This window comes from Salmo trutta, chromosome 4 (assembly GCF_901001165.1).
Source record: "Salmo trutta chromosome 4, fSalTru1.1, whole genome shotgun sequence".
NCBI classification, from domain to species: domain Eukaryota; kingdom Metazoa; phylum Chordata; class Actinopteri; order Salmoniformes; family Salmonidae; genus Salmo; species Salmo trutta.
This window is the reverse complement of record NC_042960.1, coordinates 56,011,631-56,083,719: the sequence shown is the minus strand read 5'-3', so window position 1 is coordinate 56,083,719 and position 72,089 is coordinate 56,011,631. Positions and strand designations below refer to the sequence as shown.

The following is a 72,089-nucleotide window of genomic DNA, read 5'->3' as shown; positions in this document are numbered from 1 at the left end:
TCAAAACGTGAACACAGGACTAAGATTGAATCATACTACACCGGCTCTGACACTCGTCGGATGTGGCAGGGCTTGCAAACTATCACGGATTACAAAGGGAAACCCAGCAGCGAGCTGCCCAGTGACACGAGCCTACCAGACGAGCTAAATTCCTTCTATGCTTGCTTCGAGGGAAGCAACACTGAACCATTCATGAGAGCACCAGCTGTTACGGACGACTGTGTGATCATGCTCTTCAAAGCAGATGTTAGTAAGACCTTTACACAGGTCAACATTCACAAGGCCGCAGAGCCAGCCGGATTACCAGGACGCATACTCAGAGCATACACTGACCAGTTGGCAGGCGTCTTCACTGACATTTGACCTCTCCCTGACCCAGTCTGTAATACCTACATATTTCAAGCAGACCACCATAGTCCCTGTGCCCAAGAGTGCCAAGCTAACCTGTCTAAATGACTATCGCCCCATAGCACTCACATCTGTAGCCATGAAAAGCTTTGAAAGGCTGGTCATGGCTCACATCAATACCATCAGACACCCTAGACCCCCTCCAATTCATATACCGCCCCAACAGATCCACAGATGACGCAATCTCTATTGCACTCCACACTGCTGGACAAGAGGAACACCTAAGTGAGAATGCTGTTAATTTAATTCTGAGCTAAAGTCAAAACCATAGTGCCCTCCAAGCTCATGACCCTGGGTCTGAACACCTCCCTCTGCAACTGGAACCTGGACTTCCTGATGGGCCGCCCTCAGGTGGTGAGGGTAGGCAACAACACATCCGCCATGCTGAACCTTAACACGGGGGCCCCTCAGGGGTGCGTGCTTAATCCCCTCCTGCATTCCCTGTTCACCCACGACTGAGTGGCTGCGCACGACTCCAACACCATCATTAAGTTTGCTGACGACACGACAGCGATTGGCCTTATCACGGACGATGATACTGTCTATACGGAGGTGGTCAATAGCGCCAGGAAAACATCCTCTCCCTCAACGTCAGCAAGACAAAGGAGCTGATCGTGAACTACAGGAAATGGAGGGCCGAGCACGCCCCCATCCACATCAACGGGGCTGTAGTGGAGTGGGTTAAGAGCTTCAAGTTCCTTGGTGTCCACATCACTAATGAATTATCATGGTCCACACACACCAACACAGTAGTGAAGAAGGCACGACAATGCCTCCTCCCCCTCAGGAGGCTGAAAAGATTTGCCATAGGCCCTCAGATCCTCAATGTTCTACAGCTGTACCATTGAGTGCTCTTGACTGTCTGCATCACTGCTTGGTATGGCAACTGCTTGGCATCTGAGTGCAAGGCGCTACAGAGGGAAGTACATACGGCCCAATACATCACTGGGGCCGAGCTCGCTGCCATCCAGTACATCTATACCAGGCGGTGTCAGAGGAAGGCCCTAAAAATTGTCAAAGACTCCAGTCACCCTAGTCATAGACTGTTCTCTCTGCTACCGCATGGAAAACAGTTTGATGCACCAAGTCTAGAACCAACAGGACCCTGAACAGCTTATACCCCCAAGACATAAGACTGCTAAATAGTTAGTCTGGACAGCTATTGGTTATCTTCATTGACCCTTTTTGCATTAACTCTTTTGACTCATCACATTCACTGCTGCTACAGTCTATTTATCCTGTTGCCTAGTCACTTGCTCCCTACATGTCACTTGCGTAATAGTTTCTCTGGACCCCCGTAATGCTAATGAGTAAATGTTTATTAGTAGGCCTATTTGGTCGTCATTTTCTCATGTTAAGCCTAACATTTCATGAAGCTATTCACTGACATTTCATGAAGCATTGCTGACATTTTTAGACTGCTGGCTGGTGGCAATTATGCAATTACTTGTTCAGTAATTAAAAGTAGGAAATTCAAACATTGTAAAATAAATGTCCAATGCAACATCATACTAATCAGCTGCCAATTGATGGTTTTAATTTATTTTATATATACACTAAACAAAAATATAAAACGCAACATGTAAAGTGTTGGTCCCATGTTTCATGAGATGAAATAAAAGATCCCAGAAATTGTTCATAACCACAAAAAAACATGTCAAATTTTATGGACAAATTTCTATACATCCCTGTTAGTGAGCATTTTTCCTTCGCCAAAATAATCCATCCACCTGACAGGTGTGGCATATCAAGAAGCTGATTAAACAGCATGATCATTACACAGGTGCACCTTGTGCTGGGGACAATAAAAGGCCACTCTAAAATGTGCAGTTGTCACACAATGCCACAGATGTCTCAAGTTTTGAGGGAGCGTGCAATTGGCATGCTGACTGCAGGAATGTCCACCAGAGCTGTAGCCAGAGAATTTAATGTTAATTTCTCTACCATAAGCCGCCTCCGTCATTTTAGAGTATTTGGCAGTATGTCCAACTGGCCTCAACTGTAGACCAGATGTGACCATGCCAGCCCAGGACCTCCACATTCGGCTTCTTCACTTGCGCCACCCGGACAGATGATGAAACTGAGTACTTATGTCTGTAATAAAGCCCTTTTGACGGGAAAAACTAATTCTGATTGGCTGGACCTGGCTCCCAAGTGTGTGATGCCTCCCTCCCAGGCCCACCCATGGCTGTGTCCCTACCCAGTCATGTGAAATCCATAGATTAGGGTCTAATTCATTTATTTCAATTGACTGATTTCCTTACATGAACTGTAACTCAGTAAAATCGTTGAAATTGTTGCAAGTTGCGTTTTATAATTTTGTTCAGTATACAACTGTCCTGTATAGGCTACCTGAACCTGCATGACATGAGCCGCCCTCGTGCTCTCTCCCAACTTGGATAGAAAGTTGTGTGTAAAACCAGTCTTAAGGCCAAATAATAGTCAGTCCACACTCAAAACACTAGCTTACTAGGGATTGTTTCATTATGCAGTATATATATCACACACAACACACACACACAAAAGTATGTGGACACCCCATCAAATTAGTGGAATCAACTATTTCAGTCACACCCGTTGCTGACAGGTGTATAACATTGAGCACACAGCCATGCAATCTCCATAGTCAAATATTTGGCAGTAGAATGGTCTTACTGAAGAGCTCAGTGACTTTCAACGTGGCACCATCATAGGATGCCACCTTTCCAACAAGTCAGTTTGATAAATTTCTGCCCTACTAGAGCTGCACCGGTCAACTGTAAGTGCTGTTATAGTGAAGTGGAAACGTCTAGGAGCAACAACGGCTTAGCAGTGACGTGGTAGGCCATACAACTCACAGAACAGGACCACTGAGTACTGGAATGTGTAGCGAGTAAAATGTTTTGTCCTCAGTTGCAACACTCACTACCAAGTTCCAGACTGCCTCTGGATGCAACGTCAGCACAAAAACTCTTAGTCAGGAGCTTCATGAAATGGGTTTCCATTGCAGAGCAGCCGTACACAAGCCTAAGATCACCACGCGCAATGCCAAGCCTTGGTTGGAGTGGTGTAAAGCTCGCCGCCATTTGACTCTGGAGCAGTGGAAATGCATTTTCTGGAGTGATGAATCACGCTTCACCATCTGGCAGTTCGACAGACAAACTCTGGCGACAGATTTGTGTTCTTTATTAAGACAGTATGCATATTTTCTCTGTTTTCTTGCACCGACGAGCCATTAAATCGTGTTAAGGAGGAAACTGACACCTTTGCAGCCTGAATGGAGGACGGTTTACGACGTACAAAACGGTCACCGGGTAGACACGAGTGTATTACCGGCTGGGCACATTAATCCCAGACGATAGAGGATCAATGGAGGCTCCTCAGAGGAGGAAAGGGAGGACCATCCTCCTCAGTGAATTTCATAAACATAAAAATTGTGAAACATTAAAGTTATCATTTTAATATCAAACTATACAAAAAATATTAACGTCGCCAAATAATTGATTAAAACACAGTTTTACAATGAAGGTCAACAGTAGCCTCAGCAGCACTCTGTAGGGTAGCACCATGGTGTAGCCAGGGGACAGCTAGCTTCTGTCCTCCTGTGGGTACATTGACTTCAATACAAAACCTAGGAGGCTCATGGTTTCTCACCCCCTTCAAAAGACTTACACAGTAATTATGACAACTTGCTAGCTAGCACTGCAATGCATAACATGTGGTGAGTAGTTAACTCAAAGAGAGAAAGACAATAGTTGAACAGTTTTGATTAATTTCTTCCAAAATGAAGAAGCAAGAGAGGGAGCTACTGTTTATTTCGTAGTACATTTTATTTCACTTTCACCTAGCTAGCTTCTGGCTCAAACAGAGAGGGATGCTATGTTAGCTAGCAGAATATGGCTATGCAACACTGGAACTTTTCCAAGTCGAGGTAAGCTTTTGGTCTTATTAATTTTTTGCCACCGGGGCCCACCGGTGTAAATGCTAAACTGCTTGCTGCTGACTGTACTGCATGATTGTAGTGGGTTTATTAACTTGTTTGTTCTAGTAGCTACGTTAACTATGACATGACAACTATATTGTCTGTGTGTGGTTAGCGGTCATGATATGGAAATGTTGTGCACTGAAGTCCACAAGCAAAGGGAAAAGGTGAGAGGAGGAGAGCGAGTAGATAGATGCGAGAAGGAATTATATATATATATATATATATATATATATATATAATTCCTTCTCGCATCTATACACACACACACACACACACACACACACACACAACAAGCTGTTTGTATGTGGCTGCTATGAAAGTGAACTGTGTTTGCGTGTGATGAGGGGTGTATTGATTCTGTTGAAAAACGTTTCTTAAACAGAACGGGATAAACATACCTGAATTTGTCTAATAGAAACTCTCATTTGCAACTGCTGGACTAATGATTACATGCTATATCAGCTAGATTGCAGGCAAGAGTTTGCAAGGCGGTATTGCATGTATCACTGTCTGTCACCTTGATTACTCAATTATCTCGACCTGTGCACCTACATTGTAAACTTTCATTCAGAGGCTAGGTTGTAGCAACCTCATGATGGGTCCAGGGAAAATTCGAGCATCATGTAGTAGCCTAAACCTTTCGATGTTACATTGAGCTGGGTGAATGGAATATGAATGACAGTCATCCGATATGTTGTAATAGAAATTAGGCCACGCTCATAATTATTTTTTTAACATCCTCCCTCATCTTAAACGGCACTGACCGCGAATGGTGAGGATCCAAAGCGCCCACCCAGGCTAGGCTTGTTGAAATTAAAATGGAACAACTGCTGGCATTAGGCCATTTAGGCATACCCGATCATTTTCATATTACACTTCCTCTAAAAAAATAACCAACTTTGGCCTTGCTCCTTTTATTTCGTAAAATTGAGTTTGAGTTAGTTAGAAAAACGTAATGAGTAACAAACCTGCTCTGTGTAGGTTTAACGGTATCTCAGGTTGAAGAACAATGTCGAGCAGCCTCTGTAGACGGACAACTTCCTCCTGATACTCTGCTATCATTTTTTCAACGACCCCGAATATCTCATCAGCAGCAGCTGTTAATCTATCATTGAGAAAAACCCTCAACAACTGTATTTTAGACATATTTAAAGAATACAAATGTATTAGCTAGCTAAGTGGCTGTGCTGTTTTCATCCCATCCATGTCCGTTCAGCAACAACAACATCCGGCATTACTAAGTGAAAAAGGGAATCCACTGTTCGTGCACCTTCAAGTTAACACATTTTGCGCATTCGCCACCTGCTGGACTGGAGTGTAACATGGCCAATGTACTGATGTAGTAGCACGTGTCAAACTCATTCCAATGAGGGCGGAGTGTTTCTGGGTTTTCGCTCCTGCGTCGGTAAATTCACTCTGGCTATCTACTCCGATTTCAGGATCTCCCCTGGTTGTCTAGGGGTGCATTCGTAAATTCACTCTGGCTATCTACTTTGATTTCAGAGCGCACTCGTCTGAGTGTGCCAGAGCGCAGAATAACTGATGAATTTGCAAACGCTCAACAGCCGTTGAATATGGCCGGTGTCAGTAAACGTTGGCAAAAAAAAGCGTAATTAAATTGTTGCCAGCAGCACAGTTACAGTCACTAACATGATCATAGCCTAACCAGCTCTGCTAGGTCGAGTAAAATGGTAAGAGTAGGGGTTCTCTCATTTGTGTCTGTAAGTAGCTAGCAAGCTAGCTTGACTAACATCGTGAGGTCAGAGCCGCTCTGCTCTGCTAGAGCGTCCAGGGTGCGCTCTGAACGCTCCGGGAGCAAAATGCTCTGATGAATTTACAAACGCACAATCTGACAACGCTCTGAATTTAGGAATGACCAGAGCGCACTCTGACATTCCAGATTTAATTTATAAACACCCTAGGTCTTAATTGAAAGTAGAAACCAAAAACCATCAGACCCTCCATGGAATGAGTTTGACACTCCTGTAGCAGCACATGTACTAGTAGTAAATGTATGGCTTATTGACTACCACATAATCATAATATGCATAAAACCTGGCGGTAAAACCCGAAAATGTTTCCAATCGTTTTTTCACCATTCATTTTTGCATTGGGGATTTTAGAACTACTTCATATAAGGTCTGTGTTTCATGTAGGCTTACCCTGGCGTGACATTTTGATAACCGTGCAAATCTCTCTCGGACAAGGTAACTTTTATCAATATATTTGCCTGTAATTACTAATTAGCCGCTAATGTAGCTATCATACGGAACTTCACATCTTGTTGCAAGCTTTAACATCATCACTCAAGGTACATTTCTCAATGCAAACTCGTCGACAGGTAGCATTTTATAGCCTTTTTAGTTTCTTGTGTAAATAATTGATAGTGTTTCTCGTGTGTATTCTTGTTTAGAATTTAGCAAATGACCTAGCTAGCTACCATAACATTTTTAAATTGATAAAACAAAATTCATTACCCTCTCTCCTATGTAGCGAACTAGCTAACCTTAGGTCTCTCTGTCGATCAGAAGCAAGGATGGTTATGTACCGCCGGATTGTAACCACTACTTTGATAAGCACACATGCATTTGATCGTTTTCCAAAGCGTCGCTGGAGCCGTGTGATTAGGTAAGCAATGGTTGCTAGCTGCTAATGAGCAATTTTGGTTAGGTTAACGCTCTGCAGTTAGCTAGGTGCTTATGAATGTTAGCTAGATATCCACCGAATGTGTTACGTGTACAACGCACATTACCGTCCTTACAAGTAAAACTAAAACCAGCATAGGCTACCAGAATGACTGTTGTTACTTTTTTATTAACAAGTATTTAGTGATTTCGCCAGCTACTTTTTCAAGTGGTCACATGCTAGCTAGCGTTAGCCCACCAGGGAAAGGATATTTAGCTTGCTAGTTAACGTTAACTCACTGTTTGTGTAGTCAGACTTGCTAGCTAACGTTATGCTGGCGCCATGGCAATAATAGTTGGTTATCTAGCATGTCACCACTTAGAAAAGTCTGACTGCAAAAACGATAAGCTAATGTTAACTATCTAGCTAGCTAAAGCCTGGTGGACTAGTTAGTTGGCACCTTGGTTGGCTAGTTAGCTACATTAGCTAAAGTTGACTAGTTAGCTGACAACGAACTTATGGGATCAATGTTTTCCCATATAAAACAAACGTTTTTGTTCCACGAGTGCATCTGTTGTACATGACTAATCAAAAATGACTGGCGAATTTAATTATACATGTCAGCAGGGATGTTAATTTAGCTCGCCGGAGTCTAATTCTGACACAGCAGTGAAACTGAATGTAGAAATTGTGGGCTGCTGGCCAGTGCCCAAAATCCTTTGTTACATTACTGCATGTCAGTCCCTTTCAGATGATCCCCCTATCACTGTTGGTCCTCTTCAGTGACCTCACGGCTGAGAGTTTTAACTTTCCTCTTGAGAATTTGAATCAGAAGTACAGTGTCACGTCCTGACCATAGTAAGAGGTTATTTTCTATGGTAGAGTAGGTCAGGGCGTGACAGGGGGTGTTTTGTGTTTTTCTATGTTTTGTATTTCTATGTTTAAGTTCTAGTTTTTCTATTTCTATGTTGTTTTTTGGGTTGATCTCCAATTGGAGGCAGCTAGTCCTCGTTGTCTCTAATTGGAGATCATATTTAAGTAGGGGTTTTTCTTCCTGTTTTTTGTGGGTTATTATATTTTGAGTTGTGTTTGTTTCTCTCTGCGTCACGGTTTGTTGTTTTGTCATTTCAGTTATTTATGTATTGCAAAGTTTCACGGATTTAATAAAATGTGGAACTACAACCACGCTGCACTTTGGTCTGCTCCTTTCGACAGCCGTGACATACAGTCGTATGACTCATCGCAATACTTCACCTCTTCAGGCAAATAGTACCCTAGATTGTCCTGATCATCTAGTTGAGCATTCCAGATATTTCCTCCATTCCAGCAGAAATGTCCCATCCACGTAGTCGGATTTTAGATGTGCAGATAGACCAAAGCCCAATCTATTTTACCAATACTATAATCAAGTCTGAAGAAGCTGTTTATTGGGAAACAAGAACAAACAATGAGGTCTGAGGATTGGTGTTGAGGGACCACTTGTCACATTGTCCCATGGTGGGTTTGTGACATGATAAACAATGCATTTTCTGTCATGATAAAGATGTTGATACAGCATTGAAAAAGACCCACCACTGACCAAATGTCTATTTGTTTTCCAGACCAACAGGAGTGCATCCCTCAGACCATCTGGTGCATGTACATCCTGTGCCAGTGTGATCCAGTTGTGAAGACGACAGCACATCGAGCCTGTGGACGAACAGGTCAGTAACTCATCAAATATGATACAATATTGTGTAAAACATAGAATTTGTATATGCATTGAAAAACGGATTGGAAGAAAACCTCAAAATAGGAACAAAAACTATTTCCAAGTTGGTTACAGATGTTCACTGCTGCAGTGCCAACTTTGGGAGCATGCGGTCCTTGAAAAACTCCTCTAGTCCAGCAATAGGAGTATTCCAGAGGTCGTCACGCTGGATGGGGATGGTGACGGAGGCTTTGGTGGTCCACACAATGAATAAGCAAGTGTCCTTTCCAGTGTTGTGGAGCTGCCCTTAACCTGCTGCCAGTAAGGATGGTATTCACGGAGGCTGTAAGACCCTCTCTTCTGGATATAGAAATCCTTCGACTTCACTGCCTCTTCAATGTTAAGGTCCCTTGCACCATAGGGACACTTAACCTCCACCACTGCTGTGGTGCCCACTCTGGCTATCTACCACCAGACCATCCGGTGAGGCACCCAGGATCCCAGACCCCGTGACCAAAAGCCTTGACTCCTGCCCATCCATCTCTGTAGCCATTTTGAATGCCTTGATGTCCTTTGTTATCTGTGCCCCATTTTTACCCCAGTCAACGTCTCAACACCGTGAAATGTATTCCTTGTAAGAAATGTGCTATATAAATAGTTTTATTTGATAACATTACAGATGTAGAATATTTAATAAACTGTAATATTCATGTGTGGGCAAGTGCAATTTTTCTATAAACTTTTAATTGTTAACTTGGGATTTTATGAGTTGACATAGCATATAGTGGGAAGGATCCTATAAATCAAGACTGTGTGAATGCATGTACCACTCTGAATAAATAAATATTGTGCCTTTTGAAGATTTCTGCCTTTTTGAAGATTTGTCTCTGGTCATGAAAGTACAATACAGACTGGATGTCTAAACAAAGTACATTCTGAATGTGAATAGATTTGTATATTCATTCTCATCAATGACAACATTCTAAAACTGAGTTATCACTCATCGAAGTCTGGTATCTGGAATAATCTGGTTAATGATTGTATAATTGATTAAGTGTCGCTTTCCTTGTAGGATGTTGACAGCCTTTTAGAAAAATGCTTATTGCTAAGATGCTCAAACTTAACTTAAAAATGTTTGCCTAAAATGATATACCCAAATCTAACTGCCTGTAGCTCAGGCCCTGAAGCAAGGATATGCATATTCTTGTTACCATTTGAAAGGAAACACTTTGAAGTTTGTGAAAAGAATGTAGGAGAATATAACACAATAGATCTGGTAAAAGAAAATGCAAAGAAAAAACCAACCGTTCTTTTGTATTTTTTTGTACCATCATCTTTGAAATGCAAGAAAAAGGCCATAATGTATTATTCCAGCCCAGGTGCAATTTCGATTTCGGCCACTAGATGGCGGCAGTGTATGTGCAACGTTTTAGACTGATCCAATGAACCATTGCATTTCTGTTCAAAATGTTGTATCAAAACTGCCCAAATGTGTCTAATTTGTTTATTAATAACTTTTCATGTTCAAAATTGTGCACTCTCCTCAAACAATATCATGGTATTATTTCACTGTAATAGCTACTGTAAATAGGACAGTGCAGTTAGATTAACAAAAATTTAAGATTTCTGCCAATATCAGATATGTTTATGTCCTGGGAAATTTTCTTGTTACTTACAACCTCATGCTAATCGCATTAGCCTACGTTAGCTTAACTGTCCCGTGGACGGGACACCGATCCCGAAGAAGTTTAGCTACGCTCATGACACAGGATCAATTTTATACCTCATGCTGGACCTGACCAAACTGGTAAGTTTCCCCTCACTATACCTGCACTCCTCCACATTGCCAGACTTACAGTTGAAGTCGGAAATTTACATACACTTAGGTTGGAGTCATTAAAACTCGTTTTTCAACCACTCCACCAATTTCTTGTTAACAAACTATAGTTTTGGCGAGTCGGTTAGGACATCTACTTTGCGCATGACACAAGTAATCTTTCCAACAATTGTTTACAGACAGATTATTTCACTTATAATTCACTGTATCACAATTCCAGTGAGTCAGAAGTTTACATACACTGAGTTGACTGTGCCATTAAACAGCATGGAAAATTTCAGAAAATTATGTCATGGCTTTAGAAGCTTCTGATAGGCTTATTGACATCATTTGAGTCAATTGGAGGTGTACCTGGGGATGTATTTCAAGCCCTACCTTCACACTCAGTGCCATCATGGGAAAATCAAAAGAAATCAGAGAAAAGAATTGTAGAACTCCACAAGTCTGGTTCATCCTTGGGAAGAATTTCCAAACGCCTGAAGATACCACACTCATCTGTACTAACAATAGTACACAAGTATAAACACCATGGGACCACGCAGCCGTCATACCGCTCAGGAAGGAGACGCCTTCTGTCTCCTTGAGATGAACGTACTTCGGTGCGAAAAGTGCAAATCAATCCCAGAACAACAGCAAAGGACCTTGTGAAGATGCTGGCGGAAACAGGTACAAAAGTATCTATATCCACAGTAAAACGAGTCCTATATCAACATAACCTGAAAGGCCAACCAGCAAGGAAGAAGCAACTGCTCCAAAACTGCCATACCGGGGTCTCCACTACTCGCCCCCCCCCCCCCCCCCCGGCACCCGGTCCCAGTGGGATTTGTCTCGCCCTTCCCCGGGAGTACTATGGGATGGCTGCACGCTGCCAGGGTTTCCTGTTGCAGCTGGATCTCTACCTGGAAACCATCCACCCGGCTCCATCGGGCCATGAGAAGGTGTCCGCCCTCATCTCGTGCCTGTCGGGGAAAGCCCTGGAGTGGGCCAACGCCGTGTGGGGAGAAGGAGATGCGGCGCTGGACCATTTCGAGGATTTCACTAATGTTTCTTCCATCTGAGGCAGAGGACGAGGAGCGCCCAGGAGTTCGTGATGGACTTTCGGACCCTGGCTGCCGGCGCGGGATGGAATGACAGGGCCCTGATCGACCACTATCGCTGCAATTTGCGCGAGGACGTCCGTCGGGAGTTGGCCAGCAGGGACACCACTCTCACCTTCGACCAGCTGGTGGACCTGTCCATTTGGCTGGATAACCTGCTGGCTACCCGCGGACGTCCAGAAAGGGGTCTGTCGGTTCCATCCCCCAGCACCACCGCTACGATGCCCATGGAGCTGGGAGGTGCTGCACTCAGGGAGACCAGAGGAGTTTCCGTCTCGTGCACCATCTGTGGCCGCAGAGGTCACACTGCCGGTCGGTGCCGGGTTGGTTCCTCTGGGGGTCGAGGCAGCAGGCAGGGCACCCTGGCGTCACCCCAGGTGAGCCGGCACCATACTCACGCAGAGCCCTCTGTTGCACACATGTTTTTGTATGTTACTTTTCCTGAGTTTTCCCCGCATTCCCAGCATAAGGCGCTCGTTGATTCAGGCGCGGCTGGGAATTTTATAGACAGATCATTCGCGCATAGTTTAGGGATCCCCATTGTTCCAGTGGCTATGCCCTTCCCAGTTCACGCCTTAGACACTCGACCATTAGGGTCAGGGTTGATTAGGGAGGCCACCGCTCCTCTGGGCATGGTGACGCAGGGGGGTCACAAGGAGAGAATCAGTCTCTTCCTCATTGACTCTCCTGCGTTTCCCGTGGTGCTAGGCCTACCCTGGTTAGCTTGTCATGACCCCACTGTTTCATGGCAACGGAGGGCTCTCACGGGGTGGTCGCGAGAGTGCTCGGGGAGGTGTTTAGGGGTTTCCGTTGGTGCTACTACGGTGGAAAGTCCCGACCAGGTCTCCACCGTGCGCATTCCCCCCGAATATTCCGACTTGGCTCAAGCCTTCTCCAAAAAGAGGGCGACTCAATTACCACCTCATCGTCGGGTGGATTGGGCGATAAATCTCCTGTTAGACGCCGCACTTCCCAGGAGTCACGTGTATCCCCTGTCACAGGCGGAGACGGCGGCTATGGAAACATATGTCTCCGAATCCCTGCGTCAGGGGTTCATTCAGTCCTCTACTTCACCCGCCTCCTCAAGTTTATTTTTTGTGAAGAAGAAAGAGGGAGGTCTGTGTCCGTGTATTGACTATCGAGGCCTAAACCAGATCACTGTGAGGTACAGTTACCCCCTACCTCTCATAGCCACAGCGATTGAGTCAATGCACGGGGCGCGCTTCTTCACCAAACTAGATCTCAGGAGCGCTTACAACCTGGTGCGAATCTGGGAGGGAGACGAGTGGAAGACAGCATTCAATACTACCTCAGGGCATTATGGGTACCTCGTCATGCGGTACGGGTTGATGAATGCTCCATCAGTCTTCCAAGCCTTTGTAGACAAGATTTTCAGGGACCTGCACGGGCAGGGTGTAGTGGTGTATATTGATGACATTCTGATATACTCCGCTGCACGCGCCGAGCATGTGTCCCTGGTGCGCAGGGTGCTTGGTCGACTGTTGGAGCATGACCTGTACGTCAAGGCTGAGAAATGTCTGTTCTTCCAGCAGGCCGTCTCCTTCCTAGGGTACCGCATTTCCACATCAGGGGTGGAGATGGAGAGTGACCGCATTTCAGCCGTGCGTAATTGGCCGACACCCACCACGGTAAAGGAGGTGCAGCGGTTTCTAGGGTTTGCCAATTACTACCTGAGGCTTATCCGGGGTTTTGGTCAGGTAGCGGCTCCCATTACCTCACTGCTGAAGGGGGGCCCGGTCCGTTTGCAGTGGTCGGCTGAGGCGGACAGGGCTTTTGGTCACCTGAGGGCTCTGTTTACCTCAGCTCCCGTGCTGGCCCATCCGAATCCCTCTTTGGCCTTCATAGTGGAGGTGGATGCGTCCGAGGCTGGGATAGGAGCCGTGCTCTCTCAGCGCTCAGGTACACCACCGAAGCTCCGCTCCTGTGCCTTCTTCTCGAGGAAGCTCAGCCCGGCGGAGCGAAACTATGACCTGGGGAACCGGGAGCTGTTGGCTGTCGTCAAGGCTTTGAAGGCATGGAGACAATGGCTTGAGGGGGCTAAACACCCTTTTCTCATCTGGACTGACCACCGCGATCTGGAGTACATCCGGGCAGCGAGGAGACTGAACCCTCGCCAGGCAAGGTGGGCCATGTTTTTCACCCGTTTTGTTTTCACCCTTTCTTACAGACCAGGTTCCCAGAACATGAAGGCAGACGCACTGTCCCGGCTGTATGACACAGAGGAGCAGCCCATGGATCCCACCCCCATACTCCCGGCCTCCTGCCTGGTGGCGCCGGTAGTGTAGGAGCTGGACGCGGACATTGAGCAGGCGTTATGTGCAGAGCCCGCTCCCCTCCAGTGTCCCGCTGGGCGTCTGTACGTTCCGTCTGCTGTCCGTGACCGGCTGATCTATTGGGCCCACACGTCACCCTCCTCTGGTCATCGAGGCATCGGTCGGACGGTGTGCTGTCTGAGTGGGAAGTACTGGTGGCCCACTTTGGCTAAGGACGTGAGGTTTTATGTTTCCTCATGCTCGGTGTGTGCCCCCATGTCTGTGTGTGAAATTGTTTGTTGTAAAGTGTTTGTGCACTCTGACTGGTTCGCGATGGGTTATTTTGTACCCATATTTTGTTGTTCTGAGTGCCGTTGGTTTTTTGCATATTAAACTGCTCTGGTTTTTACCCAGTTCTGCTCTCCTGTGCCTGACTTCCCTGCAGCCAGTCACGCACACCTTACAGGGGTGCAACATCGTGTTGTGGGGGTGCTTTGCTGCAGGAGGGACTGGTGCACTTCACAAAATAGATGGCATCACGAGGGAGGAAAATTATGTGGATATATTGAAGCAACATCTCAAGACATCAGTCAGGAAGTTAAAGCTTGGTCACAAATGGGTCTTCCAAATGGACAATGACCCCAAGCAAACTTCCAAAATTGTGGCAAAATGACTTAAGGACTACAAAGTCAAGGTATTGGAGTGGCCATCACAAAGCCCTGACCTCAATCCTATAGAAGATTTTTGGGCAGAACTGAAAAAGCGTGTGCGAGCAAGGAGGCCTATAAACCTGACTCAGTTGCACCAGCTCTGTCAGGAGGAATGGGCCAAAATTCACCCAACCTATTGTGGGAAGCTTGTGGAAGGCTACCCGAAACGTTCGACCCCAGTTAAAACATTTAAAGGCAATGCTACCAAATTCTAATTGAGTGTATGTGAACTTCTGACCCACTGTGAATATGATGAAAGAAATAAAAGCTGAAATAAATAATTCTCTCTATTATTATTCTGACATTTTACATTCTTAAAATAAGTGGTGATCCTAAATGATCTAAGACAGGGATTCTTATTCTGATTAAATGTCAGTAATTGCGAAAAACTGAGTTTAAATGTATTTGGCTAAGGTATATGTAAACTTCTGACTTCAACTGTATAGTGGTCTTATCCCTTTTACTGCTCATATGCTCATCCTTGAAAATTGACATAAGGTCTGAAATAGACACCAAAGTCAACATACTGTACAAACAATTATCTAGGCTATGTAAAACAAAATGATTGTTTGATCTACTGCTCTGCTAACTAGCTAGCTAAAGTGTAGTCTTTTGCTAGCTAAAACCGAGAAAGGAGACGTAAGTTCATGGGTTGGGCACAAAGGTCTCTGAAGGCGCTTGTGAACTGTAGCTGACATTGTCGGCTAGAGATGGTGTGCAGGAGCTTCCTGTCTCAACGTCAACAGTGAAGAGGCGACTCCAGGATGCTGGCCTTCTAGGCAGAGTTCCTCTGTCCAGTGTCTGTGTTCTTTTGCCCATCTTAATCTTTTCTTTTTATTGGTCAGTCTGAGATATGGCTTTTTCTTTGCAACTCTGCCTAGAACGCCAGCATCCCGGAGTCGCCTCTTCACTGTTGACGTTGAGACTGGTGTTTTGCAGGTACTATTTAATGAAGCTGTCAGTTGAGGACTTGTGAGGCGTCTGTTTCTCAAATTAGACACTCTAATGTACTTGTCTTCTTGCTCAGTTGTGCACCGGGCCTCCCACTCCTCTTTCTATTCTGGTAAGAGCCAGTTTGTTCTGTTCTGTGAAGGGAGTAGTATATAGCGTTGTACGAGATCTTCAGTTTCTTGGCAATTTCTTGGATGGAATTGCCTTAATTTCTCAGAACAAGAATAGACTGACGAGTTTCAGAAGAAAGTGCTTTGTTTCTGGCCATTTTGAGCCTGTAATCAAACCCACAAACGCTGATGCTCCAGATACTCAACTAGTTTAACCTCTTACATCTAAATGTTCCACTAGCGGAACGTCTGCTCCAATATCCAATGATGGGCGTGGCGCGAAATACAAATTCCTCTAAAATCCGAAAACTTCCATTTTTCAAACATATGACTATTTTACAGCTATTTAAAGACAAGACTCTCGTTAATCTAACCACACTGTCCGATTTCAAAAAGGCTTTACAGCGAAAGCAAAACATTAGATTATGTCAGCAGAGTACCCAGCCAGAAATAATCAGACACCCATTTTTCAAGCTAGCATATAATGTCACAAAAACCCAGAAGACAGCTAAATGCAGCACTAACCTTTGATGATCTTCATCAGATGACACACCTAGGACATTATGTTATACAATACATGCATGTCTGTTCAATCAAGTTCATATTTATATCAAAAAACAGCTTTTTACATTAGCATGTGACGTTCAGAACTAGCATACCCCCCGCAAACTTCCGGGGAATTTACTAACAATTTACTAAATTACTCACGATAAACGTTCACAAAAAGCATAACAATTATTTGAAGAATTATACATACAGAACTCCTCTATGCACTCGATATGTCCGATTTTAAAATAGCTTTTCGGATGAAGCACATTTTGCAATATTCTAAGTACATAGCCCAGCCATCACGGGCTAGCTATTTAGACACCCACCCAGTTTAGCCTTCACCAAAATCACATTTCCTATAAGAAAAATGGTCTTACCTTTCCTGTTCTTCGTCAGAATGCACTCCCAGGACTTCTACTTCAATAACAAATGTTGGTTTGGTCCCAAATAATCCATCGTTATGTTCCATCAGCGACGTTTTGTTCGTGAGTTCTAGACACTATCCGAATGGTAAATCACGGTCGTGCGCATGGCGCATAACGTGACAAAAAAATTCTAAATATTCCATTACCGTACTTCGAAGCATGTCAACCGCTGTTTAAAATCAATTTTTATGCAATTTATCTCGTAGAAAAGCGATAATAATCCGACCGGGAATCTGCGTGTCTGTAACCAGAGGGAAAAACCGAAAGGCAGGGGCGGGCAGGTCACGCGCCTAAGCCTTTGTCCTCTGATAGACCACTTAGCAAAAGCGCTCCTGTGTTTCAGCCAGGGCTTTGAATTATGTCATTCAGGTTTTTCCCGGGCTCTGAGAGCACATTGGAGACGTGGGAAGTGTCACGTAACAGCAGAGATCCCTTGTAATAGATAGAGAGAATCAACAAGGGGAAGAAATGGTCAGACAGGGTACTTCCTGAACAGAATCTTCTCATGTTTTGGCCTGCCAAATGAGTTCTGTTATACTCACAGACACCATTCAAACAGTTTTAGAAACTTTGGAGTGTTTTCTATCCAAAGCTAATAATTATATGCATATTCTAGTTTCTGGGCAGGACTAATAATCAAATTAAATCGGGTACGTTTTTTATCCAGCCGTGAAAATACTGCCCCCTAGCCATAAGAGGTTAAAGAAGGCCAGTTTTATTGCTTCTTTAATCAGAACAACAGTTTTCAGCTGTGCTAACACAACGTGCCATTGGAACACAGGAGTGATGGTTGCTGATAATGGGCCTCTGTATGCCAATGTAGATATTCCATAAAATAATCTGCCGTTTCCAGCTACAATAGTCATTTACAACAACGTCTACACTGTATTTCTGATCAATTTGATGTTATGTGTGCTTTTCTTTTCTTTCTTTCAAAAACAAGGACATTTCTAAGTGACCCCAAACTTTTGAACGGTAGTGTAGGTGTTCCTTTTCTCCAGGTGGGAAATGGCAGTGTGGAGTACAATAGAGATTGCATCATCTATGGATCTGTTGGGGCGGTATGCAAATTGGAGTGGGTCTAGGGTTTGGGATAATGTTGTTAATGTGAGCCATGACCAGCCTTTCAAAGCACTTCATGGCTACAGACTTGAGTGTTACGGGTCAGTAGTCATTTAGGCAGGTTACCTTAGTGTTCTTGGGCACAGGGACTATGTTGGTCTGCTTGAAACTTGTTGGTATTACAGACTCAGTCAGGGACAGGTTGAAAATGTCAGTGAAGACACTTGCCAGTTGGTCAGCTCATGCTCGGAGTACACGTTCTGGTAATACGTCTGGCCCTGCGGTCTTGTGAATGTTGATCTGTTTAAAGGTCTTAATCACATCGGCTGCGGAGAGCGTGATCACAGTCACCCGGAACAGCTGATGCTCTCATGCATGTTTCAGTGTTACTTGCCTCGAAGCGAGTGTAACCGATGTGAAATGGCTAACTTGTTAGCGAGGTGCGCGTTAATAGCGTTTCAATCGGTAACGTCACTCGCTCTGAGACCTTGAAGTAGTTGTTCCCCTTGCTCGGCAAGGGCCGCGGCTTTTGTGGCGCGATGGGTAACGATGCTTCGAGGGTGGCTGTTGTTGATGTGTGCAGAGGGTCCCTGGTTCGAGGCGAGGAGAGGGACGGAAGCTATACTGTTACACGAGTATAGAAGTAATTTAGCTTGTCTGGTAGGCTCGTGTTACTGGGCAGCTCGCGACTGTCCTTCCCTTTGTAGTCTGCAATAGTTAGCAACCCCTGCCACATCCAACGAGCATCGGAGCTGGTGCAGTACGATTCAATCTTGGTCCTGTATTGATGCTTTGCCTGTTTGATGCTTCGTCGGAGGGCATAGCAGGATTTCTTATAAGCTTCTGGGTTAGAGTCCCGCTCCTTGAAAGAGGCAGCTCTAGCCTTTAGCTGAGTGCGGATGTTAACTGTAATCCATGGCTTCTGGTTGGGGTATGTACGTACAGTCACTGTGGGGACGACGTCATTGACGCACTTATTGATGAAGCCAGTGACTGATGTGGTGTACTCCTCAATGCCATCGGAAGAATCCCTGAACATATTCCAGTCTGTGTTTGCAAAACCGTCCTGTTGCTTAGCATCTGCTTCATCTGACCACTTTTTTATAGCCCGAGTCATTGGTGCTTCCTGCTTTAGTTTTTGCTTGTAAGCAGGAATCAGGAGGATAGAATTATGTTCAGATTTGCCAAATGGAGGGCAGGAGAGAGAGGTTTGTAGGCGTCTCTGTGTGTGAAGTAAAGGTGGTGTAGAGTTTTTTCCCCCTCTGGTTGCACATTTAACATGCTGGTAGAAATTAGGTTAGCATTATTAGCGTTTAAAATTTTTGAGAGTAAACTGAGGCAAATGTATTGAAAACTCACCTTGTTCGAGAGAGAATTACATGACTATCAAAACGTCAAGCCAGGGTAAGCCTACACAAAACACAGACCTTATATGAAGTAGTTATAAAATTCAAGATGCATAAATTATTTGGGAAAAAACAATTGGAACCATTACCGGGTTTTACCGCTAGGTTTTATTGGTATTATGACGCGTACAATGTGCCCGACTATAGAGATCAATAGTAATGGAATCTTTTTGTAGGCACTAACTCCGATATAGTTCGTTGTACAAAGCCTATGGGGAAATTAATTGAATTTTTGTAGTGTTTTTGGTTAAATCTAGAAAATAAGGGATGTGCTAAACACAGGCTTAGGAGATCTTATACATTTTGTTCTTTGTGAATTTTAAAGTATTTATGTAATACGAAAAAACACAAAGCACATAAAGACTTCATAATAGAACAAAATAATAGAACAAGATATCCTAAGTATGTGTAAACGTCAGACCGAATTTTCAGCGTTTATCCCTAAACCCTATAATTTTCCTCATAGGAATGGCTGAATGAACCAGGGGTAACTAATTTCCATTATTTTGGACTACAAGCTGGCGAGCTCTATAGCTAGTGGGAAATTGATGAAAAAGCGCGTCGTCCTGTTTCCTTGAACTTCCTTCCTTTCTTTCTTGAGGTAATAACTGATCGGTATGTAATGAATACGAGAAAGGTTGTACTGCTATCATCAATCCAACGCTCTCAGGTCTGATAGCTTTAAGGAAGAGGAAAGGGGGATACATTTCACAGAAAGGCAGTGAAGTATGATAGGGCGCATGAGAAAATTAGATCAATGAAATGCCTCTTGATGGGCGTTTAGAGTCCTTTAGACATACATTGTTTTACATATCAATTGTTAGATTTTACATATCAATTGTACGGATCGCTAATTAGACCAACCATTTAGATATTTGCAATGTTTAATTGTGCTTTGTTATTTCTCATCCGACGTTTTGTTCAATGGAACTTTTTAGCATCACAAGATAGAAGTCTGTGATCATGGAACACTGTCAAAATAGAGAGAGAAGAGAGCAGGTAGAGACACCTTAATGAACAAGGTTATCAACATGTATTCTGTTGTGGATAAAATGTACATGATGTAAACGAATGATCTTTTCACTCAGTGCAAACTCCTTTCGTTTTGGAACCGGGCTGCCTCCCGAGTGTGAGCCAGGTGCCCTGTTCAAAACCCACCGCGAAGTCGGCTCAAAACAAAGGTGACGTAGCCTAGGCTAGATTAAGCACGTGGAGTAATTGGCAATCTGTGTTCACATGAAAGTGACTGCTTTATCTGCCGTTACAATGAAAACTAGTTCGAACATTTTTACATACACTGAGTGTACAAAACATGAATTACACCTTCCTAAAATTGAGTTGTACCCCTTCCTTTTCCCGTCAGAATAGCCTCAATTTGTCGGGGCTTGGACTCAACAAGATGTCGAAAGCGTCCTTTGGGGCGTGGACCATTCTTGATACACAAGCCAAACTGTCGAGCGTGAAAAACCCATCAGCGTTGCAGTTCTTGACACAGACCGGTGTACCATACCCCATTCAAAGACACTTAAATCTTTTGTCTTGCTCATTCAACTTCCGAATGGCACACATACACCATCCATGTCTCAATTGTCTCAAGGCCTAAAAATCCTTCCCATCATCTACAGGGATTGACATGGATTTAACAAATGACATCAGTAAGGGATCATAGCTTTCACCTGGTCAATCTATGTCATGGAAAGAGCAGGTGTTCTTAATGTTTTGTACACATTGTATATTTTCTTGAAAAGAGATGTATGTTTCTGGATGATTTGCTATGCTGCCTTGTTGACAAAATGACTGAATGGCGCAGTTTACGGGCACTCCTCCCTCAACACTTTTGCCAGTTCATGTTACAGGTCACAGACCGGTGCACCACTGCTCAGGTTAATAGAACTCTCACTGTTTCTCCCGTGTGAGTCCTCATGTGTATCATTTGATGTCCAATCGGATTGAAGCCTGGCCACAATCAGGGCAATAACATAGCCTGATTTCTCCTCTGTGTGAACCCAAATGTGCATTTTCAAATAGTGCCTGTAGCTTTTGCCACAATAACTGCAATGTTATTTCTCCCCTGTGTGGATCATTCTGGGATATTTCAGAGTTCCATTCTGATTGAATGTTTTGCCACAATCGGGCAGGGATATGATTTCTCCTCTGTGTGGCTCCTCATGTGCACTGTAAGTTCATTGTTTAAGGTGAACCATTTACTACAAATATGACAACAAAACCTGCAAAAAATCCACAATGTGAGCAGGCTCAGGGTATGGAAGAGGTCGGTAATCCAGAGAGGGGCAAAGGTACAGGTCGTCAGGCAGGCGGGCTCAGAGTCAGGACAGGTAAAGGTCAAAACCAGGAGGGCGAGAAAAGAGAGACCGGAAAAAGCCGGCGCTGAGACACAGAACACTGGTTGACTTGAACAAACAAGACGAACTGGCAATAGACAAACAGAGAACACAGGTATAAATACACAGAGGATAATGGGGAAGATGGGCGACACCCTGGAGGGGGTGGAGACAATCACAAAGACAGGTGAAACAGATCAGGGTGTGACAGCTATGGAAGACTGCCAATATAATTTTAAACAATGTGTATTCCCATTTAAGACAACATTCTCTGATGGGTGGACAACCTTCTTTGTGGTACCATTTGTAAGTTTACATTTCAATTTTAGTCAAATTTATCAGCCAAACATGACACCCACCGTGTATTCAAGATTATGATGTGTCTCAACCATAGCAGGCACAACACATACTCCTCAGATGATGTGACATCTGTATGGTTTCATACACAAATCATTAGGGCTGTATGCATTTTTAGATATTGGCCTATTGTAAATGTGTATTATTGAAGCATCAACATCTTTATTGCAAACATAAATACAAATGCACACCACTTTAAGCTACATATTCATTTGAAAGAGGTAATGCATTTCCTATTGATCAGCACAACAATTGATAAAACCATTTATTTTATCTAGTGATCCAACAATGATTTGGTTATTTATTAGCCATAATAAAACCAACTATTCGTTCTAAATGTAAAGTGGTAATCTGATCTTTTATTCAAACTCAGCTTGCAAGCTTCTCATGATGTTTGCACCTACTCATAATTACTTGTCTTAACCCAAAATTGGTTTAGGCCTACTCTAATAGCTGCATTGTACACAAACAAATTGACACAGCTTGATTTTAGATTTTTATTTTCAAAATCCACAAGTAAAACGTACAGTTTCACAGAAATGTTCTCCAAAATGTTTATTTTTGAAATTGGAAGATTTTTGGCAGATTTAATATAAACGGTTTGGCTGACTTAAGAAACTGATTTAAAATAACTACTTTATTTGGCACTTAGGAACTTACTATGGGCATTTATTTATTTAACTTATTTAACATATTGAGATGAGAAAACGTTTTAATTGGAATTGGGCTGCCTGAGTAAACGCAGCCTTAGACTTTGACCAACAGTAGGTTGATATACTTTACCTTAAAACCAGGAACACAGATAACGTGGGCAGTGTTTATTATAGCCTTGAAGTCCACCTTTTTGGTCTTTTTTTTTACCAGTTTCTGTCTTTGTACAGCAAAACATGTAATAACTTTTGATTGGACTTACATGCCACTGTTCTAGAAACGCAAAGCTCTTTACAGTGTAAGTGGGAAACACCACCCTAATCCCACTTAGCCTACATACTCTTGAAATAAGTGCACCCATTTCAAGTCCCATCTTCTTCAACTTCATTAAGAAACATTCCATTGTTAGTTAGTACTTCAACATTAATGAACTGAAATGATCTGTCTTTGAACATACTGCCTTCTAGTTCATTCCAGCAGCATATTTCTCTTTGGCTTTTGTTTGTCTTTCCAATGGTGGCATTCATTCATCTTTGTGCCCACAACTTGGGAACACCATTGAATTGAAAACTTTTACTCACCCAACTGAGTTTTTTTTTCCTGTCTAAGGTTATGCATCTGTTGTAGATCAAGAGTGTGACATATTACTATTAGAATGAAAGGGTTGTAGGGAAACAAACAACTTTGCTCTATCAAATAGAATAACTCTGTGCTTGGAATGGAATCCCTTAGCTAGCTCATTTTAGATGAGAGTAGCTAAAGTTAGCTATTAGTTATCTCGAAAAGTAAAGACCACTCATCCTTTTGCGCCAAACTTTTGTCCTTTTTCAATGTTAGGAACTTTAGTGACGTTGCCAATTCTTGTTCCCAAATGTATTTAGTTACTTGGTCCTCAAACGAACTCGAGAGATATAGTGCCTTCAGAAAGAATTCACACCCCTTTACTTTTTACACATGTTGTTGTGTTACAGCCTGAATTAAACATTTATTACATTTAGATGTTTGGTCACTGGCCTACACATAGTACCCCATAATGTCAAAGTGGAATTATGTTTTATAAATGTTTTACAAATTCATTTAAAGTTGAAATGTCTAGAGTCAATAAGTGTTCAACCCCTTTGTTATGGTCAGCCTAAATAAGTTCAGGAGTAAACATTTGCTAAACAAGTCACATAATAAGTTGCACAGACTCACTCTGTGTGTAATAATAGAGTTTAACATGATTTTTTTGAATGACTACCTCATCTCTGTACCCCACACATACAATTATCTGTAAGGTCCCTCAGTCGAGCAATGAATTTAAAACACATTCCATTGTCTTGCAAAGGGCAGCTATTGGTAGATGGGTAAAAAATAAATAAAAAAGCAGACATTGGAATATCTCTTTGAGCATAGTGAAGTTATTCATTACACTTTCGATACAACCACATCAATACAACCAGCCACTACAAAGACACAGGCTTCCTTCCTAACTGTTGCCCAGAGAGAAAGGAAACAGCTCAGGATATACTACAATGAGGCCAATGGTGACCTTCCACACTTTAATGGCTGTGATAGAAGACAACTGAGGATGGATCAACAACAAATCAACCAAGTATACACTGCAGTTGCTTACCAAGAAGATGTTTCTTAGTGGGTGAGATACAAAAAATCTATTGCAAGACTTTAAAATAGTTGTCTAGCAATGACCAACAATCAATTTGACAGCTTGAAGAATAATGGGCAAACGTTGCACAATCCAGGTGTGCACAGCTCCTAGAGACTTACCCAGAAAGACACAGCTTTAATCGCTGCCAAAGGTGCTTCTAGAAAGTTTTGACTCAGGGGTGTGAATAGTTATGTAAATGAGATATTTCTCTATTACATTTGTATTAAATTTGCAAACATTTCTGAAAACAAGCTTTCACTTTTCATTATGTGGTATTGTGTGTAGATGGGTGAGAGAATAAAACGATTTAATCCATTTGGAATACAAGCTGTAACATGTGGAATAAGTAATGGGGTATGAATACTTTCTGAAGGCACTGTTTAGATGGGTAAACTGACAACTTCACAAAAACAATATGCACGCTTCAATGGGGCAGAAGACCAGTGTGTTGTGATTCTGGATGGCCAGATAGCTACCAACAATGACAAGAACCTGCCATGTGGGGAATCGTAACTCGTTTAATCTTGTCCTTGATACCATGTCGTGTTTTGACGGATTTCATGTTAAGTGCTCCTTTTGCACATTTATTTGTGTCATCACACTCCCTCAACTGATTAGGCGGGCCTTCTGACTTTGTGACTGTGGTAACTAGTGACGACCTGAGGTGTCTCACTTCATCTTCTGTTTCTGGTATCGCTCTAGCGTCGATCACAATGGGCTTGTTCGACATTGCTGACTGATCTACAAATAACCTTGCACCATAAATAACTACTCATCATTTGTAGATCAGTCAGTCACAATTGACCGATGATACATTACGGTTTTGATGGTCTCGAACACGGCATCTGAGCTAATATGGTCAAATAACCGCGAAAGTAGCAGAAAACACATTTTTGCTGTATCGTCACTCTGCACTGATGCAGTGCCTTAGACCGCTGCGCCACTCAGGAGCCCCAACAACATGGATGTATTTTATATCGTTATGTTTGAAACTTACCTGAGAATTCATTTGTATCGTTTTATTACAGGTATAACAATTGTAGTATGGCATTTTCATATAGTCTCAATAGATCACATTAAGAACAAAAATCAAGCAACATGATCTGTTAAGTATGATATGTGAAGGGTATTTCCATCTTAAACTTCAGTTTAGTGCCAAAAATAGATTACAACAGTTTCTTCATACTGTAGCTAGTCATCTTCAATTACAGATAGCAGATTCAAACCAGATTCAGGTTCAAGCAGAGTCATCTACTCTATGCGAGTTGTGCTCAATTTCATTCAACAATAGTCCAAAACATTTCATTTGATCATCAAACCAGGTGGATACAATATTTATTTAAATCATAATCTTCACTCTTATTTTCTTCAATAGAGATTATTTTTCAGGGGAGATGGCTGTGGTACTGTACATATTTTTACTCAAATAATACAAACATTAGCACCAAAACAATGCTAATAAATGTGCAGTCTTGCTTTCCAGTTCTCCTTTCGTCCTCTTGCCCTGTGTGTAATATACATTAGAAGTCACTAGGTGGAGCCCATGGACAAAAAACAAATCCCACTCATGCAGCTGTGTAAAATGAAACTAAATCAAAAACAAACAAGCACTAGTAATATGAGATGAAAAACAACAATTTCTCATGCATCGTCTTGACATTTGGCTCCTCTTGTACATACAGATAAACCACAATGAAGGTTCCCACCCTCTGCTCCTCTCTTTCACATAACACAGTGGTATAGTTCACTCCAGCTCCCAAGCCAACTCTTCCACAGTAGTTTCAGTGAGCAAGCAACCCGCCCAGTGCTTCTTTGGGTCTTGACAGACAATTGTATGGTGCTTGCAGCTTACAGAGGAGATTGTCCATGGTTTGGGTGTTGTTGGCCTATAGTGGTTCTGTCCACAGGGCTGTCTCAGTCTTTGACCAGCCGGTAAATATGGTGCTGGGCTCCATGTTCACTAGTAGACACCTCAAAGACATAGGCTATACACAGCAGGGTCTCCAGTGTGTCCCTGTTGATCACAACCTGCAGAGAGACCCACATGCACAGTCCTTTTACGCCACTAGCTATAATACTACTACACACATTTCTCAAAAATATACATTTTTAAGCAATACAAATTAGTTTTCATTATTTTGCATACAGGTCTGTCTCATCTCTCACTGACAGAGTGGTACAAGCAATTACACAAAAGCAAACTGTCAAAATGCATGAGCTCCTTTTGAGAACAATACTTTCACCATATCATTGTCCTATCCCTGAAAGAAGCACTTGTTGCATAATCCATAGCATTGATACGTGTGTGTGTGCAGCTCATGTTTAATATGCGCTAAATCAGCCCTCTGAGAACCTAATAACATGTTGCGATGTGGTCTGCTGTGTGGGTTCAATATGCTCAGTGTCTGGACTGCAGTTGCCAATGGAATGGACAGTGACTTTGAACCCTTATATCGATGACCACATTATTTCTATGGTGGTACTCTCCTTGCTCCCGTTTCCCATTCCTTGCTCTCAACCTCTTCTGCTTCTGTATTGAAAGCTCTTCAAGCAGGTGGTTGACAAGTGAACAGTTGTCTGCTACAATATTTGAAATGATAGATGGTAATTGTGTGTGTGCTCCTTTACCTGTAGGATGGTGAAGTTCTCCAGTACACTGTTCATCATGTACTTCTCTGGCAGGTGTTTGAGCTTGTGTATGAAGTTGATCATGTATTCACACAATGGGGACCGGTGGATCCTGAACACATACCGCCCATTCTCAAACCGCGCATACTCCGTCTGGGGACACACACACACACACGTATCCAATATGATATACTGTATGTTCAATATACCAGGACATGGTCCTAGAGATCACATTGAAAATACATTAGTCTTCATTGATGAAATTAAAGGTATGTCATATGTACCTGATAACACAAATTATAAACTGGGTGGTTCGAGCCCAGAATGCTGATTGGCTGACAGCCGTGGTATATCAGGCCATATACCACGGGTATGACAAAACATTTATTTTTAATGCTCTAATGACGTTGGTAACCAGTTTATAATAGCAATAAGGCACCTCGGGTGTTTGTGGTATATGGCCAATACACCACAGCTAAGGGCTGTATCCAGGCACTCTGTGTTGCGTCGTGCTTAAGAACCCTTAGCCGTGGTATATTGGCCATATACCACAAACACCCGAGATACCTTATTGCTTAAATATAGCCTATAGATAATAGCTACCATAATCACTGTTGAATGTCATTACATTATAGTAGATGGCTGGCCTGGCTTCCCCTCAATATCCGTGTGAATATGTGTTTGAGTGTTGTACAACACATCTCTGTAGGGATAACAGTGATGCTGTGGTGGACAGGCAACACAGAGCAATAGTGTTCTGTCCCAAATGGCATCCAATTACTAAGTGTGCACTACTTTTTACCAGGGCCTATAGGCCTCTGGTCAAAAGTAGTGCACTAAATAGGGAATAGGGTGCCATTTGGGGGACACACAGCGAGTCAGGGTGAGGAGTGTAAGTGTTGTCTTGTGATGGTCTGTTCTAGACCACAGAGCAGTGAATAGTGAGTTGAATCCACTGGTTAGGTTATTATTCATTCTCAGAGGGAGAGGGATAATAATCACAGTCATTGACCTCAAATGTTGACCCCGCCTATCAGTTCAACTGTCAATGATTCATATCCCCTTATATTTTAGTACCAGGTCAAATACTTACCTGGTTAAATAAGTCTACCAGCATACTAGAACCTGTGTTCTATCAGCAGTCAAGAGTCAGCGAAGTGTGGAGCGATAACAGGTCTAAAACATCTATTTTTTTTATGCCAATCCTGGACTCAAAGCTCTACATAATCCATATCCATTTCTGTTAATGTATCTACTGTACCTACATCTATGGTATGTATTTCTAAGTACTTTTTAGTCTCTACTGAATAATCCTTCTGGTGTCTCTCTCACCTCTACTTTCTCCACCACCTGCTTTCCAAAGGAGCAGACCTTGGTGGAGGAGGTGATGATCATGTTCTCCGAGCTCTCGTACTGACTGGACACGCCGTAGAAGAAACCTCTGTCTTCCTGCAGGTTGGCACTCAGATCAGCCTGCACAGAGAGAGGAACCGCACAGTCAACAACAACAGATCAGCCTGCACAAGAGAGAGGAACCGCACAGTCAACAACAACAGATCAGCCTGCACAAGAGAGAGAGAGGAACCGCACAGTCAACAACAACAGATCAGCCTGCACAAGAGAGAGAGAGGAACCGCACAGTCAACAACAACAGATCAGCCTGCACGAGAGAGAGAGGAACCGCACAGTCAACAACAACAGATCAGCCTGCACGAGAGAGAGAGGAACCGCACAGTCAACAACAGATCAGCCTGCACGAGAGAGAGAGGAACCGCACAGTCAACAACAACAGATCAGCCTGCACGAGAGAGAGAGGAACCGCAGAGTCAACAACAACAGATCAGCCTGCACGAGAGAGAGAGGAACCGCACAGTCAACAACAACAGATCAGCCTGCACGAGAGAGAGAGGAACCGCACAGTCAACAACAACAGATCAGCCTGCATGAGAGAGAGGAACCGCACAGTCAACAACAACAGATCAGCCTGCACGAGAGAGAGAGGAACCGCACAGTCAACAACAACAGATCAGCCTGCACGAGAGAGAGAGGAACCGCACAGTCAACAACAACAGATCAGCCTGCACGAGAGAGAGAGGAACCGCACAATCAACAACAGATCAGCCTGCACGAGAGAGAGAGAGGAACCGCACAGTCAACAACAACAGATCAGCCTGCACGAGAGAGGGAGGAACCGCACAATCAACAACAACAGATCAGCCTGCACGAGAGAGAGAGGAACCGCACAATCAACAACAACCTCCCCCCCTCTATCTTTTATTGAACAGATAGGATAGTACAGGAAAGATAAGAGGTCCACACAGGCCACACACACAACCTGTCAGTCTTAGCAAGAGGATAAGGCATTGTTCGAACAACCTGCAACCTGCCAGTCTAAGAGACATTTTTAGTTCTGGACAGTTCAATCAAAAACCTCAACAGAAATCTACTTCAGTTGTTATACATCAAGCTCTCTTTCAGTAATGTCCGGTTCTTCTAATTTAATAGAATTTGTTTCAAGGAACAGGGAAACGTGTGTGTGTGTCTGTTGGCTTTCTGAAAACGTGTTACCCAAAATGTGTGACGGCTCAACAAAGCCTGCGGCTAACGCTCTGCAAAGCCAAGCAGCATCTAATGGCCTGGCCTGTGTTGACTTAATTTAGGCTGCCAAGCCAGCCTCTGCATTCCCAAGATGCTGTGTCTAGCTGTGGCGTTAGTGCCAGACGGGACTCTCTCTTCGTCAGGTGCATCCAACCTCATGTCTGTCTCCTAATGGTTAAGGGAATGATGGGGGTGAGGGTAATCTGATCCTATATAATATTTTACATCGAGACGAGGCGTCATCTCTGTCATGGTAGGAGTACAGACAGAGGGCTTTACCTTTTCCCCTCTCAGGCCCTTGTCTCCTAATGGGCCATTAATACAGCGCTCAGCCTCTCTTCATCGCCCCGCTCCTCGTCTTCATCCCTCGCTCCTGTGATTCTCTCATTTGTCTTCATCCCCGGGACTCAGTGACCCTCCCCGAACCTGCGCTCCCCACTTCCCTAACGGCCTGCGAGGGAATTCATCCAATTATAATCAACAGCCCTCAATTGGCTGATTAGATCAGCCAGGCCAGGCTCCTGTGTAACAATTTACAAGGGCCAGCTCAAATCGGATTCTCCGGGCACTTCAAAGGCGCGAGACAATCCGTTAGGACAGGGCCACGGGCGCTGTGGGGAGAAGGCAGGGCCGGCCGGGGAGCTGGAAATTCAATCTAGAATGCCATAGCTTTGGAGACGGGCCAGCAGCCTGTCACCGTCGCCATGACAACTAGCCAGAGCCTCAGGACGCCCCCAAGTCATGCCCGGGTGGCTGGCTGGCCGCCTCGATGGAACTGGGTTTTCTTTCTCACTTTATGAAGGAGGAAGAAGGAAACGAGGTATAAGTCACCTCAGATAAGGTTGCTGTATTTTTATTTCTTTTTTGCACTCAATGTTGGTTGGTTGTTTGTCTGTGTGTGTTTTGTCATGAAGGTTGGAGAGCCCCCTCAGGACAATCAGACCCACTATAATAAGATATTTTGAAGTGATGCATCTGGCACTAGCAGCAGTCATATGGGCTTGTTTCTCCAGTCAGTCTGGGATCGCTGCATACAGTGCCTTCAGAAAGTATTCATAACCCTTGACTTGCCACATTTTTCTGCTACAGCCTGAATTTAAACTGGATGAAATAGATTTCTCTGTCACCCACCTACACACACAATACCCCATAACGACAAAGTAAAAACATGTTTTTAGAAATTTCTGCAAATGTATTGAACATGAAATACAGAAAGCTCTCATTTACATAAGTATTCACACCCCTGAGTCAATACATGTTAGAATCACCTTTGGCAGCGATTACAGCTGTGAGTCTTTCTGGGTAAAGAATTAGTCAAGCTCTGTCAAGTTGGTTATTGATCATTGCTAGACAGACATTTTCAAGTCTTGCCATTGATTTCCATGCCAATTTAAGGCAAAACTGTAACTAGGTCACTCAGGAACATTCAATGTTGTCTTGGTAAGCAACTCCAGTGTATTTGTGGCCTTGTCTTTTAGGTTATTGTCCTGCAGAAAGGTGAATTTGTCTGTTGGAAAGCAGACAGAACAAGGATTTTGCCTGTGCTTAGCGCTATTCCGTTTCTTTTTATCCTAAAAAGAACTCCCTAGTCCTTGCCGATGACAAGCATACCCATAACATAATGCAGTCACCACCATGCTTGAAAATGTGAAGAGTGGTACTCAGTGATGTGTTATGTAGTATTTTCCCCAAACACAACACTTTGTATTCAGGACAAAAAGTTAATTTCTTTGCCACATTTTTTGCAGTATTACTTTAGCGCCTTATTGAAAACAGGATGCATGTTTTGGAATATTTTTATTCTGTACATGATTCCTTCCTTTCGCTCTGTCAATTAGGTTAGTATTCTCCAGTAACTACAATGTTGATCCATCCTCAGTTTTCTCCTATCAAAGTCATTAAACTGTTTTAAAGTCGCCATTGGCCTCATGGTGAAATCCCAGAGTGTTTTTCCTTCCTCTCTGGCAACCGAGTTAAGGATGCCTGTATCTTTCTAGTGACTGGGTGTATTGATACACTGAGTTAGGAAGGATGCCTGTATCTTTGTAGTGACTGGGTGTATTGATACACCATCCAAAGTGTAACTAATAACTTCACCATGCACAAATGGATATTCAATGTCTGCTTTTTTTATTTTTACCCATCTACCAATAGGTGCCCTTCTTTGTGAGGCATTGGAAAACCTTGTTGGTCTTTGTGGTTGAATCTGTGTTTGAAATTCACTGCTCGACTGAGGAACATTTCTGATAATTGTATGTGTGGGGTGCAGAATACTTATTGACTCTAGTCATCTCAGCTTTTCATTTGTAATTATTTTACAAGACTTTGACATGAGGTATTGTGTGTAGGCCAGTGACACAAAATCTAAATTTAATCCATTTTAAATTCAGGCTGTAACACAACAAAATTAGGGGAAAAATGAAGTAAAGGGGTGTGAATACTTTCTGAAGGTACTGTATGTCATGGGTGAATACTTTCTGAAGGTACTGTATGTCATGGGTGAATACTTTCTGAAGGTACTGTATGTCATGGGTGAATACTTTCTGAAGGTACTGTATGTCATGGGTGAATACTTTCTGAAGGTACTGTATGTCATGGGTGAATACTTTCTGAAGGTACTGTATGTCATGGGTGAATACTTTCTGAAGGTACTGTATGTCATGGGTGAATACTTTCTGAAGGTACTGTATGTCATGGGTGAATACTTTCTGAAGGTACTGTATGTCATGGGTGAATACTTTCTGAAGGTACTGTATGTCATGGGTGAATACTTTCTGAAGGTGCTGTATGTCATGGGTGAATACTTTCTGAAGGTGCTGTATGTCATGGGTGAATACTTTCTGAAGGTGCTGTATGTCATGGGTGAATACTTTCTGAAGGTACTGTATGTCATGGGTGAATACTTTCTGAAGGTACTGTATGTCATGGGTGAATACTTTCTGAAGGTACTGTATGTCATGGGTGAATACTTTCTGAAGGTACTGTATGTCATGGGTGAATACTTTCTGAAGGTACTGTATGTCATGGGTGAATACTTTCTGAAGGTACTGTATGTCATGGGTGAATACTTTCTGAAGGTACTGTATGTCATGGGTGAATACTTTCTGAAGGTACTGTATGTCATGGGTGAATACTTTCTGAAGGTACTGTATGTCATGGGTGAATACTTTCTGAAGGTACTGTATGTCATGGGTGAATACTTTCTGAAGGTACTGTATGTCATGGGTGAATACTTTCTGAAGGTACTGTATGTCATGGGTGAATACTTTCTGAAGGTACTGTATGTCATGGGTGAATACTTTCTGAAGGTACTGTATGTCATGGGTGAATACTTTCTGAAGGTACTGTATGTCATGGGTGAATACTTTCTGAAGGTACTGTATGTCATGGGTGAATACTTTCTGAAGGTACTGTATGTCATGGGTGAATACTTTCTGAAGGTACTGTATGTCATGGGTGAATACTTTCTGAAGGTACTGTATGTCATGGGTGAATACTTTCTGAAGGTACTGTATGTCATGGGTGAATACTTTCTGAAGGTGCTGTATGTCATGGGTGAATACTTTCTGAAGGTACTGTATGTCATGGGTGAATACTTTCTGAAGGTGCTGTATGTCATGGGTGAATACTTTCTGAAGGTGCTGTATGTCATGGGTGAATACTTTCTGAAGGTACTGTATGTCATGGGTGAATACTTTCTGAAGGTACTGTATGTCATGGGTGAATACTTTCTGAAGGTGCTGTATGTCATGGGTGAATACTTTCTGAAGGTGCTGTATGTCATGGGTGAATACTTTCTGAAGGTACTGTATGTCATGGGTGAATACTTTCTGAAGGTACTGTATGTCATGGGTGAATACTTTCTGAAGGTGCTGTATGTCATGGGTGAATACTTTCTGAAGGTACTGTATGTCATGGGTGAATACTTTCTGAAGGTACTGTATGTCATGGGTGAATACTTTCTGAAGGTACTGTATGTCATGGGTGAATACTTTCTGAAGGTACTGTATGTCATGGGTGAATACTTTCTGAAGGTACTGTATGTCATGGGTGAATACTTTCTGAAGGTACTGTATGTCATGGGTGTACTGTATGTCATGGGTGCTGGAGTCTATCAGAGCTCTGACATGAAGTAAGCGGGTGTGAATACTTTCTGAAGGTACTGTATGTCATGGGTGCTGGAGTCTATCAGAGCTCTGACATGAAGTAAGCGGGTGTCCTATTGATGAATGGCTTGTTGGACACAATGGGTTTCTGTCACTCACTAATGTCTTTTATCTCTCTACAATAAATAACTGCACAAAAGAGCATGTGAGGGTGACTAACACATCATGTACAAGCCAACTAGGGGAGAGATCATAGTGGAATATAGAGTTGGGATGTAAAGGTGTGACTGGAAACATGATAATCAAGCTCTGAAAATCTCCATTCTGTAGAATAGAGCCTGTATAAGTTGTTTCTGAAGTAAGTTATCTACATGGCAAAGAAGTGGTCAGAGGAGATGGACACAGTGGACTCTGTTCTCTCTCATGTCCTTTTCTAACTACCCCTGCATCCCAGCTCCTCGTAATACTACACACACTTTTCTCCCTTACACTCTCTCTCTCTCCCTCTCAGAGGGACCTATAAATAAGTGGATCTGTGTGGGGTGGGTTCAGCCTAATAGCGAGGGGACAGGTGCCCAGGATCAGATTTCCCCAGTGAAAGAGAAGCCCTGCCACTCTCGCACCAAAGGCTGCGGTCACACACGCTACAATGTGCCCTCTACCCACTGTACCCATGGGCAGAAAACAGCCAGGTCTTAATCAATGACTTCATTTGCTTCAAACAGAACTCGTTACTAAATTCCTTTAGCTCCAGTGCTAAAGTTATCCCAACACCTAACACGTTTAGGTCATTAACAACTGAGTGCTACAAAAACCTTTACCTTACAAAAATACTCTCTCAGTTCCCCTTTTGTGCTGCGACTGATTCTTTGTTTCAAGTCCCTTTCCATGATTCTATTCAGAAAGCAGAGACTCACCCACACACACTACAATGTGCTCACTAACACACACCTCTGATTTGATTCTGCTTGGACTCACCCAGAACTTGACGAGAAAGAAAGTGTCTGGCTGCCCCTTCTCAAACAGCTCCTTCAGCCCTCCCTTCTTCTCAGGAAACTTATCATATATCTGCCGGATGTCCACTGCCTCCAGGTAAGGGTCACTGAAGGTGGGGTTGGACTGACCGATGTGCACAAACAGGTGCTTGTTAAACTGGAAAACACAGAGAGAGAGAGATGTTTATTACTCTCAGAGTCAAGATGCCGTCATGGTGTGAGGAAGTTCACATTACAGCTTTAAGGAAAGGGTTGGATGAAAAGGAAGAGATATTGTTTTTCTTTGTCTCAAACTTTTACATTGATGAGCACTGAAAGTGTCCCTATCAAGTAAGTGACATGAATATGAATGTTGAGGCTTATTAGGCAGGGCGAGTGGCTACTAAATTACTACTCACAGTCTCTGGGTCCTGAGGCTGCTCCAGGAAGGCGGAGAACTCCAGCATGCGGAGCTTGGAGCTGGCGATACTCCGCCCCTGCCACGGGGGGGCGCCCGGTGACATGGACAGGCCTGCCATGCTCTCATAGCCTGAAGAAGAGGAGGGTGCAGAGTAACAGAACATACCATAGGTTTGAAAAATGCTGTTGCATACAGTCAGTTTGTCTGAGCTTTTTTGGAGCTCTTCGTCACTTGCAGACCATGACAACGTCTGTCGACACATGGGGACATGAAGGGAAGCTGAGAACCCACCTGTTATGGGGGGTGGGCCGGACGTCTGCATGACGTAACTCTGCTGGGGAAAGGGCTTAATGCTGGAGAGACAAGACAGGCAGTAGACACATTACACTCTGACCCTCCTGACCCCTCGAGCACACACACACCCTTAAACACACTGGGGGCTCGGGTTCATTAACGAAAGTGCCGTTTAAATAAACTTGTTAAGATGTCACTCTGTCACATTCAGTTTTGACAGATTGTGATTTCTATTTATTCAGTGGTAGTAGGCCTATGCCTTTTTACTGAGTCAGACAGGCTCGCACGCACGCATAGGGGATCATGACATTTTGTCAGCTGGTTATGGTCATGAAAATGACTGCAGGTCTCACGGTAATTGACCGTTAATTAATATAAACATGTTTAGCATCTCCAGGCCTCCACACATACAAGCCTCTGATGGGCCTTTGGAACATCTACAGTTTAATAATATACACCACAACAAATCCATTATTTATTTTAGGCAGGTTAAAAGAAACATTATGATATGAAGGAAATGTATTTCAGAAGAACAGTTGGCCTACTGTATGTAATCTGGCTATTCTCCATGATATAGGCTAGTTAATTTAGCTGACAAGATATGGTTAAGTCCCTTGCCATTACTTTACATGTTATAGTAAGAAGTATATATTTGAACTTACCTGAAAAGTAAAATATTTTTCCAATGCTGAATAAAATATAAATAATATTTTTCCCATTCCAGAGCGCATATGAAGTGGTTATGTTGAGCGGAAAAGCGACCATTTGAATGGTCCTGTACGCTAGATTTAGAGTTATTTGGCAACTTTAGTGAAATGATACAAACCTTAGAATGTCTTAGAAGTCAAAATATTTATGTGCTGCATGATGCGGCTCTAGGATATTGATGACTGGAAAAAGTAGCAGTTGGGATCCTTCTCTTTTTAGTGGCAACCATCAAAACTCTTCTTTCACAAGGGATTGCATATAGAAATTCCTGGGCTTATGTCACATCTACTCCTGCTCCTCCCCTCGGCGCTCGACGTCGCCGGTCTACTAACCTCCGGTCCTGGCAACCCATCATTACGCACACCTGCGCCTCATCATTAGTCGCACCTGGACTTCATCACTTCCCTGATCACTCCTCCTTTATCTAGCACTCCGTTGTTGTCACCCATCAGGCAGTATTGTTTCATGTCAAGATGCTACGGTTGTTTGTTGTGGCACTCTATGTGCGTTCACATAAAACTCACCGGCTTCCTGATTCACTGCGTCTTCGTTACAGTTTATAAGAATGCCTATTTCACTCCACGCATCAAACACTTTTTGAGGGCTTGCAACCACTTGCTGCATGACAGCTAATAATCTGCCCAATTTGGCCAAACTCAGTATGCCATGGGTTCTCCAACCCTGTTCCTGTAGTTACCTAGTACTTAGTTTGGGGAACAAAGTGAAATCTGTTTGGAAACATTAGTAACCACGTTTTCACAACAAAACATATTTAATGAAACAGTTGACACCCTCTCTCTGCGCGCTTGAGAAAGGAATGAAGAAGATGGAAACGCATAGTGGTGAGACTTTCTGTACCTGAAGGTAATGTGTCAGCCTATTCATTTTGAAAATAAAAATAATTAGGATATTCAAAATCAAATAAAAACTCACTCTAATTTTAGGCTAACTCTGTAAGTCGCACTGCACAATCCATTAACCAACAGCATCGCCTAGGCCTATACGTTCTCTCCCAGACTATACAGAACGTTTGGAGTATAGCATAAGGTAACCAGTACATCCAGTATGCACAATAATACAGTTCACACTCAAAGGCCATTACTAGAATTGTTTACATTTTGAAGTATAGGCTAGACCAATTATGTACCAAATACATCTTAAATCTTTTTTTAAAAATATTTTCCTGCCGTGGGTAATATGCAGTAATTATGTTTTTTATTTTTATTTATTTTTTTACATATTTTGGCCTATGCATAAGCTGTAATAAGCTGTCCATTTCGTTGGGTTTGGCTTTGAAACAACATCCACAACAACCATGTTTTCCACTGTTTCAAACTGTTGTTGAACTTCTTTCTTCAAATTGATCAATCACAGTAAGGTGAGTTTTAAAAGCACATACTGTTTTGATGTGATTTTGCATTGATGTCGTGGTTAGAGGGACAATAGAGCGCTGGGTACCAGGCCATTAGTGACCTGATGGTCGTTAGCGAGTTGGATAGTACCAACGCATGTCCAGAGTGCATAAGATGGATAGTACCAACGCATGTCCAGAGTGCATAAGATGGATAGTACCAACGCATGTCCAGAGTGCATAAGATGGATAGTACCAACGCATGTCCAGAATGCATAAGATGGATAGTACCAACGCATGTCCAGAGTGCATAAGATGGATAGTACCAATGCATGTCCAGAGTGCATAAGATGGATAGTACCAACGCATGTCCAGAGTGCATAAGATGGATAGTACCAACGCATGTCCAGAGTGCATAAGAGGAGATTACCGTGGTTTACCGGTCATGACTCATGACTGCCGGTATTGCAGAAATATGGTCGCCGCAACAGCCCTACACACACACACACACACACACACACACACACACACACACACACACACAGGGTTATAACTTACTCTTCAGGACCGCCATGCCAAAACTGGAAAAAAGAAAACATGGAAACATATTTTATTACATACACTACATGACACCACCTCTCCTTCTACTGTATATGTATCCCCCAGTGTTGCTCAAGGACAGGGTGTGTCTGTCTGTCTGCGCACACTACTCACGCCACCAGCAGTGGGGTACGGCGGCCTGGACAGCCCCTGCAGAGCCATCTTGTTCTGGAAGGCGGTGGCGGAGATGGTGGCCATACTCTGGAGGGCCTTGTCTTTGGCAGCCTGGTCCTGCAGACACACACAGCAAAGCCCAGGGGTCAGACACGCTCTCCATTATAGTCAGCACCCTGTGGGAATACTATCCTCGTTATGTTGTTTGTTGGGTGGGAAATGAGGGGGGAAAGCCAGGTTGATCATAGAGGCTGGGCTGGGAGGATGGGTGATATTGGAGTCAAGATCCCTGTGGGTTGAGAGTAAGGTTCATTGCCTTGGCAGAGGCCGGGGGGTGTTGACAAGTGGCCTATGTCTCTGCTAGAGGTCACAGTGGGAGCTGGGTCGAGCATGTTGGAGGGCTAGCTCTATGCTAATAATAATGATCAAGCTAGTTTGTGGCTAAATGCTAACAATAAACAGGTGACATGGTGGCTACCAGAAACAGCAGTCATTCCTGTCTATGGTATAGCGTTATTGTTCTGTTGTGCGTGTCTCCTTCATGCCGACTTGAGCAGTTTCCAACTCATCGAGGACTACCAACACTCTCAGTCACTTAATGCTAGGCCACACGGCACAATCTTGTTCCCAGAACCAGCTGACACAAGGGCATAGCTGAAATATGTGGAGTACATTTGGTAGTGTTCTCAGTTACAAGAAAGATGTATTTAAAAAGGCCTGTCAGAGGATGCCTTGTGACCAATGCTGGGCCCTGCCAGCTGTGGCCCAGTGGCCACCATCCAAGGTGACGGAGAGCTGTGTTGTCTTGTGTGTGTGTTTGCGTGCATGTCTGCAGTAAGAAATGTAAACTAAGAAAGTGCTGGGGACGGGAGGTGTTAGGAAAGCTTTCACCCACCAAACAGGAACACTTTTATTGAGATACTTACCAAATGAAATGCCTGGAAGGAACAATACAAAAATTAATTTCTCTCCTGACAAATGCATTTGTTCATATCGTGCACAGCAAGCCTCAGGCCAGGGATGCTGGAGCGTATCCACATTTACTGTGGTCATTTGTAGACATGCATCATAGGACTAAGCATTCCATATAACACCCACATGAATTAAGGGGGTGCTATTAAATACAACCCATTCTCTGTTTGTCATTGTTTTGTCTCTCCATATTGTTTGTACTGAGATTTAGGAATGGGAACCATTAGTAATTCCATATCGAATTCATGGATATCAAGGCCATGGTATATTGAGTACTTTTTTTCATGGAATCAAACCTAAAAATGAGAAGAGAATAAAATGACATGAAGACCATAGGAAGCCTTCCTGATGATCTGAGCTCTGTGGCTTTAGAACAACACCATGGCTACAGCCAAGCAGCACCACAGCCTCCCCAACAACACAACTTCACACTTTAAAACAGGCTTTTTCAACCTTTTCTTGCCCAGGAAAACCGGTGACCCAGGGACCCCCATCATATGTTAGCAAATAAAACATGTCTTATCATCAGGTGAATGGCAAGGAGAGGTAATCAACATCTTAAAATGAATGGATTTGATCATTTTGTATTATTATTTTGACCTCCCACATCCATATAATTGGAAGAGGAAGTGTAAAGTGTAACATATAGCCTAGTAGCTAGAAAGGTAACTCCAAACACATTTTCACTAAGAACAGCTGTTTAGCTGGTTAAATGAAGGTTAGCCGTGTGTTGGCAAAACATTAATCAAGTCAAGAAAGCTGAGTAGCAGCCAGCGGCACTTGCCGTACTGGTAGCGGGTGCTTTTTCAAAGCCCATGTCAGATACTCCAGTGAGTGTGATTGAATCAAGTCAAATTTTATTTGTTACATGCGCCGAATACAAGAAGTGTAGACCTTACAGTGAAATGCTTACTTACAAGCCCTTAACCAACAATGCAGTTCAGAAAAAAAGTTAAAGTATTTACTAAAATAAACTGAAGTAAAAAATAAATAAATAACAGAAAAAGAGAAAAAAAAGACATTTAAAAATAACAATTAAGGAGCAACAATAAAAGAACAGTAGCGAGGCTATACACAGGGGGTACCGGTACAGAGTCAATGTGCAGGGGAACCGATTAATTGAGGTAATATGTACATGTAGGTAGAGGTAAAGTGACTATGCACAGATGATAAACAGAGTAGCAGCAGCGTAAAAATGGGTGTGGGGTGGGGACAATGCAAATAGTCTGGGTAGCCAATTGATTAGATGTTCAGGAGTCTAATGGCTTGGGGGTAGAAGCTGTTAAGAAGCCTTCTGGACCTAGACTTGGCGCCAATGAGTGTAATTTGCTCAATATTTGGATTGAGAAATAAAGTTGACATCATTAGAAGATATTCTCCTCTTTTCTACTGTAGATATGTCATCCAAAATTCCTTTATTCTCTTGTTGCTAGCAATATTCTGTTGTTGCTAGTGATATATTTTTATACAAATATTTTTGCGGACCCCCTGCAGTACCTCAGTGGACTCTTAGGGGGGAGGCAGACCCCAGGTTGAATACCCCTACCTTTAAAACATCAGCCACCAGCACGCTACTCCAAATGATCTGCATAGCTAGTGCTGTAGCAGTCATACAATTGGAATGGGTAGAATGGTAGACATTGACATTCCCATTGAAAGCAAGGTCCCTACTGTAACACTATGGTATGTGGCATGGCAGACATTGGAGAGGTGGTTTAGAATGTGGATGACTTGTGATCTAAAAGGTCGAATTGCTCCGTTATATCGGTGGATCCATGTAAATCTTCCGGAATTTAGAACCTGTTTGATTCGTTTTTCTACCCATTCCATTGCTATGGTACTAGCCCTTCGAGCCAACCCACAATGCAGTGCACAGGTTCAAGATTCAAAAAGGGGGGAGACTCACGTAGCGTACCTTCAGCTTCACCTGGATCTCCCGGGCCTTCCGTCGCGCTAGCACCTGGATGTGACTGGACACCTGGAGGAGAGAGAGAGAGAGAGAGAGAGAGAGAGAGAGAGAGCGAGGGATAGAGAGAGAGATTAGGTCTGATCAGGTCTATGGCAGATGTGCTGTACAGGGTTCAGCCAACAATCCTCTATGTTGGTGCCAAATGTACAACAAACAATAATATTCCTTTTCTCATTCTATGATGTCATTGTCTTGAGACTTTTGGTACCAATATGGCACTTATTAAGAATGCCAAACTGAATTGTTCATGGCCCTAGCCACTGCCAGACCAGCAGGTGTCCCCCTTCCCCTCTCACTCTACCCTTCCTCAACTCATTGTCAACTCCAACCCCTCTCCGTCTTTCCCCCCCATCACATCTTCACATAATGGGACACAGATGGACCCCCTCTCCATCTATGTAATGCAACATCAGTCAGTGCCAATATGTCAGTCAGTCACTCCATATCAAATCGAGAGCTTGGGACAACAAGGTTCTCTGCATTTTTGTCAAAATGTTATTGACATAGCCTTCTTCAGTTCAATGTTCTTTGCCTATATAGTACTCTAACTACCCCCAATTCAAGTTAGGTTCAAAAGAATATCAGATAAAACTAGCTGACACCATTCAAACCAATGAGGGTTTGGATCTGTAAAGCCAATTATCACAGAATCATCTTTTTGCAGATAGAACCTTCTAGTCCCAAGCTCTCGAAATCCCATGTCCCAGATAGGGTCCAAATCTCTGCCCCATCCAGCCCTCTACAGTGTCCTCTCTGCCGTAAGGATCCTGTATTCCTCTGCTTCTTGCTCTCCTAATGAGGCTGGGCTACATGCTAGGTGAAGTGGTGAAGAAACACACTGTCGTCTGATCCTATAGCATCTGTGCATTGGGCCCCGGCCCTCTAAATCCCCCAAGAGAGGCCCATTCCAGCATGAGAATGGGGTTGGGACTCGGGAATGTGTAGGAGTGACAGCAACATCATTTCCTGCTGTCATGGCTTTCCCCTAGCCCTCTCTGGGGTTTTTTCCAGCTCCTGATTGGAGACAGCTTGGACAGACACGGAGTGAGTGGGTTGTTTAAGGGGTGCACATGGTTTGGGAGAAAGGGCAGGAAACATATAGGGGAAAAGTGGAGTGATGTTACGAAACCCACCTGCTTTCTTGTCCGCGTCTTCCCTGTGCGTAGCTTGATGTACCGTGCTATCAGCTCGTTTCGTCCTGAAAGAGCCAGCACATTGACATTTTAGTTTTGACATGAAAAAAATTATTTGCATTAAGAAAATGTAAAGTTATTCAATATATAATGAGATATTTGTGGATTTGTTTACATGCAAAGTTTGATTTAGTTAATTAGTTCATAGTGATATGACCAACAGTGCAAATCGTTGTTGAATGTATGTAAATGCAACAGGCTTTGCATGGTGTCAGTAGGAGGATAGGTCAGCTAGGGGATGATGAGGTACTGCTAACTTATCATCAGCATGCTGGATGTGGTTGGCTAGGAAAATCAGCTGCAGAGGTGGGAGGGGTGTCTGAGTCTGTGCTAATGTGTCCTGTATGTGTTTGTATTTGTGTAAGTGTGTGTGTAGATGTGTTATCAGTAAAAGTGTATTTGTGTAAACGCAAGTGTGTGGGTGTGTATGTGCAAGTACGTGTGTGTGTGTGTGTGTGTGTGTGTGCTTGCCCTGGTCTGTGTACCCTGTGGGGCTGGTGCTGCTAAAAGACAGGTCACATTGGCTGAGCAGGTGAAGGGGTATAGCAGCCATGCGATCCCAGGCCGGGCTCAGAGGAGACACCACAGTCACAGAGAGTGACGAAGGAGGCCTGGCCTGGAGAGGCCGCTCGGCAGCTGGTCTGTGTGTGTCAATGTTTATAGAATACGCCTGCAGTAAATCTTAGGCTTGTTCCTCCATAAAGGCTTTGGTTACAGGGCAAAGGACTTGGTTCAATGGTCATGTGGCCTCTCACCTCTTTCCCTGGCCCTGTACACAAATGCGCACACACATGTACAGTACCAGTCAAAAGTTTGGACACACCTTCTCATTCAAGGGTTTTTATTTTTATTATTTTCTACATTGTAGAAAAGTACTGAAGACATCGAAACTATGAAATAACACATATGGAATCATGTAGTAACCAAAAAAGTGTTAAACAAATCAAAATATATTTTAGATTTTAGATTCTTCAAAGTAGCCACCCTTTGCCTTGATGACAGCTTTGCACACTCTTGGCATTCTCTCAACCAGCTTGAGATAGTTCGGGATGAGTTGGACCGCAAAGTGAAGGAAAAGCAGTAAACAAGTGCTCAGCATATGTGGGATCTCCATCAAGACTGTTGGAAAAGCATTCCAGGTGAAGCTGGTTGAGAGAAAGCCAAGAGTGTGCAAAGCTGTCATCAAAGCAAAGTGTGTTTACTTTGAAGAATCTAAAATAGATTTTGTTTAACACTTTTTTGGTTACTACATTATTCCATGTTATTTTATAGTTTTGATGTCTTCACCATTATTGTACAATGTAGAAAATAGTACAAATAAAGAAAAACCCTTGAATGAGTAGGTGTACAAACTTTTGACTGGTACTATATGAACACACAAACACACACACTCAGCGTGCCTCCCAGCTGTAGAAGAGTCGAGTTTGCACCACCTCTTAAACACTGTAATTTGTCCCTGTCACACCACATCTCCATGTGAATTAACACAGAGATCAGTCACGCAACGCAACGTGGAACAACCAGCATAATATTTTCCTCACATAGTGATGCTTGGGTCAGAAAACCCGACCCTACCCCGTCTGACCAATCAGAATGCCCGGTTAAGTTGAGGAAGGAGCCCAGAAACACTGGCAGGCAATACAAGTGATCAGATTCAGCTTGCACTCCAAAGGGCACCCTATTACCAGAGCCCTGGTGAAAAGTAATGCACTATATAGAGAATAGAGTGCCATTTGTGACGCAACCTCCGAATGGAATGCAAAACATAGTTTCTCCAGCTCTCTTCTGAGCCTCGCTGCTGGGGATAAGGTTCTAGCAGACGGTGTTTGTTCCGACATACAGTAACTTTCCACTAATCAATCTCTAACAGTGTTAAAGTTTAATAGGGGACTAGTCCACTGCAGGCAAATTTACGACTTATGAAAGTGGCAGCTGTAAGCATTAGAGGGCGTTGCAGTGAATTTGGCAGTGATGGTTTTCTGTGAAGTGGCGACATGTTCACAAAAGAGTTTAAATTAAGGAGGGTGATTGTAACCTCTTTATGCACACAAACACACAAACACACACACACACAGCTGTAGGGCACCCTTTGTGTCATGCTTTTATGGACTTAAACCTTTCTCTCAGTCTCCTTATGTCTCCACACAGCCCAGTCACGGCACTCATTCACTCTGAATCTTATTTTCATTTCCGGGCTGAAACTGCTCAAGCGTTCAGTGTTTATCAGAAGGTGCACTCGCTCGCCAATTGTTTGAGCACCTCAAAGCATATTTCTTTAATCCCTTTGGATGAAAAAAAAAGTGTTCCACATTTCTTGTGCACTTTGCAGTTGCTGACTGAAAGCAGGCAAATACTTTTTGTGAGGTCACTGTGAAGACTTGGGGAGGTCACTGTGAAGACTTGGGGAGGTCTTTGAGATGACTAGAGTGGAATCCAGATTTTTGGCATTGTGCTTAGAAAATAATTTGAGACAAGATTCGGCATTATGTTCACATACTGTCACACAGTCTACACACATGACATCCTCCCAGTCCACTCAGCCCATTCAAAATTAGCATCCTGTATTTGTTACCATTAAACCTAGTCATTAACGAGTTGTTAAGAGGCTGGTGTTCATGTGTTTACATTGCATTGGGAAAGTATTCGGACCCCTTGACTTTTTCCACATTTTGTTACGTTACAGCCTTATTTTAAAATTGATGAAATAGTTTTTTTTTCTCCTCATCAATCTACACACAATACCCCATAATGACAAAGCAAAAACAGGTTTTTAGACATTTTTGCAAATGTTTTAAAAATACAAAACTGAAATATCAAATTCACACAAGTATTCAGACCCTTTACTCAGTACTTTGTTGAAGTACCTCTGGCTGGCAGTGATTAAAGTCTTGAGTCTTCTTGGGTATGACACTACAAGCTTGGCACACCTGTATTTGGGGATTTTCTCCCATTATTCTCTGCAGATCCTCTCAAGCTCTGTCAGGTTGGATGGGGAGCGTCGCTGCACAGCTATTTTCAGGTCTCTCCAAAGATGATTGATCGGGTTTAAGTCCGGGCTCTGGCTTGGACACCCAAGGACATTCAGAGACTTGTCCCGGAGCTTCTTGTGCATTGTCTTGGCTGTGTGCTTAGGGCCGTTGTCCTGTTGGAAGGTGAACCTTAGCCCCAGTCTGAGGTCCTGAGTGCTCTGGAGCAGGTTTTCATCAAAGATCTCTCGGTACTTTGCTCTGTTCATCTTTCCCTTGATCCTGACCAGTCTCCCAGTCCCTGACGCTGAAAAACTTCCCCATAGCATGATGCGCCACCACCATGCTTCACAGTAGGGATGGTGCCAGGTTTCCTCCAGATGTGACGCTTGGCATTCAGGCCAAAGTTCAAGCTTGGTTTCATCAGACCAGAGAATCTTGATTCTCATGGTTTGAGAGTCCTCTGGGTGCCTTTTGGCAAACTCCAAACGGGCTGTCATGTGTCTTTTACTGAGTAGTGGCGTCCGTCTGGCTACTACCATAAAGGCCTGATTGGTGGAGTGCTGCAGAGATGGTTGTCCTTTTGGAAGGTTCTCCCATCTCCACAGAGGAACACTGGAGCTCTGTCAGAGTGAACATCAGGTTCTTGGTCACCTCCCTGACCAAGTCCATTCTCCCCTGATTGCTCAGTTCTTCCATTTAAGAATGATGGAGACCACTGTGTTCTTGGGGACCTTCCATGCTGCAGAAATATTTTGGTACCCTTCCCCAGATCTGTGCTTCGACACAATCCTGGCTCTGAGCTCTACGGACAATTCTTTTGACCTCATGGCTTGGTTATTGCTATGACATGCACTGTCAACTGTGGGACCCTATATAGACAGGTGTGTGCCTTTCCAAATCATGTCCAATCAATTGAATTTACCACAGGTGGACTCCAATGAAGTTGTAAAAACATCTCAAGAACGATCAATGTAAACAGAATGCACTTGAGCTCAATTTCGAGTCTCATAACAAAGTGTCCAAATACTTATGTAAATAAGGTATTTCTGTTTTATATTTTTTATATATGTGCAAAAATTTCTAAAACCCTGTTTTTGCTTTGTCATTATAGGGTATTGTGTGTAGATTTTTATTTAATTCATTTTAGAATACGGCTGTTACGTAACAAAATGTGGAAAAAGTCAAGGGGTCTGAATACTTTCCAAATGCACTATATATCAGATGTCCCTGCCACTCCCAGAAATGGACAGGTGGTATGATTTAAAAATTATCCAGACAGATCAGAGACACTGAGAAGTAGTCATTCAGTCACACAATGATGTCATCATCGTGTGATCGTGTGACTGTCAACTGAATGGGTGGTGTCTAGACTCCAGAGGGGGCGACGGCGCAGCAGACCCTGTCCTTGGCCAACTCAGTGGTTTAGGTCAGGTAGGTCAGAGACTGGGATCAGGAAATAGGATCCAAGTTCTCCAGAGCAGAGCAGTGACCGACTCTGGGAACTCGGCTGGTCTAGAGATCATCTGGGAGCGCCAAGAAACACCGTGGGTCCCTTCACCCTCACATCCTCAGGGAAAGGTCAGAGGGGTTAGCGGTGGGTGCAGGATGTGTCACGTGAAGGTGCAGGTGCACCCCCCCCCCCCCCCCTCCATCCCTGTCATAAATCTGCCTCCTCTCACAAGGCAGGGTTCCTCTCTGGCCCTGAATGGTCAGTCCCTGCTCTCTGTGTTCTCTCCTTCCCAGAGCATTCCTCACATACCAACACCCTGACTGCCCTGCCTGCTGCAGCACTGGGCCTGCATCTGTTCTCTCTGCTGCCTGCCCCATGGGGGCGTACTGGGTTATTATGTGTGTGTGTGTGTGTATTTGTGTGTGCGCACGCAGCTACACCCCTTGACCTCTGTGTACAAACACTCACACCCTCATGACGCTAGAGGACATCCACTCACACCATAGCACATAGCCATCCCAGCCTCGCTAGCCACTCCAGACTCCAGCACAGACGACAACAGAGGACCCAGCTTCTTACGTCTACTCATCTATTCTGAACAGTGGCGTTCCATGGGATCGACATGAGGAGGCCAAACATGCCAGCCACTTTGTGTAACACACAACCATCTCTGTTAGACAGAGAGCACACACACACACAGCAAGCCCCTTTCTGAACACACATCTGCCAGCTGTACGGCTTCCGACAGCCTCTCTGTCTCTGGGCGATAACTAAGGTCAGATTTAGGCTGCAGGCAGGAATGTGTTGGCAGGGTGCGATTTCCCCTCGGATAGGATAGCTAGCCGAGCGATGTGGAGTGGTGGCGTGGAGACTCCTGACGCAGGCCCGTCTCTGAAGCCACTGGCTAGCTCACTTCTCTCTTACTGACACTATCTGCTATGGCGCTGTCCATGCAAAGCTGTTCACTGTCAGTCCTGGAGGGCCAAAACACTTCTGGTTTTCATCCTCTTCTTCTAATAAGGGACTGATTCAGATCTGGGACACCAGATGTGTGCAATTAACCACCAGGTAGAAACAAAAACCAGAAGCGTTTCGACCGACCAGGACCGGAATCGAACAGCCCTGCTGTAAAGACTTAGACCGGGATTCAAAGATACAGTATGTCAACATTGCGTTTCAAAGGTGAAATCACTGTAACAGCAGTAGTTGACTGTTTACTGTCAGTTTCATTTGAATCCCTACAGAACTGTATCTCTCCACCGGTTACATAATATTATAAACTGGTTGGTTCGAGCTCTGAATGCTGATTCGCTGACAGCCGTGGTATATCAGACCGTATACCACGGGTATGACAAAACATTTATTTTTACTGCTCTAATCACGTTGGTAACCAGTTTATAATAGCAATAAGGCATGTGGGGGTTTGTGATATATGGCCAAAATACAACGGCTAAGGGCTGTGTCCAGGCACTCCGCATTTCATCGTGCGTAAAAACAGCCCTTAGACGTGGCCATATATCGCACCTCCTCAGGCTTTATTGCTTCAATATTCTCTCCATCTCCTCGCCTGTGTGAATAGGTTCTAGAAGTAATCAGTGATTTACCACTATTGGATAGGTGTAAGCAAGGGGTTTCTTTACGTAGCTTTTATCTATCTACAGTTGAAATCATGTTTACATACACCTTAGCCAAATACATTTAAACTCAGTTTTTCACAATTCCTGACATTTAATCCTAGTAAAAATTCCCTGTCTTAGGTCAGTTAGGATCACCACTTTATTTTAAGAATGTGAAATGTCAGAATAATAGTAGAGAGAGATTTATTTCAGTTTATTTCTTTCATCACATTCCCTGTGGGTCAGACGTTTACATACACTCAATTAGTACTTGGTAGCATTGCCTTTAAATTGTTTAACTTGGGTCGAACGTTTCGGGTAGCCTTCCACAAGCTTCCCACAATAAGTTGGGTGAATTTTGGCCCATTCCTCCTGACAGAGCTGGTGTAACTGAGTCAGGTTTGTAGGTCTCTTTGCTCGCACACGCTTTTTCAGTTCTGCCCACAAATTTCCTATAGGATTGAGGTCAGGGCTTTGTGATGGACACTCCAATACCTTGACTTTGTTGTCCTTAAGCCATTTTGCCACAAGTATGGAACCCACAAGTATGCTTGGGGTCATTGTCCATTTGGAAGACCCATTTGCGACCAAGCTTTAACTTCCTGACTGATGTCTTGAGATGTTGCTTCAATATATCCACATAATTGTCCTCCATCATGATGCCATCTATTTTGTGAAGTGCACCAGTCCCTCCTGCAGCAAAGCACCTCCACAACATGATGCTGCCACCCCCGTGCTTCACGGTTGGGATGGTGTTCTTCGGCTTGCAAGCGTACTACTTTTTCCTCCAAACATAACGATGGCCATTATGGCCAATCGGTTCTATTTTTGTTTCATCAGACCAGAGGACATTTCTCCAAAAAGTACGATCTTTGTCCCCATGTGCAGTTGCAAACCGTAGTCTGGCTTTTTTATGGCGGTTTTGGAGCAGTGGCTTCTTCCTTGCTGAGCGGCCTTTCAGGTTATTGCGATATAGGATTCGTTTTACTGTGGATATAGATACTTTTATACCCGTTTCCTCTCTAGGAGACAGAACGCATCTCCTTCCTGAGCGGTATAATGGCTGCGTGGTCCCATGGTGTTTATACTTGCGTACTATTGTTTGTACAGATGAACGTGGTACTTTCAGGTGTTTGGAAATTGCTCCCAGGGATGAACCAGACTTGTGGAGGTATACCATTTTTTTCTGAGGTCTTGGCTGATTTCTTTTGATTTTCCCATGATGTCAAGCAAAGAGGCACTGAGTTTGAAGGTAGGCCTTGACATACATCCACAGGTACACCTCCAATTGACTCAAATGATGTCAATTAGCCTATCAGAAGCTTCTAAAGCCATTACATCATTTTCTGGAATTTTCCAAGCTGTTTAAAGGCACAGTCAACTTAGCGTATGTATTTAACTTCTGACCCACTGAAATTGTGATACAGTGAATTATAAATGAAATAGTCTGTCTGTAAACAATTGTTGGAAAAATTACGTGTCATGCACAAAGCAGATGTCCTAACCGACTTGCCAAAAGTATAGTTTGTTAACCAGAAATGTGTAGAGTGGTTGAAAAACAAGTTTTAATGACTCCAACCTTAGTGTATGTAAACTTCCAACTTCAATTGTATCTATCCAGTCATGTCAGATCTTGGGATATGTAAAGGGAGAGAGCATTCGATCAGGGCCTTAGACAGAGGTGAGATGCATGTCAGAGCCAAGCAGACAGCCATGTCTGAATTCTGGAGGCACCTTAGTGGAAATGCAGTGATGATTCCTCAAAGTCCCTGGGAGGATCCTATCGCAAGTGAAGATCAAGACAGGGGCTAGGGCTACAGAGCCAGGGTCAGGTTCAGACTCAGGACCTCCCCCATGTGACTGCTGTGCTGTGCCCCCTGCACCGCCCCAGCCTCATCCTCAGGAGGGCTCAGTTGTCGCCACTACCCACTCACTACCCAGCAAATCCCTGACCTGGCCATGCCTTCAAGTACTCTCTCTGGAGACAGCAGACAGTGACCCCACTGCAGTAGTACTCACTCTGGAGACTCGGGCATTATCACTTAATTATTCAATCACTGTAAATAAACAACCAACATTTCCACTATCAAATTTGTTATTTTCATATACGGCCTATATGGGTATCCTATACCTTGGGGCAAAGCACTTATCCAACTGTCCATCCCTCCTCCCCTATAACACACATCATTTGTCATCCCAGCTCTGAAAAGCCTTTCTACCCAGTTAGTCGGATGGAGCAAAGCACAACCGGGACCCATGGAAGCCAGGAAATGTTTTCATTGGCAATGCATGTCGAATGACTGCCACACAAAAACCTCCACAATATCCGTGACACTGTCTTAATAGGCGAGCTAATAACTACAGTGAGTAATAAGCATGACGGCCAGACTATTATGAGAAAAATGCCATGAATGCATGAGGAAATATGAGACACAAACATTCTTCTTGATATAAGAAATTACAATTGGATGAAGAGGATCTATACGCATACTACATAATTAACGGTTCCCCATCTCAGTATGACATTGTTGCCTCTGAAATGGCACTTGTTCAGTGTTGTAGACAGGAAACGCAATACAGTGCTTTACAGTGCATTCGGAAAGTATTCAGACCTTGACTTTTTCCACATTTTGTTACATTACAGATTTATTCTAAAATGGATTAAATAGTTTTTTCCCTCCTAATCAATCTACACACCATACCCCATAATAACTAAGCAAAAACAGATTGTTAGACATTCAGATCCTTTACTCAGTACTTTGTTGAAGCAGCTTTGGCAGCGATTACAGCCTCGAGTCTTCTCCCATTCTTCTCTGTAGATCCTCTCAAGCTCTATCATGTTGGATGGGAAGTGTGTGCAAAGCTGTCATCAAGGCATAGGTGGATATTTGAAGAATCTCAAATATAAAATATATTTTGATTTGTTTAACACTTTTTTGGTTACTACATGATTCCATATGTGTTATTTGATAGTTTTGATGCCTTCATTATTATTCTACAATGTATAAAATAGTCAAAATAAAGAAAACCCCTTGAATGAGCAGGTATTCTAAAACCTTTGACCGGTAGTGTATTTCCATAGGTTTTCCTCTCACTTCATGTAATGATATACTTCAATTTAAAACCTCAACCTGAGAATGAGATTAACATAGCTTTAGGCTGAAATGAGTTGAGTTGTAGCAATGTGTCGAAAGGTCTGTCAATGACCCTGACAGGGCTGATAAACAGGGTGGGGGGTCAGTGTGGGGGGGTGGGCTTAGCTGTTTAGGGGCTGATGGGGTGTGGGGGGGCAGCGGGTTCAGTCTTGTCTCTTTTCCCATGTAGTAAATTTGGTCTGGCCGCGAGGCTGTGGTGAACTTGGGGAGCAGTTGGAGGTTAGCTGAAAGGCAGACAGACCCGCTGAGAGACTGACGGACAGACAGGGGGTGGGGGGGAGCAGAGTGCATGATAAATCACAGAAATAGCAGCGAACAGAGGGAGGCATAAAGACACACACACACACACACACACACACACAACAGGGACAGGTGCAGAATGCCCCGGAGCCGCACAAGACACCGCCGCTACCTTGGTGTTTATTTGTTTCCCTCCCCTCACTCCAGGCACTCAAAGGGTAAACGTCTATTCTGGTATAGGGTTACAGCGGAGCTGCCTTGAACCCCGGTTCCAAGCGCATGCCATTCCTAACGGCCCATCGTGCTCCCTGGCACGCATCACCCGCCCCTGACACCCGTGGGGAGAAAGGGGCACCTCAGCGCGCCCCCCCCAGCTCTCACCACCCTCCCCTCCCTCCCCAGCCTCTCTTCCCCTAAAACAGAATGTGACACCTGCCCCCTCTCCTCCGTCCCATTATTGCAGGCTTTATAAGGGGTTAGAGTTGATCAGGGGACGGCTGTGAACTCGCCGGGCCCAGATAGCCTAGCATGTGGCTAATGGCTAAAGGAGCTGGCTCAGTGAGGGGAGATGACAGACCTCATCTGAAAAGCACACAACCACGTTTGGACCCAACGCTTTTCCACCACCAGCAAACGAGCTATCGTTATCGCAAGCCATCTGTTAGCAGACGTCTACCAGCAAGACCTAGTGTGTCCTATCAAATCAAAGTTTATTGGTTGCGTACACAGATTTGTTTTAATTTAACCTTTATTTAACCAGGCAAGTCAGTTAAGAACAAATTCTTATTTACAATGAGTCTACCAAGAGGCAAAAGGGCTCCTGTGGGGACGGGGGCTGGGATTAAAAATAAAAATGTAGGACAAAACACACATCATGACAAGAGAGACACCACAACACTACAAAAAGAGAGACCTAAGACAACAACACAGCATGGCAGCAACACATGACAGCATAGCATGGTAGCAACACAACATGACAACAACACAGTAGCGAAACAATATGGCAGCAACACAACCTGGTAGCAGCACAAAATTGGTACAAACATTGTTAGGCATAGACAACAGCACAAAGGGCAAAAAGGTAGAGACAACAATACATCACGCGAAGCAGCCACAAGTGTCAGTAAGAGTGACCATGATTGAGTCTTTGAATGTAAAATGGAGATAAAACTATCCAGTTTGGGGCCTCCCGAGTGGTGCAGGGGTCTAACGCAAAGCATTGCAGTGCTAGAAGCGTTACTACGGGCTGTGTCACAACCAGCCATGGCCGAGAGTCCCATAGGACGGAGCACAATTGGCCCATCGTCATCTGGGTTAGGATAGGATTTGGCCGGTGGGGCTTTACTTGGCTCATCGCACACTAGCGACTCTTTGTGGCAGGCCGGGTGCCTGAGGGCTGACCCCGGTCGTCAGTTGAACGGTGTTTCCTCTGACACATTGAGGCTGGCTTCCGGGTTAAGGAGCGCGGTTAGGCGGGTTATGTTTTGGAGGAAACATTACACCACCTTAGCCTCTCCCAAGACAGCGATTAGACAAGATCAAAAAGGGGTTAAAAGTCCAGTTTGAGTGTTTGTTGCAGCTCCTTCCAGTCGCTAGCTGCAGCAAAAAGAGGAGCGACCCAGGGATGTGTGTGCTTTGGGGACCTTTAACAGAATGTGACTGGCAGAACGGGTGTTGTATGTGGAGGATGAGGGTTGCAGTAGGTATCTCAGATAGGGGGGAGTGAGGCCTAAGAGGGTTTTATAAATTAGCATCAACCAGTGGGTCTTGTGCCAGGTATACAGAAATGGGCAGTGTACAGAGGAGCATAGAGTACAATGATGTGTCCTATAATTGGTGGCAAATCTGATGGCCAAATGGAAAGAACATCCAGCCGCACGAGAGCACCCTTACCTGCCAATCTATAATTTAAATCTTCATAATCTAGCATGGGTAGGATGGTCATCTGAATCAAGGTTAGTTTGGCAGCTGGGGTGAAAGAGGAGTGATTATGATGGAGGAAACAGTCTAGATTTAACTTCAGCCTGCAGCTTTGAAAATGCGCTGAGACAAGGACAGTGTACCATCTAGCCATACTCCCAAGTACTTGTATGAGGTGAATACCTTAAGATCTAAACCCTCAGATATATTAATCACACCAGTGGGGAGAGGGCATTTTTCAGATGTTATCCCATATGTAAGAAATATCAGAACGAGCAATGTCAGAGTCCAAAATGTGGAAAAAGTCAAGGGGCCTTTTTTGTACAAATTTATAAAAAATAAAAAACTGAAAAGGTACACATTTACATAAGTAGTCAGACCCTTTACTCAGTACTTTGTTGAAGCACCTTTGGCAGCAATTACAGCATCAAGTTTTTTGGGGTATGACGCGACAAGTATTTGGGGACTTCCTCCCTTTCTTCTCTGCAGATCCTCTCCAGCTCTGTCAGGTTGGATGGGGAGCGTAGCTGCACAGCTATTTTCAGGTCTCTCCAGAAGTGTTCAATCGGGTTCAAGTCCGGGCTCTGGCTGGGCCACTCAAGGACATTCAGACACTTGACTCAAATCCACTCCTGTGTTGTAATGGCTGTGTGCTTAGGGTCGTTGTCCTGTTGGAAGGTGAACCTTTTCCCCAGTCTGAGGTCCTGAGTGCTCTGGAGCAGGTTTTCATCAAGGATCTCTCTGTACTTTTCTCTGTTCATCTTTGCCTCGATCCTGACTAGTCTCCCAATTCCTGACACTGAAAAATATCCCAAAGGAACATGCTACTACCCCCATGCTTCACCGTAGGGATGGTGCCAGGTTTCTTCCAGACGTGACGCTTGGCATTCAGGACAAAGAGTTCAATCTTGGTTTCATTAGACCAGAGCATTTTGTTTCTCATGGTCTGAGAGTCCTTTAGCTGCCTTTTAGCAAACTCCAAGTTGGCTGTCATGTGCCTTTTACTGAGGAGTGGCTTCTGTCTGGCCACTCTACCATAAAGGCCTGATTGGTGGAGTGCTGCAGAGATGGTTGTCCTTCTGGAAGGTTCTCCCATCTCCACAGAGGAGCTCTAGAGCTCTGTCAGAGTGACCATTGGGTTCTTGGTATTGTGTGTAGATTGCTAAGGAACTTGTTTTGATTTAATCCATTTTAGAATAATGCTGTAACGAAACAAAATGTATAAAAAGTCAAGGGGTCTGAATACTTTCCAAAATGTACTGTGTATATATATATATATGTATATGTGTGTGGGTGTGTATGTATGTATGTATGTGTATATATATATGTATGTATGTGTATATATATATGTATGTATGTGTATGTATGTGTATGTATATATATATATATATATATGTATGTATATATATATATATATATATATATATATATACACACACACACAATACCACTCAAAAGTTTGGACACACCTAATCATTCAAGGGTTTTTCTTTATTTGTCTTATTTTCTACATTATAATAGTGAAGACATCAACTATAAAATAACACATATGGAATCATGTAGTAACCAAAAAAGTGTTAAACAAATCAAAATATATTTTAGATTCTTCAAAGTAGCCACCCTTTACCTTGATGACAGCTTTGCAGACTCTTGGCATACTCTCAACTAGCTTCACCTGGAATGGTTTTCCAACAGTCTTGAAGGAGCTCATATGCTGAGCACTTGTTGGCTGCCTTTCCTTCACTCTGTGGTCCAACTCATCCCAAACCATCTCAATTGGGTTGAGGTTGGGTGACTGTGGAGGCCAGGTCATCTGATGCAGTACTCATCACTCTCCTTCTTGGTCAAATAGCCCTTACACAGTCTGGAGGTGTGTTGGGTCATTGTCCTGTTGAAAAAGAAATGATAGTCCCACTAAGCACAAACCAGATGGGATGGCGTATCGCTGCATAAAGCTATGGTAGCCATGCTGGTTAAGTGTGCCTTGAATTCTAAATAAATCACAGAGAGTGTCACCAGCTAAGCACCCCCACACAATCACACCTCCTCCTCCATGCTTCACGGTGGGAACCACACATGCGGAGATCATCTGTTCAACTATTCTACATCTCAAAGACTCAATTTTGGACTAATCAGACCAAAGGACAGATTTCCACCGCTCTAATGTCCATTGCTCGTATTTCTTGGCCCAAGCAGGTTTCTTCTTATTATTGGTGTCCTTTAGTGGTGGTTTCTTTGCAGCAATTCTACCATAAAGACCTGATTTACAGTCTCCTCTGAACAGTTGATGTTGAGATTAGAGGTCGGCCGATTATGATTTTTCAACGCCGATGCCGATTTATTGGAGGACCAAAAAAGCCGATACCAATTAATCGGCCGGTTTTTATTGAATTTTTTTACTTTATTTTTTCTTTACAATGTATTTATTTGTTGTAATAATGACATTTACAACAATACTGAATGAACACTTATATGAAATCTTCCCACAGTGATCACAGCTATAAGGTTTCTCTCCTGTATACATCAATAAATACATCAATAAAATCAATTTAGCCTCAAATAAATAATGAAACGTTCAATTTGGTTTAAATAATGCAAAACAAAGTGTTGGAGAAGAAAGTAAAACTGCAATATGTGCCATGTAAAGAAGCTAACGTTCCTTGCTCAGAACATGAGAACATATGAAAGCTGGTGGTTCCTTTTAACATGAGTCTTCAATATTCCCAGGTAAGAAGTTTTAGGTTGTAGTTATTATAGGACTTATAGGACTATTTCTCTCTATACGATTTGTATTTCATATACCTTTGACTATTGGATGTTCTTATAGGCACTTTAGTATTGCCAGTGTAACAGTATAGCTTCCGTCCCTCTCCTCGCTCCTACCTGGGCTCGAACCAAGAACACATCGACAACAGCCACCCTCGAATCAGCGTTACCCATGCAGAGCAAGGGGAAAAACTACTCCAAGCCTCAGAGCGAGTGACGTTTGAAACGCTATTAGCGCTCACCCGGCTAACTAGCTAGCCATTTCATATTGGTTACACCAGCCTAATCTTGGGAGTTGACAGGCTTGCAGTCATAAACAGCGCAATGCATTGCGAAGGGCTGCTGGCAAACGCACAAAAGTGCTGTTCGAATGAATGCTTACGAGCCTGCTGCTGCCTACCATCGCTCAGTCAGACTGCTCTATCAAATCATAGACTTAATTATAACATAATAACACACAGAAATACGAGCCTTAGGTCATTAATATGGTCGAATCCGGAAACTATCATCTCGAAAACAAAAAGTTTTTCCTGTCAGTGAAATACGGAACCGTTCCGTATTTTATCTAACGGGTGGCATCCCTAATTCTAAATATTCCTGTTACATTGCACAACCTTCAATGTTATGTCATAATTACGTACAATTCTGGCAAATTAGTTCGCAACGAGCCAGGCGGCCCAAACTGTTGCATATACCCTGACTCTGCGTGCAATGAACGCAAAATGACACAATTTCACCTGGTTAATATTGCCTGCTAACCTGGATTTATTTTAGCTAAATATGCAGGTTTAAAAATATATACTTCTGTGTATTGATTTTAAGATAGGCATTGATGATTATGGTTAGGTACAGTCGTGCAACGATTGTGCTTTTTTCGCAAATGCGCTTTTGTTAAATCATCCCCCGTTTGGCGAAGTCGGCTGTCTTTGTTAGGAAGAAATAGTCACAGTTCGCAACGAGCCAGGCGGCCCAAACTGCTGCATATACCCTGACTCTGTTTGCAAGAGAAGTGACACATTTTCCCTAGTTAAAAGAAATTCATGTTAGCAGGCAATATTAACTAAATATGCAGGTTTAAAAATATATACTTGTGTATTGATTTTAAGAAAGGCATTGATGTTTATGGTTGGAGCAACGTGTACCTAAGCGATTATATGCAACGCAGGACAGGCTAGATAAACTAGTAATATCATCAACCATGTGTAGTTAACTTGTGATTATGATTGATTAATGCTAGCTAGCAACTTACCTTGACTTCTTACTGCATTCGCGTAACAGGCAGGCTCCTCGTGGAGTGCAATGTAAAGCAGGTGGTTAGAGCGTTGGACTAGTTAACCGTAAGGTTGCAAGATTGAATCCCCGAGCTGACAAGGTCAAAATCTGTCCTTCTGCCCTTGAACAAGGCAGTTAACCCACTGTTCCTAGGCCGTCATTGAAAATAAGAATGTGTTCTTAACTAACTTGCCTAGTTAAATAAAGGTAAAACAATTTTTTTTTTAAATAATCCAAATCGGCGTCCAAAAATACCTATTTCCGATTATTATGAAAACTTAAAATCGGCCCTAATTAATCGGCCATTCCGATTAATCGGTCGAACTCTAGTTGAGATGTGTCTGTTGCTTTTGAACTTTGAAGCATTTATTTGGGCTGCAATCTCTAATGAACTTATTTTCTGCATCAGAGTTAACTCTTGGTCTTCCTTTCCTGTGGCGGTCCTCATGAGAGCCAGTTTCATCATAGCACTTTATGGTTTTTGCAGAAACGTTCAAATTTCTTGAAATTTTCCGTATTGACTGACCTTCATGTCTTAAAGTAATGACGGACTGTCATTTCTCTTTGCTTATTTGAGCTGTTATATAAATTCAGCAAAAAAAGAAACGTCCCTTTTTCAGGACCCTATCTTTCAAAGATAATTCATAAAAATCCAAATAACTTCACAGATCTTCATTGTAAAGGGTTTAAACACTGTTTCCCATGCTTGTTCAATGAACGTGCACCTGTGGAATGGTCGTTAAGACACTAACAGCTTACAGACGGTAGTCAATTAAGGTCACAGTTATGAAAACACTAAAGAGGACACTAAAGAGGCCTTTCTACAGACTCTGAAAAACACCAAAAGAAAGATGCCCAGGGTCCCTGCTCATCTGCGTGAACGTGCCTTAGGCATGCTGCAAGGAGACATGAGGACTGCAGATGTGGCCAGGGCAATAAATTGCAATGTCCGTACTGTGAGACGCCTAAGACAGTGCTACAGGGTGACAGGACGGACAGCTGAATGTCCTCGCAGTGGCAGACCATGTGTAACAACACCTGCACAGGATCGGTACATCCAAACATCACACCTGAAGGACAGGTACAGGATGGCAACAACAACTGCCCGAATGCACAATCCCTCCATCAGTGCTCAGACTGTCCGCAATAGGCTGAGAGAGGCTGGACTGAGGGCTTGTAGGCCTGTTGTAAGGCAGGTCCTCACCAGACATCACCGACAACAACGTCACCTATGGGCACAAACCCACCGTCGCTGGACCAGACAGGACTAGCAAAAAGTGCTCTTCACTGAGTAGTCGCGGTTTTGTCTCACCAGGGGTGATGGTCGGATTCACGTTTATCGTCGAAGGAATGAGCGTTACACCGAGGCCTGTACTCTGGAGCGGGATTCGATTTAGAGGTGGAGGGTCCGTCATGGTCTGGGGCGGTGTGTCACAGCATCATCGGACTGAGCTTGTCGTCATTGCAGGCAATCTCAACGCTGTGCGTTACAGGGAAGACATCCTCCTCCCTCATGTGGTACCCTTCCTGCAGGCTCATCCTGACATGACCCTGCAGCATGACAATGCCACCAGCCATACTGCTCGTTCTGTGCATGATTTTCTGCAAGACAGGAATGTCAGTGTTCTGCCAGCGACGAGCCAGAATCTCAATCCCATTGAGCACATCTGGGACCTGTTGGATCGGAGAGTGAGGGCTAGGGCCATTCCCCCCAGAAATGTCCGGGAACTTGAAGGTGCCTTGGTGGAAGAGTGGGGTAACATCTCACAGCAAGAACTGGCAAATCTGGTGCAGTCCATGAGGAGGAGATGCACTGCAGTACTTAATGCAGCGGGTGGCCACACCAGATACTGACTGTTACTTTTGATTTTGACCCCCTCCCCCCTTTGTTCAGGGACACATTATTCAATTTCTGTTAGTCACATGTCTGTGGAACTTGTTCAGTTTATGTCTCAGTTGTTGAATCTTATGTCCCTGCAAATATTTACACATGTTACGTTTGCTGAAAATAAACGCAGTTGACCGCTGAGTTTATATTATTCTGCCTTCTATTCTTTTGGCCAAGCGTCTTTGGATTTGGTGACATCCATTGGCTGTTTTGTATAGCCACAGCTAGCGTGTACTATGATGTCCTACTTCTTTGTTGGTGGTAAAACATGAAAAATAAAATTATGCAGTTCAGCCTCATTGTTGGAAAAGAGTGATGTAATAATGCTGTTTATCTTCTGCCATTCTTCTTAAGCCTTCATCAAGCATTGCCTTTTCACACCGCTTCAACCTTAAAATTAGAGGTTTATGGAAAGCCTATCCCTGACTGGTTCAGTTCTTGATTGGAGTTTGGCTGGATGTGAAATGGTGGTTGCATACACCTTAACTTCTTCGGCATACAGGGAAGTGTTCGGAATTTCGGATGACTGATGTGCCCAAAGTAAACTGCCTGTTACTCAGGCCCAGAAGCTAGCTTCCACTAGATGCCAGTCTTTAGACAGGGTTTCAGGCTTGTTTCTTGAAAAATGAACAAGTAGTGTCTCAATAGAAAAGTAGTCTTGTTGGCGTGTGAATGAGGTGCACGCTCTTCGTTATTTATCTTCCCTATTGAACATACTATTCTCCGTCTTAAATATTATTGTTTATTTAGATATTAGAGTACCTGAGGATTAATTAGAAACATCGTTTGACTTTACAGGTAACCTTTTGGATTCGTTTGTATGCATGTTGAACGAGTGGATTACTGAGATCATTGGCGCCAACTAAACTGACTTTTTTGGATATAAAGAAGGACTTTATCGAACAAAACAACCATTCATTGTGTAGCTGGGACCCTTGGAATTGCAAACAGAGGAAGATCTTCAAAGGTAAGTGATTTATTTAATCGCCATTTGTGATTTTGTGATGCCTGTGCTGGTTGAAAAAGTATTTTGATGTGGGGCGCTGTCCTCAGACAATCGCATGGTATGCTTTCGCCGTAAAGCCTTTTTGAAATCTGACAACGCGGTTGGATTAACAAGAAGTTAAGCTTTTAAATTATGTATGACGCTTGTATTTTCATGAATGTTTAATATTAAAAATGTTGTATTTTGAATTTCGCACTCTGCAATTTCACCAGATGTTGTCGTAGGTGTCCCGCTAGCGGTTCATGCGCCCTAAGAGGTTTTAAGGAGGACAGTACAGTAAGAAGGCAAGAGACAAGTTGGCGCAACTACTACGGTGGAGTTAGATGCATTAAACCTTCATAGAGTGGCAGCCTCAGCACTGGCTGCGCCGGAGAGCTTGGTCAAAGTGTCCAGATCCTTCTGTTGCTTGGGAGAGACATCATCAGAGTACATAAAGTGAGACAACAAATCAATGGACCACACAATGCCCCCTTTGCTCAGAGACTCGACTTAGGCTGGGTCCTAGTGGGTGAAGTATGCCTGGGAAACGCACACAAGCCAATTCGTGAACAGCTTCAAAACAAATGTATTGGAGAATGGCCCTCCTTCCTCCCATCATGTCACATCTACATTCATCTGAAAGAAAAGGTGAGCTCTTGCGAGGAGCAACAAGATTGTTTCTCCCATACATTCAAGGAAAGCCCTATTCACAAAGCAGCTGAAGACAAACTCGGACACACAGTGTTTAACAGGACAGAGAACGACAACAAGACAGCTCTCTCCATTGAGGACAGTCTTTTTAAACCCTATGGACAAAGAGTTCCACAAAGACAAGACACACAGCTGGGTAGCTCCTCTCCCCTTCAGAGTACCCAGGCCACCTCTCCCGTACAATCGCACACAGGCGCTCACCCGTCTCACCTCTCTACACCGAAGCCTGGACAAGAAGCCTGAGATGAAAGAGCAGTTTGTCACCTTCATGGAGAATATATTCCTAAACAACCATGCAGAGCCAGCACCCACACCCACTGAAGGATGGAGAAGAGTGTTGGTACCACCCGACCTTCAGGGTCTACCAGTCGGGTCAGATCAGGGTAGTTTTTGACTCCAATGCACAGCAGTATGGTCTCTCCCTCAACAACATGCTGCTCACAGGCACAGACCTAAACAACAGTCTTCTGGGAGTTCTCATCCGCTTCAGGAAAAAACATGTAACAATAACGGCAGATATCCAACAGATGCTTTATTGTTTCGTTGTGAGAGATCACAGAAACTACCTGAGAATCTTATGGTACAGAGACAATGACATCACAAAAACATAATTGAGTACAGGATGAAGGTCCACAACTTCGGCAAAAGCCCATCTCCTGCCGTCACCGTCTACGGGCTCAGGCGAGCCGCTCAAGAAGTTGAACAAGACCACGGAGCAGACACTGGACAGTTTGTGGAGAGACATTTCTATGTGGATGATGGGCTCAAGTCTCTACCCACAGACAGAGGCCATCGACCTGTTACGGAGAACTCAAGCAGCACTCGAGTCAAACCTGCGACTGCAAAAGATTGCATCAAACAGTGCGACTGTGATGGAGGCACTAGAAAACTGAAAAATAACAAAACCGTTTGACATAGAAACACCGGATTTTCATCTGTTAAAAAAAAAAAAGTTTAAAGATGAAATTATGAAAAAATGTAATAACTTTCCACCCATGAGGCCACGAGGGGGATTTTGGGTTATTTGACTGCAGGAAAGGGTCCTCAGTTACAATAAATGCGGCCGCAGGATTTGCGGTTTCAGTCCAGTAGGGTTTCTTGAGAGCCTTAGCGTTGTTGGCTTGGGGGGGAATATAGAGAACATGGCAGTGGTGATGACCGAAGGCAATTCGCTTGGGAGGTAATGCGGTCGGCATTTGATGGTGAGATATTCCAGATCGGGAAAACAAAAGGACTTCCTGTACGTTACCACTATCACACCATGAGTTATTAATCATGAAACATATTCCTCCACCTTTCTTTTTCCAGGTCACTTCATGGCTTTCTGAAGGGTCTATAAGCACTCCATAGTACTAACAGCATTTTATGGTAGAAAAAACAATCCTTCTACATTGCGTATGTGTCACGCCCTGATCTGTTTCACCTGTCTTTGTGCTCGTCTCCACCCACCTCCAGTTGTCGCCCATCTTCCCCATTATCCCCTGTGTATTTATACCTGTGTTCTCTGTCTGTGGCCAGTTTTGTTTTGTTTCGTGAAGCCTACCAGCGTTCTGCCCTCTGTTCGCGTTTTTCCCGTTTTTGACCTTTTCTGCCCGCCCTGACCCTGAGCCTGCCTGCTGTCCTGTACCTTTGCCCCACTACTCTGGATTACCGACCTATGCCTGACCTGACCCTGAGTCTGCCTGCCATCCTGTACCTTTGCCCGATACTCTGGATTATTGACCCCTGCCTGCCTTGACCTGTCGTTTGCCTGCCCCTGTTGCTGTAATAAACACTGTTACTTCGACACAGTCTGCATTTGGGTCTTACCTGAAACGTGATAGTATGTCCGAAACACATTGCTTATCTAAATATTTTCCCTTATCATGGCATATAACTTTTTTCTTCACCTTTATTCCAAAATGTTAATTGGACTGCAACACTTAAAAGCCAATGACGTAACATAGGTATGAAGGCCAACAAGAAATTAAGTAATGTATGTCTGACAATGAGATATGGCAAAGCGGGGTAAACAACATGCCCTCACCATAGTTATGTAATCGAATAGTGCGGTAGGTAACCTAGAGGTTAAGAGTGTTGGGCCAGTAATCGAAAGGTCACTGGTTCAAATCAAGGCACTTAACCCTAATTGCTCCTGTAAGTCGCTCTGGATAAAAGCGTCTGCTAAATTACAAAAATGTCAATGAATACTAGTATAGTACAGAAATGGCTGAGGGAGAGAGGGAAGGTGAGCGGATTTGGTCAAGTATCAATCAGAACGTGAGTAGCAGCATGGAGAGGCGTGTGACATCCATGGTGACATCACACGCTACTCAGCCACGTGGACGGAGGGGAGGGACAGCTGGGCAGAAACCCAGCATGTTGTGTGAACCAGAGTGCTGTGAGTGGTGGTGGTAGTGAGAGGGTGTGTGGAACTATGTGTGTACTCTGGGATACTGCCATTTATCACTCACAACTCATAAGAACTATGTGTGTGTGTGTGTGTGTGTGTGTGTGTGTGTGTGTGTGTGTGTGTGTGTGTGTGTGTGTGTGTGTGAAGTAAATGTGTGTATACGTTTGTAGGCCTTATTTGTGTGGGAAAGTGGTCAGTGCAGATACAACTGGCATACCGGCATATCTTCAATTTCAAGGGACATGGGTCCATGAGAGTGTATGCACATGAACGTTTGAGGGGACAGCATATAGTCAGTCATCATATAAAACCAGGGAATAGATGGGAAAAGGGTTGGGCGTACCATACATCTTTCCCTCGTCGGAGAGGATGATCTTCCTGCGTCCGCAGGGCGGGTAGATGGACAGGGCCTCATGGAAGCTCTGTTCGATGTCGGGGCTCCACACGCCCTCCGCATCGTTCTCCAGAGCCTTGTCCAGAGGCTCGTTCAGCTCCTCACTGCTGCCCCCAGGGGAGGGGGCTGGCACCCACTCCGCAGACGTGGTGGGGGCAGGGGGGGACCACAGGACAGGGCTGGGGTTGGAGGGATCGTGGGGGGTAGACCCAGGAGGGGGAAGGGGGTTGGGGTGGGATGTAGATGGTGTCTTCCAGGGGCCAATGACAGGACAAGACAGGGGAGAGTGATCCTGTGAAAGCAAAATACATAACATTGAGGTCAGGTGAGGTTGAGTCAAGGAGAGCTGGCTAGAAGAATGTTAGGCCAAGAACAAGAGCATAGGAAGGCAATACCCATCGTAAACAGTGAATGACCATATGATATGCTTTTAAGGATAACAAGGATTGCTTTCAAATATTTATTATGCTGCTAAGTATTTGATACTTTGAATTGTCTTGGTATCCATAGTTATGTACTATGTATGATAAGCTATTCCCATGCTAAAAACTTGCTAGATCTCCCTCAAACAAGACGTTAAAACATCAAGAAACTTCCTGGTAAAATTAAGATGAAACAAAAACCACTAAATTCTGGTAATTTGACGTCAGCCCAAGGAGGTCGAACTATCTAGGAAAGCGATAGCTATGTCAGCGGAGTGTGGTCATATGAAGAGCGGCGTGCGCGCAAATGCTATGAGATCTTAGATCACATCAGTGGGGAGTTGCTAATACTACTTGGATAAAGCACCTCGGATCAGAAATTAGATTATGGAGCCATGAAAACAAACAGCATGGCACCTAGAGGCCAAGGGCTGAGGAGATGGCCGAAGAGAGGGCTGAGGAGATGGCCGAGGACAGGGCCGGAGAGAGGGCCGAGGACAGGGTTGAGGACAGGGCTGAGGAGATGGTCGAGGACAAGGCCGGAGAGAGGGCTGGAGAGAGGGCCGAGGACAGGGCCGAGGAGAGGGCCGGAGAGAGGGCTGAGGACAGGGCTGAGGAGAAGGCCGAGGAGAGGGCCGAGGAGAGGGCCGAGGACAGGGCTGAGGAGAGGGCCGAGGAGAGGGCTGAGGAGAGGGCCGGAGAGAGGGCTGAGGAGAGGGCCGAGGACAGGGCCGGAGAGAGGGCCGAGGACAGGGCCGGAGAGAGGGCTGAGGGAGAGGGCCGAGGGGACGGCAGAGGAGTAACTAAGTCAACAGACTGGGAAATACACTAAACTGGGATCTCAAACACACCGCCATGGACATTTTCAAATACTTTATCTGTGCTCGATTGAGCTTGCCTGGCTTAATGGACCAATAGAATAGTACCAAAACTGTAAACTCCGCCCATCTGGCAGTCTACAGGCAAGCTGAAGCAAACGTTCAAAGTATGTGAAAGATTTCAAATAGTATTTGAACCCAGGTTGGGGATAGACAGAGACACATCAAGGAGGAGATCATATCAGGGTTATTTTGAGGCTCAATCATCTCTATCTATTTAGGCAATTACACTTCGAAACACTCAAGGAAATGATCAGGCTACATGTTTGAGAACTGGTCAGGACATTGTGTCAGGGAAAAACTCTAGCTCTACAAATGTCTCATCACAAGAAACGGATGAGTCTCAATCATTGTTTGTGTTCCTCCAGAGGCAATCTGGGCTGCCAATTGCCAATTAAGGCTATTGACATTGTTAGTCAGTATGAGGCATGATTTGTCTGGTTGTATTCGGCCCTCCTGTTCGCCACAGTGACAATATTTAAAGCACATTTCCTGCAATTCTACACATTTAGCCATGTGGCTGAGATAACATTTGCTGTTTTAAGTTTACACTGAAAATATTTTTCAATTCCGATTCACTGTTTGGATAAAAAAATGCTTAGGTAGCCCGCCCATTACTTTTCTGTGCAGAAAAACCCTGAGTGAGTAACGATCTCCATCCAGCCAGTCACCCTCTCTTCCTCTGAGCTCCCTGACGTACCAATGGGCTTCCCGTAAATGAGTTGGCCAGTTAACCATACACGTACACACACAAACATGACCGAGATAACTAAAATACACAAACACACACGATACAATGTATCTATTCAGAGGCCATGGGGCAAACTGACCACACACAGATCAACATCCATACACAAACAACAGGTAATGACCCTCACACTCCCTCCCTATTTATTTTTTTATTTAACCTTTATTTAACTAGGCAAGTCAGTTAAGAACAAATTCTTATTTACAATGACAGCCTAGGCCCTATTGTCTGTTTCTCTCTCTCCGTCTCTCACTCCCTATTGTCTGTCTGTCTGTCTCTGTTTTTCTCTCTCTGTTTCTCTCTCCCTCCCTCCCTCTCGCTCTCTCAATTTTTGCTCTCTGTTTTTCTCTCTCTGTTTCTCTTTCCCTCCCCCCTCCCTCCCTCTTTCTCTGGACTCTCCATACTGAACTATAGTTTAGTGAGTTAACAAAAGAACCCAAGAATGTACAGGCTACATGGACACTATATTAACCTAATTGAAAAACCTGAACGATGGGGATAACACTACAGAGGGGTATACCACAAAGAAGGATCAATGAATTAGCCAGCTAACTTCGATAAACAACCAGAAATAACTGCAAATGTTATGGTTCATTAAGAAAGCTAAACTTAAATATGTGTTTCTCATTGTTGAGTAAACTGGATCATTCCCATTTCAAACTTAACTTTTTATTTTTTAGAAAGATATGTCAGAATATTTAGGCAAGTTAGCTGGCTAACTAATTGATCCTGCTTTGTAGTACCCCTCTGGTAGAATTCATACCATGTCTCGTTACCGTTGACTGACCCTAAAGAAGCCCTGAACTAAAGCTCTGTCAAGCACACCATACTGAAATGAGTGTGACAGTGTTTACTCCAATCAGTTTGTTTAGGGTGGGCTTTCTGGAATAGTTATGAAACTTGTTGTAATGGAATATCTGTCTTGGCCAAACCCCTGCTAAGGCCTTGTCATAATAACACAAACTTACACTGTAGAGGCCCTTTCTTTGCTCTGGTGGTGAACCTTAGTAACTTTTTAAATAAGGGGTCTATGGTCTTTGTGGTCATTGTATCTTTGCTGTGCTTCAAGAGAGTATGTTTCATAACTTTACTCACAAAGTAACTTGGACTAAAGGACAACTGTAATTACAATGTAATAGTCCAACACTGATAAGGAAAGAGAATGTTTAGAGCAGAGCGAGAGCTGTCTGAGCGAGAGCTGTGGGGCATAAGCCATTAGAGTGCTGGTTAGGTTCCTAAGTCAAAGTGTCCAGCAGGGTTAATTGACCTAAGCCCCTTAAATCAGGCTGCCCCTTCCACAGCGCCCTTATCCCCTACCTCGGCCCCTCTCCCCTGGGCCTGCTCAGCGGGATAATCCCCCAGCTGGTGCTGCGCTCAGGGGCCCCTTCCACACACAGACACACACATACACTTTCATTATGAAAATAGGCCCACCTATTCAAACTATTGTGTGTTGCCCCCCCCCCATCCATAAGAGGTAACAGCTTCATCAGTTTCCCCCTGCCCCTGTCACCGGTGCCCACAGCCCACTCAGTGTGCTGTAGGTTGGGAAGGTCTATGGGTTGCAGGGGGCACCAACTGACGGCCACGCCAGAGAGGGTTGGCAGTTGGAGTCGTGTATGGGGGCAGCAGAGAGGGGGAGGGGCTCCGCTGGACACAATCTCCTCTAATCGGGACCGGAATGTAAAGCTTGAAAACATACTCTCATATAACGCCATGGCCATCATCCCAAATGAAAACATACTCTCATAAAACGTCATGGCCATCATCCCTAATGAAAACATACTCTCATAAAACGCCATGGCCATCATCCCTAATGAAAACATACTCTCATATGATGATCAGGAATCAGGCTGGGAGGGGAGTGGAAAAGCATCGGGAGAGAAAGGAACGTATTTGTATGGCATGTTTTCTGCTGAGAGCACATGGTCTCTGACACGGTGTCCCACTGTGTTGCCCTGAAAGGAGCAGATCAACTTTGCTCTCTGAATCAACACACACAGACTCATGTGCGCGCACACACACACACACACACACAAACAAACACACGTCTATCACACACATACACACAAACACACCAGAGGGGAAAAAAACTCTAGATCACCTGTACTCCACACACAGAGACGCGTACAAAGCTCTCCCTCACCCTCCATTTGGTAAATCCGACCACAACTCTATCCTCCTGATTCCTGCTTACAAGCAAAAATTAAAGCAGGAAACACCAGTGACTCGGTCTATAAAAAAGTAGTCAGATGAAGCACATGCTAAACTACAGGACTGTTTTGCTATCACAGACTGGAACATGTTCCGGGATTCCTCCGATGGCATTGAGGAGTACACCACATCAGTCACCCACAGTGACTGTACGTACATACCCCAACCAGAATCCATGGATTACAGGCAACATTCGCCCTGAGCTAAAGGGTAGAGCTGCCGCTTTCAAGGTGTGGGACTCTAACCCGGAAGCTTACAATAAATCCTGCTATTACAGACTACAAATGGAAGCACAGCCGCGAGCTGCCTAGTGACACGAGCCTACCAGATGAGCTAAATCACTTCTATGCTCGCTTAAAGGCAAGCAACACTGAGGCATGCATGAGAGCATCAGCTGTTCCGGACGACTGTGTGATCACGCTCTCCATAGCCAAAGTAAGTAAGACCTTTAAACAGGTCAACATACACAAGGCTGCGGGGCCAGACGGATTACCAGGATGTGTGCTCCATGCATGTGCTGACCAACTGGCAGGTGTCTTCACTGACATTTTCAACATGTCCCTGATTGAGTCTGTAATACCAACATGTTTCAAGCAGACCACCATAGTCCCTGTGTCCAAGAACACAAAGGCAACCTGCCTAAATGACTACAGACCCGTAGCACTCACGTCTGTAGCCATGAAGTGCTTTGAAAGGTTGGTAATGGCTCACATCAATACCATTATCCCAGAAACCCTAGACCCACTCCAATTTGCATACCGCCCAAACAGATCCACAGATGATGCAATCTCTATTGCACTCCACACTGCCCTTTCCCACCTGGACAAAAGGAACACTTATGTGAGAATGCTATTCATTGACACCATAGTACCCTCAAAGCTCATCACTAAGCTAAGGATCCTGGGACTAAACACCTCCCTCTGCAACTGGATCCTGGACTTCCTGACGGGCCGCCCCCAGGTGGTGAGGGTAGGTAGCAGCCACGCTGATCCTCAACACTGGAGCTCCCCAGGGGTGCGTGCTCAGTCCCCTCCTGTACTCCCTGTTCACTCACGACTGCAACACCATCATTAAGTTTGCAGACAACACAACAGTGGTAAGCAGGTTGAGAGCTTCAAGTTCCTTGGTGTCCACATCAACAACAAACTAGAATGGTCCAAACACACCAAGACAGTCGTGAAGAGGGCACGACAAAGCCTATTCCCCCTCAGGAAACTAAAAAGATTTGGCATGGGTCCTGAGATCCTCAAAAGGTTCTACAGCTGCAACATCGAGAGCATCCTGACTGGTTGCATTACTGCCTAGTACGGCAATTGCTCGGCCTCCGACCGCAAGGCACTAGAGAGGGTAGTGCGTATGGCCCAGTACACCACTGGGGCTAAGCTGCCTGCCATCCAGGACCTCTACACCAGGCGGTGTCAGATGAAGGCCCTAAAAATTGTCAAAGACCCCAGCCATCCCATTGATAGACTGTTCACTCTACTACCACATGGCAAGCGGTACCAGAGTGCCAAGTCTAGGACAAAAAGGCTTCTCAACAGTTTTTACCCCCCAAGCCATAAGACTCCTGAACAGGTAATCAAATGGCTACCTGAGCTATCTGCATTGTGTCCCGCCACCCACCACCCGCCAACCCCTCTTTTACGCTACTGCTACTCTCTGTTCATCATATATGCATAGTCACTTTAACCATATCTACATGTACATACTACCTCAATCAGCCTGACTAACCGGTGTCTGTATGTAGCCTCGCTACTTTTATAGCCTCGCTACTATAGCCTGTCTTTTTACAGGTGTTTTATTTCTTTACTTACCTATTGTTCACCTAATACCTTTTTTGCACTATTGGTTAGAGCCTGTAAGTAAGCATTTCACGAATACCTGTTGTATTCGGCGCATGTGACAAATAAACTTTGATTTGATCTGAATCAAAGACATTACCCACCTTTATTATATGTAAACACTTCAACCCTCCATGTACCTCCACTAACCCAACACCTAACCCATAATGAAAATCCTACACTATATTCCAGTCATACCTCATAATAATCACATAGGGTACAGGGTCAAAGGTCAAGAGGGAGACTGGTCTGCATGAGATCAGTCCAAGATAATCCCTAAAGAGAGATGTTCACTTCTGGCTAATATGAACGTATACTACTACAGCCCGATGACCTGTTGGACATACAGTATGTACAGCCTAGAGAGGAGGATGGTTGGTAGAGTTGGTGGGGCTTGGAGGCCAGGGGATTTGTTTGTCCTGTAGGACTCATATCTAGGACATTATTCTGCTCTGTCATGCGAGTGGTGGAGGAATGCTCGCTATGTGGGATGAGCACACTGAACAGTCTCCTCAGCACAGGGCCAGTCTCAGGGCAGACACACACACACACACACAAAATTATTTTTTATAAATTGATTACAATGTCGCAGTCACAGACACAAGGCACACAAAGCAAGTTAGCAATACCTTTCACTCCTAACCTCATCATTAGTAGGCTACTGTATGGTAAAAACAGACAAGGACAGAGTGAACCCAGAGACCCCAAGACAGAAAAACAAAGAAGTGAGGAAGGGTAAAGAAAACCAACATCCCTTGGCTGTCATACAGTAGTTTTAAGAGAGTGCACTAAAGGGTGTGTGCTTTGCCCCTACCTGTCCATGCCCCCTACCTCATCTTGCCCCATACCTGTCCATGCCCCCTACCTCATCTTGCCCCTACCTGGCCATTCCCCTGGTCCAATCCACCTGTTGCTCCTGTGGAATACACACCCTGTCCCTTGTCCCGCGGGAGGACAGACTATCACACACACCACTCTAACCCTGCACTCAGACCAAAAATACTCCCTCACACACCACAGCACCACCATGACCAGCAAATCTACACAGTTTATCCACTCACTCCACTACCAAACCCTGTGTGTGTGTGTGTGTGTGTGTGTGTGTGTGTGTGTGTGTGTGTGTGTGTGTGTGTGTGTGTGTACCGATCGTCTCTCACTGCCCACACACAATGCACACAAACACACATATGCCAGGTAGCAGTGGTTGGATTGGTGACTCGAAAACAACATACCAAGTACCTTACATCATGAACCAAGCAAAAATAAAATTATGCTTGAAAATGTGGACGTTTTAAAACTCTAGAAAAACTTTAGCCTGATATACAGTAAATACATTTTGCTTGGACACAGATACAATACACAGTAAACACATTTTGTTTATGTAACAGGCATTCTATAAATGTATGGTATGTGGACTTTTCACACAATATATTAACATGTATGATCATGGGAACTAATGTCATAGGCTTATAACAACAAAATATATATATTAATAACGAATACCAATAATAATAGCCTAATCATAATAACCATAATTAAAATGCACATTAAGTATATTTATTGAGTATAATATATCTAATGTATTATATGACTATTAATAACTGTAGTTATTATTAGTATCAGTCATTCATAGTTGTTATTATTAATGGGCTGATATTTTATTTTATGGCACAAAAAAACTCCAAAACAATTCACACACATGTGGCTATCACTTCAGAAACATTCTCTGACATTCTGACATGTGACATTCTCAAAAATGATGCAATTGAAACAGCTATTTCGTAAACATATTAGTAGCCTCACCCAGACGAGCGCTAATGTTTAACTGCGTGCCTATGACGTTGTTAGTTTCCTTTAAAAAGTTCCGGCCGAAACGCAGGAAGTAGTGCAGGGATAAAAATTTGGGAATTCGATAGAAAAATGTCAGAAATGTAAAGAATGTTTACCTCGTACAGTGAATGAAAGCGTGTTAGAAACAACGTAACCGGCAGACAACTGTACATAGAATACAACTGACCAGTCTAACGCTGAAACAGAAAGTTTGGTCACCCACAATGTACTGCTTTTTAAAGAACACTGATGTATGTTCACTTACAAAACAAATAGACAGATAGAATATTTTGGAAACTTACCTGTTGAAGGTCAAGCAACAGACAACGCCGGTGGGTGGGTCAGGCAGGGAAGTGGAATTTTTG

General features: G+C 43.9%; 2 protein-coding genes and 1 long non-coding RNA gene across 3 annotated transcripts in view; 1 reads left to right on the top strand and 2 right to left on the bottom strand.

Annotated features, from left to right (window-relative positions):
• Nucleotides 1–5,696, bottom strand: part of LOC115192661 (zinc finger protein with KRAB and SCAN domains 7) — an 8,408-nt gene extending 2,712 nt beyond the window's left edge. The window contains exon 1 of the mRNA XM_029751418.1: nt 5,341–5,696. Coding sequence (XP_029607278.1) covers nt 5,341–5,518 — 178 coding nt within the window. The 5' untranslated portion in view covers nt 5,519–5,696. The remainder of the gene's footprint in view (nt 1–5,340) is intronic.
• Nucleotides 1–9,549, top strand: part of LOC115192662 (uncharacterized) — a 10,498-nt gene extending 949 nt beyond the window's left edge. The window contains exons 3-4 of the long non-coding RNA XR_003877971.1: nt 8,599–8,700; nt 8,823–9,549. This is a non-coding gene — a long non-coding RNA (uncharacterized LOC115192662). The remainder of the gene's footprint in view (nt 1–8,598; nt 8,701–8,822) is intronic.
• Nucleotides 9,550–25,109: 15,560 nt separating this feature from the next.
• LOC115193053 (transcriptional enhancer factor TEF-3) lies at nt 25,110–64,107 on the bottom strand. The gene is made up of 12 exons (XM_029752037.1): nt 63,741–64,107; nt 41,974–42,038; nt 40,778–40,849; nt 38,826–38,837; nt 37,900–38,016; nt 37,744–37,766; nt 35,124–35,185; nt 34,831–34,961; nt 34,416–34,589; nt 28,066–28,206; nt 26,734–26,886; nt 25,110–26,133 (listed from the first exon to the last, which is right to left on the bottom strand). Exons 1-12 carry the CDS (start codon nt 64,105–64,107, stop codon nt 26,020–26,022), a joined length of 1,431 nt encoding a protein of 476 aa, XP_029607897.1. The 3' UTR covers nt 25,110–26,019.
• Between the last annotated feature and the right edge of the window lie 7,982 nt (nt 64,108–72,089).

What these genes read in the sequence shown, in the direction of transcription:
- LOC115193053 (XM_029752037.1), bottom strand. Translation starts at nt 64,107, where the DNA reads ATGTTATGTATTTTGCTTTCACAGGATCACTCTCCCCTGTCTTGTCCT. An exon ending in CGGCCCACCCCCCATAACAG is followed by an intron (nt 34,962 to 35,123) that starts GTGGGTTCTCAG and finishes CCTCTTCTTCAG; the next exon opens with GCTATGAGAGCATGGCAGGC. An exon ending in AGGTGGTGGAGAAAGTAGAG is followed by an intron (nt 26,887 to 28,065) that starts GTGAGAGAGACA and finishes GTGTGTCCCCAG; the next exon opens with ACGGAGTATGCGCGGTTTGA.